At 45.2% G+C, this 71,830-nt stretch overlaps 1 protein-coding gene across 2 annotated transcripts; it reads left to right on the plus strand.

Moving 5' to 3' along the window:
* Nucleotides 1-19,371: 19,371 nt before the first annotated feature.
* On the plus strand, nt 19,372-52,212 carry TMEM40 (transmembrane protein 40). Of its 2 annotated transcripts, XM_028101544.2 has the most exons (11): nt 19,372-19,431; nt 34,113-34,193; nt 34,887-35,009; nt 41,741-41,794; nt 44,336-44,371; nt 44,720-44,752; nt 45,144-45,191; nt 48,441-48,512; nt 48,594-48,668; nt 49,193-49,255; nt 50,001-52,212. In XM_028101544.2, the coding sequence occupies exons 2-11, from the start codon at nt 34,121-34,123 to the stop codon at nt 50,018-50,020; spliced, it is 597 nt and encodes a 198-aa protein (XP_027957345.1). In that variant the 5' UTR covers nt 19,372-19,431; nt 34,113-34,120; the 3' UTR covers nt 50,021-52,212. The 2 variants fall into 2 exon arrangements, with proteins under 2 accessions (XP_027957345.1, XP_027957346.1); XM_028101545.2 differs by lacking the exon at nt 48,441-48,512.
* Nucleotides 52,213-71,830: the final 19,618 nt, after the last annotated feature.

Raw genomic sequence — 71,830 nt, forward strand, 5'->3', positions numbered from 1 at the left:
TAAGGTAGGAAGAAAACTTGAAGATAGTGATATCCCAGAAACCAAGGAGAGAGGGTTTTAGGAGAAGGTCAATGGGCACGTAGAGGGCTATCCCTGGCACACATCAAAAGATAACTGCAACACCCATTAAGATGGCTATCATTAAAAAAAAGGAAGAAAAGAACAGTTGTTAACAAGGATATAGAGAAATCAGGGCCCTTATGCACTGTGGGTGGGAATGTAAAATGGTGCAGCTGCTGTGGAAAACAGTATGGTAGTCCCTCAGAAAATTAAGAATATAACTACATATGATCCAGTAATTCCACTTCTGGGTATATACCCCAAAGAATTGAAAGCAGGTTCTCAAAGAGATCTCTGTACAACTGTGTTCATAACAATATTACTCACAATAGCTAAAACACGGAAGCAACCCAAGCATCCCTTGTTGGATGAATGGATAAGTAAAATGTACTCTGTATATGCAATGAAATATTCTTCAGCCTTAAAAAGAAGGAAATTCTGACACATGCTACAACATAGATGAACCTTGAGGACATTATGCTAAGTGAAAGAAGCTAGTCACCAGGGTCGTGAGTTCAAGCCCCACATTGGGCATAAAGCTTACTAAAAAATAATAATAATAATAATAAATAAATAAAAACAACAGAAATTTTAAAAGGCGGGGCGGGCGGGGGCGGGGAGGTGGTGCCTGGTGGTTCAGTCTGTTAAGCATCGGACTCTTGGTTTCAGCTCAGGTCATGATCTCAGTGTTGTGAGATCAGCCTGCATCAAGCTCTGTGCTCAGCAGGGAGTCTGCTGGAGATTCTCTCTCCCTCTCCTTCTCTCTCCCCCTCTGCCCCTCCCCCGAAGTGCTTTCTCTCTCTCTCAAATAAATAAATAAAATCTTAAAAAAAAAAAAAAGGAAAGAAGCCAGTCACAGAGAGACAAATACTGTATGATTTCACTTAACACGAGGTATCTGGAGTCATCAAATTCAGACAGAAAGTAGAATGGTGATTGTTTAGGCTGGGGTGAGTAGGGGAGTGAGGAGTTGCTCAGCGGGGACAGAGTTGCAGTTTTACAGGATGAAGAGTTATGGAGTTAGATGGTGGTGATGGTTTCACATTATGAATGGATTTAATATCACTGAACTATCACTTAAAAGTGGTTAAGTTGGTGAATTTTATGTTATGTGCATTTTACAAGAATATAAGAAAATTGGGGGGGAATAACTGTTATTATCAGAGATAGGGAGGGGAGGAATTAATTTTAGACTTACCAAAAAGTTGCATAGAAAGAAGAGAAAAAACAAGGAGCTGAACAGAAATGAATGAAATAAAGAATAAAAAGACAATAGAAAAGATCAATGAAACCAAGAGCTGGTTCTTTGAAAAGCTAAACAAAATTGACAAACTTTTAGCTAGACTAACCAAGAAAAAAAGAGGGAACACTCAAATAAATAAAATCAGAAATGAAAGAGGAGACATTATATCTGAAACCATAGAAATACAAAGGATCCTAAGAGACTATCAGAACATTTATATGCCAACAAATTGGACAACCTGGAAGAAATGGATAAATTCCTACAAACATACAATCTTCCAAGACTGAATGATGAATACATAGAAACTCTGAGCAGACCAATTACTAGTAAGGAGATTGAATCTGTAATCAAATACCTCCCCAGAACAAAAGTCCAGGACCACATACTTCCCTGGTGAATTCTACCATCCATTCAAAGGAGAATTAATACCAATCCTTCTCGGGCACCTGGGTGGCTCATTTGGTTGAGTGCTGCCTTTGGCTCAGGTCATGATCTCGGGGTCCTGGGATCAAGCCCTGCATCCAGCTCCCTGCTCAGGGGGGAGCCTGCTTCTCTCACTGCCCCTCCTCCCCCACTCATTCTCATTCTCTCAAATAAATAAATAATCTTAAAAAAGAATACCAGTCCTTCTCAAACTCTTCCAAAAGGTAGAATAGGAGGGAACATTACCAGAAAGTTGCAAAATAGTACGGAATTTCCAAATATCCTTCACTCAACTTCTTCCCTTAATGTTAGACCTTATATTATCATGTTACAGTGACCAAAATGAGGAAATTAATATTGGCACAGTGCTATTAACCAAACATTATGTGGCTTTCACTAATTTATCTAGTGATGTGCTTTTTCGGTTCCAGAATCCAGTTCAAGTCCCCATGTTACCTTTACTTGTCATCTCTCTTGAGTGTCCTCCAATCTGTGCTCTTCCTTCTTCCCTTGTTTTTCGTGAACTTCACCCTTAGAAGAGAATTGGTCAGTTATCTATGGAATGTCCCTCAGTTTGGGTTTGTCTAAGGTTTTCTCATGTTTAAATTGATGTTACACCTTTTGGGGGCAGGAACACAACAGAAGTGGTGTGCTCTTTTCAGCGTGTCACCTATCAGGGGCTTCATGATGTTGTTAAGTCTCATGACTGGTGACGTTAACCCTGATCACTTGGCTAAGCTGTGATATACTTAAGCTGGTTTTCTCCACTGTCAAGTTGCTCTACTTCTCTTTGTGATTAATAAATTTGTAATGTAAATTTTCATTTAAATTTTTATAATTTATAAAATTTTATACATTATACTTAATAAATATTTATGAGGAGATCATTTGAGACATTCAAGTCTGAGCCTCTAAAATTTCTGACCAAGTGGCTATGAATCATTTCTTATTATGCCACATATACACATACAGTATTTTCAGAATTGCTAATCCTTACTCCCGTGAGAAATTAATTTACTAACTACAGTTTTTTTTTAAGATTTTACTTATTTATTTGACAGAGAGAGAGATAGCGAGAGAGGGAATACAAGCAGGGGGAGTGGGAGAGGGAGAAGCAGTCTTCCCGCTGAGCAGGGAGCCCGATGCGGGGCTCGATCCCAGGACCCTGGGATCATGACCTGAGCCAGAGGCAGACGCTTAACGACTGAGCCACCCAGGCGCCCTAACTACAGTTTTTGTATGCAATTCTCTTTGTCTTTAGCCTTACAGAATCCAGTTCAAATACTACATTCCGGAGTTACTTAAGTTGGCTCTATCTTCCCCGCCCCATTCAGTGTTCTTTGTATTTATCTGTAATACACTTAGATGCATTTGTTAGTGTGTATTTTCTAGTTTGAGTTCCCCTAATGTCCTGGTTGGTTTTGTTTTTTTGTTTGTTTGTTTTTAAGATTATTTATTTGTTTATTTATTTGAGAGAGAGTGAGAGACAAGCAGACTCCCCAGTGAGGAGGGAGCCCGATGTGGAACTTGATCCCAGGACCCTCAGATCATGAACTGAGCCCAAGGCAGACGCTTAACCGACTGAGCCACCCAGACTCCCCTGTCCTGGTTGGTTGTAATTGTATATTTATTTGGGGAGAGATGTGAACATCACCAGTGCTGTAAGAGTCAAAGACAATCAAAAATGTACCCTAAGAGAAGTGTTGCTTCCTTCTCATTCCTACCACCCCGTTCCCATTTCTCCCCCTTTTTCACCCCTTTCCTTCCTGTAAGTACTGATCTCTTTGATTTCTGGTTCATCCTTCCTGGATTTCTTTTGCACAAATGAGCAGACACAAGTGTATTTTCCTATAACCTCTTCTTTCTTACAGGACCATAGATAATTTTTTCACTTTACTTTTTTCCCCTTAACTATCTATATGGAAATCATTCCATAGTGGCTCATAGAGATCTTTCTCATTCATTTTTTTAAAAGAGAAAGCAGCATTTATTAAGCACTAGCCTTGTTATAGATATATTTCACAAGGTACACTGATACACTTCAGTTCACCCACACTGTCACGCATGAGGTTGTGTCTTCACCAGGATTGCTTACATTCCTGATCCATTTGCCAGAGGCACTGACTTCTATTTGGAGACATTCCCTTCTCCACTTTAGTCCATGGGTGAAGCAGCACCCATAGCTCTGAAATGGGCCACATTACCTAGGTTTAAATGAATGCATTAAACCATTCCTCTGGCTAGAGTAATGACTCAGGAATGGGCATGTGACCCAACCAGAGCCACTATATTACAATGAAGCTGTGACTGGGGCTTCTGAGAAATAGACTCACTCTTCCTATGGATCTTGAACTAGATTCTTCCCACTGAAGGTGAACCTGGAAGTTCATAGTCCAGAGCTGTTGCTATTTGAGAATGAAGACAACATATGGAGAAAAAATAGACTTCTGGTTCAGATGTCCTGGAGGTCCAATCAAGTCATTCCTGACTTAACTCTAACCCTGCAAGATCCTATTACATCAGTCATGGAGTTAATTCTATTTTTACTTGAGCCAGAAATGAGTTCTAACTGGCTCACAAACTCACCCAAAAAGCTCAAGTAGAAACAGGGTTTAGAGCAAAACTGTAGGGGATGCCTCAGATACCAACTGCAGGGGGTTATGCTCTACCTTCTTGACGGTAGAGTATCTATACGTATTATTTCAAATTCTTCTGCACTAGATATTTGTTTATTCTCTCCCATTTATTTATATACTCAATCATTTATTTATATCATTATGGACCTATGGATATTTATTTTATACTTTTGGTTATAATCTGGTACTTCTTTATTTTACTGCCCAAATTATTTTAGCTTTGGCCATTGGGAAAAGTTTCAGTTGGTTCTTGTGTCCTTTTGACATACCCTGACCACCACTGTGTGTGTGTGTGTGTGTGTGTGTGTGTGTGTGTGTGAGAGAGAGAGAGAGAGAGAGAGAGAGAGAAAGAGAGAGAGAGAGAGCATTTCTTTATTTTCTGGCACTACAAGGTGCTTCAGACTCATCCTGTATATTTCCTCACCCAATCCTAATGTCAGCCATTTCTCTAAGGAGTCCTGATTCCTTTGACTGGAGAATGGTATTACAAACCAACTTCTGGGTGCTGGATGTACTTGTTGCTACTGGGATGTCATTGCTTGTAGGCCCTCTCAGCTGACAGAGGAAGGAGCAGCAAGAACCTACTTATACCCAAATACCTATACAAAGGTCTATATGTAACCATTTGTATCTCTATTAAGCCTCCTTCCTTTAATAACTGTAACCTCCTACTCCAATAATGAGAAACCTGGCTCCCATCATCAACCACTCACTTACCTAAGTGTTCAATTCCAGTATATATGTACAGCAATATCAGAACTGTTAACTTGTGTCTCCATGGGAAATGATTTGATCAAGTACAGTACTTTGTACATCTTCTTTTGCCTTTAGTTTTGCAGCTTCCACTTATTTCCAAAGGATTTAGGCCAGCACCCTTCTCCCCGACTCTATTCAGTGAGGTTGTTGCATACATTTATAATATGGTTAGATTGCTTTGTCACATTCTGCATTCCATCCTTGAATCCCCTGACCCTCCTAAATGGTTTTATAAAATCTGAATATATTAAGACTCATCCTTTGTGCCGTAAAGCTCTGAGTTTTGAGAAACAGTGTCATGTATTCACTATCATATAGAATAATTTCATCATCCTAAAATATCCTCTGTGCTCCACCTATTTACTCCTCTTCCTTCCCCTGGATTCCTTGGCAGGCACTGCTCTTTTTTACAGTTTCTACAGTTTTGCCTTTTCCAGAATGCAATTTAGGTGGAATTATACAGTGTGTAGCCCTTTCAGATTGGCTCTTTTTACTTAACAACACGCATCTAATATTCACCTATGTCTTTTTGTGGCTCGATAGCTCATTTCTTTCTTTTTTTTTAAGATTTTATTTATTGATTGAATGATTTGAGAGAGAGAAAGAGAGAGAGAGAGTGCACAGCAGGGGGAGTGGCAGGCAGAGAAGTAGACTCCCTGCTGAGTAGGGAGCCCAATGCCGGGCTTGATCCCACGACCCCAGGATCATGACCTGAGCTGAAGGCAGACGCTTAACCAATTGAGCCACCCAGGCGCCCCCGCTCATTTCTTTATATTGCTGAATAATATTCCATTGTGTGGATGTACCATAGTTTGTTCATCGCTTCACCTACCAAAGGACATCTTGGTTGCTTCCAGTTTTTAGCAATTGTGAATAAAGCTGCTATAAACATTCACATGCAGGTTTTTGTGTGGACATGAGTTTTCAAATCAGTTGCATAGATACCTAGGAGTGTGATTGCTGAGTCATATGCTGAGCTATATATAACTTTATAGGAAATTGCCAAAATGTCTTCCAAAGTGCCTGAACCACTTTGCATTCCCACCAACAATAAATAAGAGCTTCTGTTGCTCCACATCCTCACTAGTATTTGGTGGTGTTAGCTTTTTGGATTTTGGCCATTCTAATAGGTGCTTTATGGTATCTCATTGTTGCTCCAATTTGCAATTTCCTAATGACAATGATGATGAGCTTTTTTTATATGCTTATTTGCTATCTCTGTATCTTCAGAGAGGTGTGTTCTTATTGTTGAGTTTTAAGTCTTAAATTTGTATGTTTTTTGATACAAGTCCTTTACCAGAACTGTGATTTGCAATTATTTACTCCCAGTATGTGGGAGTAATAGTGTCTTTTACAGAGCACTAGGTTTTACTTTTTTTTTTTTAAAGATTTTATTTATTTATTTATTTGACAGAGAGAGGGCAAGAGAGCACAAGCACAGGGAGTGGCAGAGGGAGAGGGAGAGGGTGAAGGAGAAGCAGGCTCCCCGCTGAGTAGGGAGCCTGATACAGGGCTCCACCCCAGGACACTGGGATCACGACCCTAACCAAAGGCAGACGCCTAACCAACTGACCCACTGAGGAGCCCCTTTTAATAAATTAATTTTTTCTTTCATAGATCATGCTTTTGGTGTTATAGCTAATAACTCATCACCAAACCCAAGCTCATATTGATTTCCCCCCAATATTTTCTTCTAGATGTTTTATACCTCTATGTTTTATATGTAGGTCTATGATTAGTTCTGGGTTATTGTGAAAGGTATAAGGTCTGTATCTATGTTTGTGTTTTGCATGTGGGCATACTATTGTTCCAGTGCCATTTGTTGAAAAGACTATCCTTTCTCCGTTGGATTGCCTTTGTTCCGTTGTTAAAGAAAAGTTGACTATATTTATGCGGGTCTATTTCTGGGCTCTCAATTCTGTTCCATTGCTCTATGTAGCTGTTCTTTTTCACCAATACCATACTCTCTCTCTTTTTTTTTTTAAGATTTTACCCATTTATTTGACAGAGAGAGACACAGCAAGAGAGGGAACACAAGCAGGGGGAGCAGGAGAGGGAGAAGCAGGCTTCCCGCGGAGCGGGGAGCCCAATGCGGGGCTTGATCCCAGGACCCTGGAATCAGAACCTGAGCAGAAGGCAGACACTTAACTACTGAGCCACCCAGGCGCCCCTCCTTTTGATTCATTCTTAAAGTTTCCATCTCTCTGCTTACCTTACCTACCTGCTCTTACATGTTGTCTACATTTTCCATTAGAGCCCTTAACAATATTAATCACAGGTATTTTAAATACTGTCTGATATTTTCAACACCTGTGTCATATCTGCATCTAGTCCTGATGCTTGCTTTGTCTCTTTAAGCTGTTTTTTTTTTCTCGTCCTTTAGCATGCATTTTGATTTTTTTGTTGAAAGCCAGGCATGGTGTTTCAGTGAATAGGAACTGAGGTAAATAAGCCTCTGGTGTGAGAATTTATGTTAATCTGGCTAGGAGTTGGGCTTGCTTAGTGTTTTCTGTAGCTAGAGCTGCTAGAGTCTTCAAATTCTAGCGTCTTTGTATTCATTTTCCCTATTGACTTTGGGCTTCCCTAGATTCTCCTCCTCAGAGAGAATCTGCATCTTGCAGCTCTTTCAACCATAATCTACTGTTATTATTCTGGAGTCCTATTGTGGTGTGGTAAGCGGTGGAAGAGGAGAAGTGGCTAATAGTCTTATGATTAAATCTCAGTATTTCAGTGCATCTGTGTCCCTGGGTTGTGAGTCTTGTGCATGTTTCTTAGCTTTTTTCCTCCACTTTAGGTGACACAGAACGGCTAGTGGGATCTGGAGTGGGAGAAATGTCCTTCCCCTAGATGGGATAAGGTTTGGGAAAGACTTTTTCTCTGGAGAGTAGGGCTTTGTTATGCAGAATACTCTGGGTGTATTTCACAGTGGTTACTCTTTGTTTCCCCTGGTCAGAACCAGAAGGAGGTCTCTCTTGGCCCTTCACTCTAAGAATTTAGTGAGATTTCCAGAGGTAAAACTCACAAAAGTATGGGGTACCCCTTAAGACCATGGCCCCCAGGAATTTCTAACTCTCATGCTAGTCCATACTCAGCCTTTGGCAATTTTTAAAAAATTACCATCTAAGGATTCCTATCGGTTTAGGATTCTAGTGGCTTTTGCTATAGGTAAGCAGATCTCAGCTGTGACTTTTGTTATTCTTCTGTATTGTAGAAGATATGAATCTAATTTTATGTTTTTCCAAGTGGTGACCCAATTGCCCTAGCATCATTTATTAAAAAGTCCACAAATATAAAGGAGTAGTACAAGGTAGTTTTTTTTGTGATGCTGTAAAGCTCTGTATCTTGATTATGGTGGTAGTTACATGAATCTATACATGAGCTAAAATGCATAGAAACTGCACACAACTGAACGCATGTTAAAAATTATGAAAGCAGAATAAGGTGCGTAGTCTCGTTAATGGTATCGTTCCAATGTCAATTTCCTGGTTTTGCTATTGTACTATAGTTATATAAGATGTCACCATTGGGATAACCTGGGTGAAAGGCATGTGGGATTCTGTATTACTTTTCCTGTTTCCTGTGAGTCTATAATTTGTATCAAAATAAAGTTTTTAAAAATCCATCTCTGCTATAGTGCATTGAAATGCCTAGATTGAATTTCTTAAAGTCCAATTTGTTCAAGTGGCAAAACTAGTCCATTTATGTTCACTATGATTACTGATATGGTTGGTTTACTTTTATTCTCACTTATATTTTGTTTTGTGCAATTTACCCTACCTTTTCTATTTCCTGCTTCTTATTGGATTAATCGAATTTTCTTTGTCCCTCCCTCTTTCCTTTTAATGGAAGTTGTACATTCTATTTTATTAGTTTAGGGATTATCTTTAACATTTAAACAGACAAACTTGATTTACTAAAAATCAAATTTAATTTATAAATTAATTAATACTTCTACTCACCTCCTGAATAATACAAGTACCTTATAATACCTTAACTCGAATGTCTCCAGGCTGTTGTGTATTATTGTTTATTATAAATTTGAATTCTACCTGTGTTTATATATATCTCAAGTTACGTTTTATTTCAGAGAGCACTTACTTAGATTTACCCATGTTTACTTATTTTTTTACTAACAATTTCTTCTTTGATTCTTTCCTTCCTTCTGTGTTCAATTTCTTTTTTCTTGATCTAGGAAACCATGAAAGTTTTTTCAGCAAAAATCTAGGAATGATAAATATACTCACTCTGCAATGTCTTTATTAAGACTTTGCTCTTAAATATTTAGGTGGATTTTGAATTCTAAGTTGATAGTTATTTTCTTTCAGCACTTTGAATATATGATCCATTATTTTCTGGTTTATATTGATGCTATTTACATATCTGCTCTCATTATAACTAACCTTCCTGGTATTGTCTCATGGTCAAATATTGCTACTTGGACTCCTGCCATCACCTCTACATTCCAGTTGGAGTAGATACTTTCACTTACAATCTATTGGCCACACATAGGTATTAGAGCATTGGAAAATGTAGTCTTCATTCTGGTAGCCATGTGCCAACTATTTTTCTAGAATGGGGGTCAGAACTGGTTCATTCCTGGACTTTCCATCAGTAGGTACCCCATAGGTATCTGAAGATGGGTTTTGTCAACAAATCTTCCTCTTCACTCATACTAGTCCATGGTCAGGGCTTAAAGTGTTGCCTGAGGAGAAGGCTCAGGCAGCAGAACCAGCCCTTTTACCCCAGACACAGCCCTCTGCCCCAGGGGTTATTTCACTTGGTCCTGTGGGGAGGCTAGGCTGCTCCCCCTAGGTTCCACTTCTGTCTGGATCTCAGCAGGGCTCCCTGTCCATCTCCTGGCACTCCATGTTATGAGATCCCAGCCCACTTCAGAGGGGCTTGGATGAATTCTTTAGCCTACTGCAGAACTAAAAAGAAACACTTACTGAGCACTCTCAGACACTTTCTCCTGTGGGTAGGTGACTTCTCCATTTGCCCTCTGAAGAAAATGAGGCTCAGAGAGGTTAAGCAATTTGACTAAATTAGTCAGACAACTAGAGCCAAAACTCAAGTTGAGGTCTCCCAGCTCTTGGCTCTGCACTTTTTATGACTAAACTTCTTTCTGAGATGGAGAAAGATGTTTGTGGCTTGAAGCAAACAAGGTTGAAGTCTTGTTCTATCACGTAACTGGGAAGTGAGTGAGGCAGGCAGGTTGCTGGGAAAGGGTGGCAGACCCCCAGCTGTAGGGGGAATCCAAGGATGAAGTGAGTTTTCCTTCAAGCATTTACCGAGGAGTCAGACCATGTGCAAGGCATAGGAGGATATAAAGGCAAGCTGATTGGAGATGCAACTTAGAACAGCTTACTCAGGGGGAAGACAGAGTTAAGTTTGAGTACCCTCTAGCTGTGTGAGCTTGGGCAAGTGACACAATCTCTCTGAGCCTCAGTTTCTACCTCTATAAAATGGAAATAACAGCACCCGCCTCAGGAGGTAAAGCTTTTGGCAGAATAGCTGGCATATGGCAAGCCTGCAGTGAATGGTAGCTGTTAGTTTTTGCTGTTTTATTATCGTGACACCTAGCAGGGAAGACATACGCCACCAATGTGTGATAGCTGAGGAAAGATTATGGGAACACGGAGTAGAGAGGTGGGACGTCTGAGTCAGGCCTTGAGGAGCAGGTACATCCTCCAGGCAGAGCACTGGGCTGCCATTCCAGACACACAAGCTTGCATCTGTGCAACCTCAGGCTTCATCACTCAGTGTCCTGGGCCTGCCCCTCATGCCCACAGGACAGGTGTATCGTGTGACATCTGGGCTTGAGCTCAGTCTGGACAGCACTTGAGGGGAGTCACCTCCCAGAGTTCTTAGGAGAATTCCTGGGCTAAAGGCACTGTCTCCTCCAGCAGAGATGAGCTATTTCCAAACTCTTGGTCTTGGACCTCAGGGTGCTCTCAAAAGCTTCCTTTTTAAAAAAAAATCTTCCTCCCAGGGCTCCTGGGTGGCTCAGTTGGTTGAGCATCTGCCTTCAGCTGAGGTCATGATCTCGAGGTCCTGGAATTGAGCCCTGGGGGCTCCCTGCTCAGTGGGGAGCCTGCTTCTCCCTCTCCCTCTGCCCCTTGTGTTCTCGCTCTTGCTCACTCTCTCTCTCAAATAAATAAAATCTTTATTTTACTTTTTTAAAGAATTTTTATTTATTTATTTGACAGACAGTGAGAGAGAACACAAGCAGGGGGAGTGAGAGTGGGAGAAGCAGACTCCCCACTGAGCAGGGAGCCCGATGTGGGGCTCAATCCCAGGACCCTGGGATCATGATCTGAGCTGAAGGCAGTCGCTTAACCAACTGAGCCACCCAGGCACCCCAAATAAAATCTTAAAAAAAAACCTTCTCCCTTCTTCCCTGCCTCCATTTCTTCTTTTTTTCTTTCGTTTTCTCCCTTCTTCCCATCCTTTCTCCCTTCCCTCCTCTCCTTTCCATTCTTTCTTTCTGTCATAGAGGTTAACTCACACCTCCCCACTTACAGAGACTGTTGAACCCCTCCTAGAGAACACGACTGTATTTGCGGGTCAGACAACACAGGGACGGGTTCACAGTTCACAGCTGGAGGTTCCACAACAGTGTTTCTAGCTGGGAGTCTCCTGGTGTCCTGTGTCCGATTGCTAAATGCTTCCATACTGGGTTTAAACAAAGACACGGAAGCCACAGTCCAGGCACTACTGAAGAACAGGACTTCTCTGATGCTGCGGAATGTGGGTCCAGTGACAGACCTCATTCTTAAAGACTTTTATGATGGAAACTTCAAACATACACAGAAGTAGAATGGGTTGTATAATGAACTCCCACCTACAAATCACCCAGCTTCCCCTCTTATCAACATTAGTCAATTGTGATTCCTCTCTCCCCCGCCTACATTTTCCCCATTGCTGGAATGCTTTAAAGTACACCCCAGACATGGTGTCATATCACTAGCAATCACTTCACTCCTTATCACCAACAGATCACATTGTTTTTACGTTAACTGACTGTGCTAGCACCACACCTAACAAAAATAACAATGAACCTTAAATAATCTAATATTTAAGCCACATTCAGATTTCCCAGATTGTGTCAAAAGATGTCTATTTGCAACTAGTTTCTTAGAAAAGCATATTATCATCCCCATTCTACAAATAGGGAAACTGAGGCTACCCTCCCCCAAAGTCACAGAGTTAGTAAATGACAGATCTGTTTTCTATCAAAGACACTGTCCTGGATCTTTATCCTGTGCTGCTGACTCAAAGTTTCAAAAGCCCTAAGATAAAGAGAAAAAGAAAGAGAGAGACTGAGAGAGAAAGGAAGGAGGGAGGGGAGGAGGGAGGGAGGGAGAGAGGAAGACAGGAGGGAGGGAAGAAGGCAGAAGGGAGGGGAGGAGGGAGGGAGGGAGGGAGGGGAGGAGGGAGGAAGGTGGGAGGAAGGAGAGGAGGGGGAGGAGAGAGGAAGATGGGAGGGAGGGGAGGAGGGAGGGAGGGAGGGAGAGGAGGGAGGGAGGGAGGGAGAGGAGGAGGGAGGGAGGGAGAGAGGAAGGCGGGAGGGAGGGAAGAAGGCAGGAGGGAGGGGAGGAGGGAGGGAGGGGAGGGGGAAAGCAGGAGGGATGGGAAGAGGGGGGAGGGAGGAAGGCGGGAGAAAGAGCAGCCACTGTCATCTGGAAGTTGGCCATGTGCTCACAGTTGGGCCGCGCTAGTCTCTGCCAAGACATGAGCAATTTCATGGAACACCAACCTCAGATAATGTCCCTCTGGGACCCTGATAGAGACAAAGCAAGGCCACTTCAAATTGTGTCTCAGTCCAGATGAACAAGGTCCCTGTGCCACCCACTAAATACCAAGCATCCCTCCCTTGGCTAAAATCAGTGTGACTGCTACATCTTTATGGATCATTGCTCCCCTCCCTGTAGATGAGATTCATCAAGATCCCTTTTCATAGGATTGCCCCTCCTTTCTGGCAGCATCCAATCTAGTGAGCCTCTGCTACTTTAGGCCCTCCCCCAAACCATCCAGCCAAAGCACCAATCCTGTAATAGGTTCTTTCTAGTACTCTCTATCAAGACACCCCATGGGGGCACCTGGGTGGCTGCCTTCAGTCAGGAAGGTTCTAGTCCCACCTCTGCCCCCAAACTCCCTATGCATCAGTGGTCAGGTCCCTTTAATCTCTGGACCTCAGTTTCCTCATCAGTAAAATGTGTTCAAGAGTGCTTGTTCAGGGGCACCTGGGTGGCTCAGTCAGTTAAGCATCTATCTGCCTTCGGCTCAGGTCATGATCCCAGGGTCCTGGGATTGAGCCCCACATCGGGCTCCCTGCTCAGTGTGAAGTCCTCTTCTCCCTCTGCCTCTGTCCCTTCCCCTCCCCCTGTTCATGCATGTGCCTGTGCTCTCTCTCTCAAATGAATAAATAAAATCTTAAAAAAAAAGAAAGGATGCTTGTTCAGTCCTTAGTCTTGTTCAGCCAGGTCCTGGCAACTGGAAGAGAGAATGACTGTTTGGCACTTCAAAAGGTGGCCCATGGACTGGGAGAAAATATTGGCAAACCACATATCTGACAAAAGATTTATATCCAGTATATATAAAGAACTCTTAACACTCAACAGTAAAAATACAAACAATTCAATTAGAAAATGGGCAAAAGACATGAGTAGACATTTCACCAAAGAAGATGTACACAGATGGCAAATAAGCACATGAAAAGATGTCCAACATCATGAGCCATTAGGGAAATGCATCATGAGACCCATCAGAAGGATTCAGATAAAACATGGCAACAGCGTCAAAGGCTGGCAAGGATCTGGAGAAACTGGATCACTCATACTTGGTGGGTGGGAATGCAAAATGGTACAGCCACTGTAAAAAAGATTATGGCAGTTTCTTAATATACTAAACATGTAATTACCATATAACCTGATAATTGCCCTCATGGGCATTTATTCCCAGAGGGATGAAAATTTATTTCAATGCAAAGCCTGTATATGAATGTTTGTAACAGCTTTATTCATAACAGAACTGGAAACAAACAAGTGTCCTTCGGTGGGTGAATGGCTAATGATCAGTAGCACATCCACACCATGGAATAGTGCTCAGCAATAAAAAGGAACAAGCTATTGATACACACAACAACCTGAATGAATCTAACAGAGAAGTATGCAGAATGAAAGGAGCTAATCCCCAAAGGTCATAAACTATATGGTTCCCTTTATATAACATTCTTGAAATGATGAAATTACAGAAATGGAGAAGAGATTAGTGGTTGCCAGGGATCAGGGAATGGAAAAGTGAGAGGAAGAGTGGGTGTGGCTCTCAAAAGGCAGCTTGAGGGATCCTGATAGTGATGGAAATGTTCTGTATTTTAACAGTATCAATGTCAATATCCCGGTTGTGAAATTGTCCTGTAGTTTTTCAAGATGTTCCCATTGAGGGAAGCTAGATAAAGGTCATATGGGATCTCTGTATTATTTCTTAAAACTGCATGTGATTATCTCAAATAAATAATTATCTCAAATATACATTATAAAAAGTTTCATTTAAAAAACATGGTCAAACAGAGGTAGGTTTTTTTGTTGTTTGAAGTTTTTTAAATTTATTTATTTGAGAGAGAGAGAGAGAATGAGCAGTGGGGAGGGACAGAGGGAGAGAGAGAGAGAAGCAGACTCTCCACCGAGCAGAGAACCCAATGCGGGGCTCAATCCCAAGACCCTGGGATCATGACCTGAGTCGAAGGCAGCCCTTTCACCAAGTGAGCCACCCAGGGGTCCCTCTTTATTAATTTTTAAGATTTAACTTTGGTCCTCGTCCTTTTTTTTTTAAGATTTTATTTATTTATTTGAGAGAGCGAGAATGAGAGAGAGAGAGAGAGCACATGAGAAGGGGGGAGGGTCAGAGGGAGAAGCAGACTCCCCGTTGAGCAGCAGGGAGCCCGATGTGGGACTCCATCCTGGGACTCCAGGATCATGACCTGAGCCGAAGGCAGTCGCTTAACCAACTGAGCCACCCAGGCGCCCCATGGTCCTCATCCTTTAAAGTAGGCATAGGGATCCTGGCATCTGAGAGTTAGAGGCGTTGTCAGGGTCAGCAGGTTCAACCTCTGCCTTCAGCCAAAGCTGGTTTTCATCCTGCCCATTTTACAGACAGAACAACTGAGGCCCGGAGGCCAACATGAATCATGCTTAATCTGGATTTAGGAATATCTTAAACTCCATCTCATATAGCATCAGCTGCAGCTGTTGTTTCTTTTTTTTTTTTTTAAAGATTTTATTTATTTATTCATGAGAGACAGAGAGAGAGAGAGAAGCAGAGGGAGAAGCAGGCTCCCCACTGAGCAGGGAGACCGATGCGGGACTCGATCCCAGGACTCTGGGATCATGACCTGAGCCGAAGGCAGATGCTTAACCATCTGAGCCACCCAGGCGCCCATAGCAGCTGTTGTTTCTCAAAGACCATAGAGCTGCAAAGATTTCAGTCTAGGTCAGAGGCTACCTCTTCGAATGTGGATTTCAATGACATATACAGGGGCTTCTAACCCAGAAATTTAGGTTGGGGTTTCTGCACGGAGGAGTGGGAAAAGTCCCAGCTTTGCAGTCAGGGAAACCGGGCTTCGAATCCTGACCCAGTCACTTTCTGGTTAGTTATCTGACCTGGAGCAAATCATTTCAGCTCTCTGACCCTCAATTTTCTCATCCATGAAATGGGGCTAATGCCCCCTGATTTAGAGGATCCATTTAATAAATGTTTCAAGGTGATTAAACAGGCCCCGCCCTCACAGACATCTGTTTGGTGACTAAAAATTCACGTAGAGAACCAGGCTCCTGGGTGTGCATAGTAGGAGCACATTTTCCCCCCTACACCTGCGTGGCATAACTCTCAGACCTAACAAGTCCCTGGGCAGTTCTCATCTGCCTGAGGAATCCCAGTGGCCTCATCACAAGAATGCCCAGGTGTAGTGCAGGCATGCTTCCAAGCACTTTATACCAATAGCGTCACCAGGGATAGGTGCTGCCATCTCCCCATTTTGATGGATGTGGAGATGGAGGCCAAGCTTTTTGTTGCCTCCAGAGTGCACGTGCTTGCTGAGTCAGATGGGCCCCCAGCTGGCAGTCCTGGAATGCAGGGAAGCCGGATGCCATGCTCAGCTGCTGAGTTGGCTTCCCTGGGGCTGTCAGCTGTGCCCACAGGACAGTGGGAGGTTGTCTCATGAATCACCATCCCCCCTACATACACACATAGGGCAGTGAGGTCACCTCGGGAGGGAGCTAAGCTGGGGCCTCCCGTACACCTCTGGTAGCCCTGTCCGCAGCCCTGGCCATCTGCCCATGTTGGAGAGATAGCAAATGCCCTGAGGTTGTGCCTCTATCCTGTGTCAGGTCCATACATCCTGGTGCTACAGGTGATACAGGAAGTAAACTCATTTGCTCAGAGACAGGAAGTACCTTCTCCTGGGATTAGAAAGCAAACAGAAGGTGAGACAGGGGGTCTTTCTGAGCACTTACTATGTACCAGTCATTGAAACCTTTAAATGATACGAAGTATTCTTTAGTCCAGTGATTCTTGAACAAGCATCAGAAGCACCTCGGGGGGCTTGTTAAATACAAATTATGGGTCCCACTTCCAGAGTTGTTCACTCAGTAGAACTGGGATGGAACCTGAGAATTTGCATTTCTAAAAGGTTTTCAGGTGATGCTGAGGCTGCTGGTCCAGGGACCACATTTTGAAAGTAACTAATCAGTTCAACTTCCTTTCCCCTGGTTAACGGTGGTCTTCAACTTTCTTCTTACATACCTCCTGGGACGGAGGACTCATTGCCTATTCTGTCAACCTATTCCATTTCTGGATTGTTCTTACTGTAAAGACAGGAATTTTGTGTGTGTGCTTGTGTTGAGAAGAGAGCTAATTCTATTGGCCCTTCCCTGTAGCCCGTTCTTTCTGCCTCTGGATTACACAGTCTCATCAGACAGGAGCAGCTAGAAGGGAGAGGAGACCTGTAATCAGACTGAGGGTCTCCCTCACCCTCCCAGGCCATCAGCCAAGCCCTGCCTGTTCTACCTTCTAAATCAGGACTGTCCAACAGGAATATATTGTAAGCTGTATGTACCTACAAAAAATTTTTAATTTTCCAGTAATTACATTAAAAATAGCAAGAAGCAGCAGGTGGAACTAATTTTAATAACATATTTTCTTTAACCCAGTGTACCTAAAGTATTATCTTTTTAATGGGTAATACCAAAATTATTAGTGAGCTATTGCGTATTCTTGTTTTTCATAGCAAGTTTTGGGTGTGTTTTACACTTAACAGTGCATCTCAGTTCTGACCAGCTACATTACAAGGACTCCATAGCCACACGTGGCTGGTGGCTACTGTTTGGGACAGTGCGGTGACCCTGTCCCTAGTCCTTATCTCCCATCATGGCTCGTGCTCACCTGAATGCCTGCCCCTCACAGCCTCACCAATCCACAACATGGCAGCCAAATTGTTGTCTAAAATGTGGTAGATTTGATCATGTCCCTCTTGTGTGGCTCCCCATCGCTCTCAGGATAACACCGGGCCTCCGAGGTCTGGCTCCCAAGGCCCTGCCTCTCGCTTTCCCTTCTCCCCTCCTCCAGGCCCCACTCTCCTGCTGCACTGAGTTATTTCCAGATCCTCAGCACAAGCAGGGCCTCTTCCTCCTAACCCTTTGCACTCCCGGTTCCCCCTGCCTGGAATGCCCTTGCAATGCTTTTTCAGCTTCCCTTTCAGGTCATTCATTCAGTCAACAAAATCTATTGAGCACCTACTATGTGTCAGACACCAGCCTAGGTTCCTGGAGCAAACAACACATAAGGAGGAAATACAAAAAAACATATAGTACGTCAGTTGACAAACAATAAAGTGGGATGACAGGGAAAGGTGGTGCCGGCGGTTACTACTTTGTACCAGGTAGTCAAGGGAAGGCCTCTTGGAGAAGGTGACATTTGAGTAGGGACCTGAAGAAGTGAGGAAAGGAACCAGCTGGCTATTGGGGAAAAAGCATTTTAGGCAGAGGGAACAGCGAGTGCAAAGGCCCTGAGGGTGGAACCTAACTGGAGTGCTTGGGGCACATTCCAGTGTAGCTGGGCAGAGTGAGAGAGGAAGTCATTGGAATTAAGGTCAGAGAGAGCAAGAGGTGGGTCCCAGATGGTGGAGGGCTATGTAAGACCTTGAGTTTTATCCTGAGTGAGGTGGGAGCCCTGGGAGGGACATGAGTTGTCTTGGGTTTTAACCAGATTCCTCTGGTTGCCATGATTAGGACAGCCGCTGGGCTGAGAGCAGGAGCAGACAGACTAGTGATCATGTTGGCTGGACCAGGGTGGTTGCCACGGAGGTAGAGAGAATAGCCTGGCTTTGGGATACATTGAAGGTGGGGTCAACAGGGTTTTCCAGATATGTCAGATACAGAGTATGAAAGAGCCAAGAGTCAAGGATGACTCCGAGATTTTGGTCTGAGCTTAGGATCCAAATGACTCCTCTACCAGAAAGCCCTCCTGGGAACCCATAGCTCCCTGGGCCTTGCCCTCATGGGGCCTGTCATGGCCTGTCTCTAGCTGGCCTGGGCACTTCCCAAGGCAGTGTAGGACTTGTTTACTATCCTACTTCCAAAGTGTTTGATAAATGAGTAAGAAGCAGAGGCAGGCTGAGCTGGGGTTATTCTTGGACTCACTGTCGGAGGTCAGTCCCCACCCCTCACCCCCTTGGGACCTGTGTTTTCCTGTCTGCACAAGGCAATGGACATTCTAGCCTTTGCCCAGTTTCCTCACCAGGAGAGGGCACTGCCAGTCCCATTCACAGGAGTCCCCCGGTCCTCTGAGCCCTGGGCCTCTGGTCCTGCTGTCTGCCCAACCTCACCCCTTGGGAAAGCATTGGGTTGGCCCACACAGCTGGGTCCTGAGTCAGTCTCACCAATTAGGTGGGATCTGGGACACACCCCACCTCCTCCCTGCCCCAGCCAAGGGCGGTGCAACTACCGCCTGCATCACCGCGCCGAGTCAGCAGTCATGGCCATGACCAGGGGGTGGGTCTGGGGGTTTAGGGGCCCCATCTGCTGTGCCTGGGGTGTCATGAGGAAGCCTCAAGTCAGACAGGAAGGCCTGGAGCCCTATAGCACCAGCCGGAAGGAATGCCACCCTGGTGAACTGAGTGCAGCCCAGGGCAACTCATGCCCCGCCCCCTCCCTGTCACGGGGGTGTGGCCTGGCCTCTCCCTCTTCCCCTGCCCAGCCTGGCATTGGCACAGTCCACACACGGCTCTCCTGGCAGCCAACACGGGCCTCCAGACCTCAGGTAATGGGACACACGTGCTGGGTGAGGGGCGGGGTGGAGGGTTAATTTTTAGAACAGGCTCTTCCACCGGCCTGAGATTTTGTGGTTCCTAGGTGGACCTGGATTTGAATCCCAGCTCTGCACCTTCCCATCTGGGTAAGCACCTCAGTCTCCATCTCTGGAGGTATCAGGGGAGGATGACAAATATTCACCTCCCTGGGTTGTTTTGAGGCTTCAGCCAGCCCATGTTTGGTCATAGCAGGTGACCAACTCCTGTTTCTGTCGCTAACTTGCTGCAGGACCTTCAGAAAAACCTTTGATGGCTCTAAGCCTCAGTTTCCCCATGAAGGGCCAAACTCGATCTCTGACGGCTTCGTCCATTCTGCCCTTGGGACCAAACACTTGGGAGGACGAAGGTGTTTCCCCCCAAAACATCCCAGTCTCTGTGCTTTGACCAGCAAGTGAAGGCAGCTGCCCTCCAGACACCCCCTCCGAAGGCGCCCTAGACTCTCTGGGCCAGGCCTGGTAGACTCGAGAAGATGAGGAGGCCAGTCGTCTCCTCTGCCTTGGGCTCAAAGCACCTTTGGGGAGAAAATGCTGGAAATGCTGAACAGGCAGAGCCGGGCCTTGGGGGAGGGGAGCCCTGCTGCCTGTCAGAGGCTCACCCAGGTGGCGTGGCCTGGAAGGGAGCCCCGCCCCCAACCCCGCCCCCCAGCATCAGGAGCCGCCCCCCCCCCCCCAGCTCCGAGGGAGCATCCCAGCCCCTCTCCTCAGAGGCGGCCTTCAGGCCTCCAGCCAATCCGTGTTTTTGGTAAGGGGGACAAAAGATGATGGTCATGTGCTTATTATTTTATACTGCTTTGTTTAGAAACTGCCAGAAAAGTTGAGTCAGGCGTGTGTGTTAGGGGGAGTTGTGGTGAGGGACGTGTGCGGTGTTTGGTTTGGGGTCCAAACCAAGCAGATCTATAAATAATGGGACCTCTCCTGTCTCTGAAACCCGTGGAACTGGGGGCTAGTGTAGCCCTCTAAAACGCCTCTAAACCTGTGCTTTGAAATCCCCTCCAGGCCACCGTCCTAGAGCGCGCTCTCTCCCGCGCTGGCGGAGGTGTCCTCATTCTTTTTTTTTTCAATAACAACTTTATTGAGATATCATTCACATGCCATCAAATTCTCACTTTTAAAGTGTACAAGTCAGTGTCTTTTAGTATATTCACAGTCATGCAACCGTCACCACTATCTAATTTAGAATTTAGAATTTTTATCATCCCCAAATAAGCCCCGGACCCTTTAGCAGTCACCCCCCCATTTCCTCCTTCCCCTGGCAACCACTAATCTACGTTGTGGATTATCTCTATGGATTTGCTTATTCTGGATATTTTATATAAATGGAATCATATAATAGGTGCTCCTTCCTGACTGGCTTTTTTTTTTTTTTTTTTTCACTTACCATCACGCTTTCAAGGTTTGTCCATGCTGTAGCATGTCACCAGCACTTCATCCCTCTTTCTGGCTGAATGGTGTTGTGTGATTGTATCACATTTTGTTTATCCGTTCATCAGTTGATGGACACTTGGGTTGTTTCCACTTTGTGGCTATTATGAATAAAGCTGACGTAGACATTCATGTGAGAGTTTTTATGTGGACATAAGTTTTCAGTTCTCCTGGATGTATACCTAGGAGTAGACTTGCAGGGTCATATGGTGAATCTATGTTTGACATTTAGAGAAATCACTAAGCGTTCCCCAAGGGGCTGTACCATTCTGCAATCCCACCAACTATACATGAAGTCTCCCAATTTTCCACATCCTTGTTAGCACTTGTCATTATCTGGATTTCTTATTGTAGCCATCCTAGAGGGTATGAAGTGGTATCTCATTGTGGGTTTGTTTCGTGTTCTTTTTAAAGTTTTAGTTATTTAAATAATCTCTACATCCAACATAGGGCTCAAACTCATGACCCCGAGATCAAGAGTCATATGCTCTTCCGACTGAGCCAGCCAGGTACCCCTCTTTTTGTGCTTTTGATTTGCATTTCTCTTAATGAATAGATGTCGAGCATCATTCCAGGTGCTACTGACCATTTCTTCAGAGAAATGTCTATTCAAATCCTTTGACCATTTTAAAGTTAGGTTGTCATTTTATTGTTGAGTTGTAGGCATGCCTGTTTCTCCAGGAGAGGATTCTGAGGCTCTGAGAATGAATGTGGTGTGCAATGATCCCAGTCAGTGGAAGGTAGTGGTGGGAACTTAATCCAGGTTTGTCTGACATTCAAGATCCAGCAAGCTCCTTCTCTTGCACTGGACACCTCCTTTCTGGTTTTCACTGTTGCCGAATTATATGTGTGTTGGAGGGAGATGGGGAGACAGGAGAAAAAGATGGAAAAGAGAGAGGAGACAAAGAAACTTAGGTGACAGAATGAGAAAGGAGGCTGGACTGGCTCTGGCTGTTTAAATAGGCACCCACCTTGGAGAATCTGAGCTGCGGAAAACCTTTTAAGAGCTTTTGGGTTCTTCCCATTGATCTTGATATGTTGTTGGGTTGGGGCTTCACAATTTTACTGGGGGGCACACTCCCCTCCTAGTTTTTCTTAGTTCTGAAATCTGAAACAAATCTGATTCAACCCTGAAACCCAAACAGGGAGCAGCATCCCCTAGTGTCTAGCTGGGTCTGAAGATCTGGAGCAGTGGTTGCCACACTTTCTTTTTTCTTTTTTTTGGGGGGGGGGTGGTGCGGGCAGGGACAGAGGGAAAGGGAGAGAGAGAATCCCAAGCAGGCTCCACACCCAGCACAGAGCCTGACCGAGGGCTCAATCCTGTGACCCTGAGATCACTGAGCCGAAATCAAGAGTCAGATGCCCAACCGACTGAGCCACCCAGGTGCCCCTGTCACACTTTTTGATTGCACAGGCTTCTCAAGAAAAATGCTTTAGGCACTCCTAACAGATGCATATTTACAGATTTAGAAATGATATACAAGTACTGTGATGATTAGCTAATGTCTAAAGGCCCAATATACACTCAGTGTGAATTTAATCTCCAAAATAGTGGATGGAAGTCCACATTCCAAGTAGTTTTCCTATTATTATTTCAGTAAGCAATACTGTGTGTATGAGATCCCATTCATTGTTGTTTTCAACATGGTAAGGTGGCTGATGAAGGCCTTGAGTGAGGAGCAGCCAAGGGTCTGTCCTGCACTTTTCCTGCTGCTCGCTTGCACTTTCTGCAGTAGAGTTATCTCCATCTGTGGTTTCTTTGCAGGGACTCTTTGAATCCACTTGTCTACTCTGTAGGGGCTGATTCAGTTAAAATGCATTGTTTGATCCTCAAATCCACCCAACCTGGCACCAGTGTACTGCAATATATTGCAGTACAATATATAGGCTGAATGTAGAGAAATGAAAGACAGGGTCACAGCAGACCTATTGTGGGGCTTCCCACTGGCCTTGGGAGCCCCACTTAGTAGGCATGACCTACTTCAGTATCTGACATGTAGCCAAGGGTGCCCATCAGGGTTGAACTATATACTGTTAGCTATTTTTAGTTGAAAGTTAAGTAGAAACAGATGGACTAACATGTCCCTCCTGTACTTTGGAGATTATAATTTGGGAGCCTGGTAGGTTCTGAGCTAAGGACATCTAACCCAACCTCTGCCACCCCTCATGGCAGGGTGCCCATGACCATCCAAAGCAGTTCTCTAAAGAATTTTAGAAAACTATTTTATATATTGAGCTGGCATCTGCTCTAGTGGCACCCCAAGGTCCTGACCTCTGGAGCTCATAGCCCCACATGGTTCCTCTGTCCTGCAGGAAGCCCTGCAGATACCTGGGGACTGTGACCAAGTCTGTCCAAGCAGTGCTTATCCCTAGGCTTAGTGCCCTGCTCCTCCAGCCACTTCTCTTGGCTTTGATCTTAATATCTCTGTTTGTCCAGATCTTATTCTGTTCAGAACCCAGGATTGAACCTAGGATGGGAGATGGTGAGATATGGGTCACCTTCTTCACTGTAGACTCTGTCCTTCTGTTAATATGACCTAAGGGTGTGTTAGCTTTGCTCTGTAGCTCTATCACCTTGTTGGCTCATATTGCACTTTAACAAACAATGGTTATGCACCTACTATGTGCTGGACACCAAGTTAGATGCTTGTGCTAACATTTACTTACCTTTCAGAGGGTCTTTTAAAACCCCTAGGTCTTTCTGTATGAACGGCCTCCAAGCTGGGTTCACCCATCCTCTTTCTGCACAGACTTGACTTTGTCCCTTTTTAACCTTCTAGGTTCAGCGTAGGTGCCACCCTGCACTGCTCAGAGGCAACCTCAGGCCCTGGCTGCTTTGTTGGGTGTGCTGTGGCCAAAGGGGTCATGTAGATTCATAATGGGTCCATCTGGCTTGTGGTCCACTAGCTGGGCAGCGTGGGTTGTTATCCCACCATTAAACTGCCTGGACGGACTTGGGACAAGATGGTGGAGGAGGTGGAAACTGAGGCATTTTCCTTCTTTCCCTCTGTGAGGTTCCCCTCATGCTTGACTTCAGACTCAGATTTGAGTTCATATCTAGATGCCTTGCTGTGTGACCTTGTGTGACCCTTTCCCTTTCTGGGCCTCAGTTTTGGTCTCCAGGTTACAACTCTGTGGAATTGTAACCAGGAGAAAGGGAGAGACCGCCAAACCTGGGGAGCTGGGGGTGGGGTGGGTGTGAGGTGAGCCTGGGACAGGAAGTGGGAGAATGTTGGAGAAGAAGGGATGTGAACAAGTAGTGTAAAGGAGAGAAGGAGATACTAAAGAAACTTTGCTAGGCTGGCATTTCTCTAAGCTCTTAAATTCAGTACTTTATGACTTCTTTTTATGAAGCACTTTGTCTAAGCCAGTGGCTAGAATATAGTAGAGAGTAAGAAAAACATGATTCCTCTTCCCAGGGAGCTCAGAAGTAAGGTCCTTCTCATCTCAATCCTCACAGCAACCCTGCAAGACAATGACACTCATCCTCATTTTACAGACAAAGGAAATCGAGGCTCAGAGAGGTAAAGTGATTTACCCAACGTCACAGAGCTGGGAAGCAAAGTGATAAAGCACGTCTTGAGTGGGCTCTGTCATACCCCATTGCAGCAGTGACTTAATCAAGATACCTCTCAGTATAATGTCCTGGCAAATGACATGATAATTTTACAATGTACTTTCCTATCCACAACCCCATATGCACTCCAAAATGTGAATAATAAGAGTGACATTATTTTGTCTTGTAAATGAGAATAAAAACCTAGAAGGGGGAAGTGATGTGCCCGAGGGCCCAGGGTGGGTTGGAAGCAGGGCCAGGACTAGGCTCTTGGTCTCATGGCAGCTGGCTCAGTTTTCTCCCCACCCCGTACCTGCCCCGGGGATGCTGAGAGGATTTACCAGCCACACCTTGGGATTCCAAAACTGATGAAAAGACCATTTCTGTTCCATGCCCCTGGCTTCCAAGGGTCTGTTTCTGATTCCTTCCCTTCCCTAGCTGCCCTGACGGAGGGATAGAAGAACTCCGGATCTGGGAATTGGCACTGTCCAAAATGGGCAGCAATGGTGCCCAGGCCTGGACTCCAGGATAGAAAGGCTGACCTGGAGAATGTCAGGGATTGAAGCTGGTGGCATTTCCCAAAGCGGCGCCTAAGTACACTGAACCATATTCTGGGGGAAAGGACTATGCTCTTGCATGGTTTGGGGAAGGGTTGGGATAGGGTGAAAAAGCTTTCTCTCCTGCAGGCCTTTTCAGAGCCTTTAACACATAATCACACATTTTGGAGCTCCGAGATGGGAGCTATGGAAAGCAGTGTTGCACAAACTTCTTTGAACACAAAATCTCCTTTTTTCTTGGAGCATTTCAACAGCCTGCTGTTCCCCACAAGATACTATATGCATCTTATTATTAGAACAGGCTTTCTGGGCCTTCCTGCAGGTCACATCAACCCCGAGTCCCAAAGTTCTTTGCTGACTGGATGTATCAAGAAGACATTAACTGGAGGGGAGTGCTAATTCCCTAGAAAGTCAAAGCTGAAAGAACCTTACAGAGGGCAGCCCAGCTTCTACGTATGGAGTAACTGAAGCCCAGAGCAATCCAGCAATGTGTTTGGAGGGGCGACACCAGAGGCAGGCAGGGAGATGACTTTAACACTCTGGGAGAGGTTCTGGTGGTCTGAGTGGACCACACTCTGCCTAGCATGTGTTGCTTTTGTTAACAATGCACACTTCCTTGGGCCACAACCTAACCCTAACTTTGCTCCTAACACTAGCCCCCTGAGTGGAAACCTCCAAAGGAGAGAGTCCTGGGAATCTGCCCTGTCAACAGTTCTCCCAGGGAAATTGGATTATTAGCCAAACTGGGGAGACATTGAGGATGGGCAAGGAGAGGGGATACTCTCATTTATTAAGTGCCAGTATTCTGGGCTTGTTATGGGCACAATATCATTTAATCCCGACAACACTCTCGGGGACGTATATATTAATACCCCATTTTATATATGGGAAACTGAGGCTGAGAGGAGCCAGGGATTACAACCAACTCCAAAGCCCTCAGTCCCCTTATCAGATCTCTTGGGAAGGAGGCAGTGGGAACAGAAAAGCCAGGCCCTCTTGAAGGGAAAATGGGACAAGCTTGGGCTTTGGCTGGCTGGGGAGGAAGGAGCCAGGGCATCCTTCCTATCTTTGGAGTTTGGGGGCCCAGGAGCATGGTGGAGTCAGAGAGGGAACCTGGTTTAAGAAGGAAGATGTTCAGCCTTTGCAGGGCTCCAGGCTGTGGCAGGCACTGGGGTTAGAGACTGTGGCAGCCCGAATAATGGCCCCCAAAGAGGTCTGCATCCCCATCTCTGGAAAGTGACTAAGTAAGCTTTCATGGCAAAGGAGAATTAACATTGCAGATGGAAGTAAGGTTGCTCATCGGCTGACCTTAACACAGGGAGATGATCCTCAATGACCTGGGTGGGCTCAATGTCACAATGACGCAAGGGTCCTTAAAAGTGGAAGAGAGGGGCGCCTGGGTGGCTCAGTTGGTTAAGCGACTGCCTTCGGCTCAGGTCATGATCCTGGAGTCCCGGGATCGAGTCCCGCATCAGGCTCCCTGCTCAGCAGGGGGTCTGCTTCTCCCTCTGACCCTCCCCCCTCTCATGCTCTCTCTCTATCTCATTCTCTCTCTCAAATAAATAAATAAATAAATCTTTAAAAAAAAAAATGTGGAAGAGGGATGGGGCACCCGGCTGGCTCAGTCAGTAGAGCATGCGACTCTTGATCATGGGGTGGTAAGTTCGAGCCCCACATTGGGTGTAAAGATTATTTTATTTTATTTTTTTAAAGGTTTTATTTATTTATTTGACAGAGAGAGACACAGCGAGAGAGGGAACACAAGCAGGGGGAGTGGGAGAGGGAGAAGCAGGCTTCCTGCTGAGCAGGGAGCCCGATGCGGGGCTCGATCCCAGGACCCTGGGATCATGACCTGAGCCGAAGGCAGACGCTTAACGACTGAGCCACCCAGGCGTCCTAAAGATTAACAAAGGGAGAAAAAGGAGAAAAAAGGAGAAAGAGTGGAAGCGGGAGGCAGAAGAGGTCAGAATAGCGTAAGGTGAGGATTGACCTGACATTGCTGGCTTTGCAGAGGGAAAAAGGCACCACAAACCAAGGTCTGTGGGTGGCTTCTAGGAGCTGGACAAAGCAAGGAAATTAAGGGGACAGGGCAGGGGGTGGGGGGGCATTGGAGAGGTAGCTGCAGCAGCAGGGATAACAACAAGGAAATGGATTTTCCACCTAGAGCCTCCAGAAAGGAACGCAGTCCTGCTGACCCCAGTGAGACCTGAGTTAGACGTCTCACCTACAGAGCTGTGAGAGGCTAAATATGCGTTGTGTCACAAGTCAGATTCCCAAGAGGAAGAGGCTGATGGTCTAACCTGGGTACAGGGCAGTGACTGCTTGTCCTGGAGCTGTGTTGGCCAGGCCAGGATACGTTTGAAATTAGGCTTTATGCCTGTTTGGGGGTGGCTTGGGAAGCCAAAGGAGATTCTGGAGGGCTTTGGTGTAGCCACCGGAAGAAGGGGCTTCCATCCCAGGTAGGCAGAAACAACAAGTATCCACCCTCAGTCAGCTCTGTTCTCTGCACAACTGCTCTTTTGCTTCTAATTCCGCCCAACCCCTTCACTGCCCTGGGCCTGTTTAACTTCGCTGGCTCTGCGTTTGTGGCTCACAGGCACAGGGCTACAGTCTACCTACAGGGAAAGGGCCATTCACCTGACATTCAAGGCCCAGGATGATTTTCCCCAATCTCATGGGCTTCCTACCCCTTCAACTGCCTGCCACCCACTTCCTCTAGTAAACCTTTATCCCATTCTGCCTTTTGCCACCTGTTGAAATCCACCTCAGTCCCCTCCTCCAACGTGGGGCAACAAGGAAGGATAAGCAGCTCCTGAATCAAGAGTCAGGGCTCTGGAGTCAGCCTTGCCCCTGAGTTGCCTTAATACAAGTTAAGTGCAAGTTAAGACCCATTTCTGGGTCTTAGTTTCCCCATCTATAAAACAGGACAAGAATCCCCACTCTGCCTCCCTCCTGGTGCACATGAGGATCAAGTGAGCCGGGCGGGGAAAGCACTGTGAGGCTTGATGTCCCCTAGTATCCCTTCCACCCTAGGCCCAGGCCCTTGTGACAGCGGGAGCTTAGGAAATGTGGGCTGAAGTGAAGGGGAAATCCAGTTTAGCAAGACCTGTGGGTAGAGAGGCCCTGGCCCCACCAGTGACTCAGCAGGGCTGGGCCTTTGGGAGAAAAGTGCTAGAAAGTCAGGCATTCCATTTCCTTGTAGGACCAGTCTAAGATTTGGGGGTGGGGGGAAGGGCAGAGCACCTGCAAGAGGGGATTTTAGGAACCTCTAACCAGGGTCAGGGAATGGGGCTTCTCTGCTTGGGCAGGGGTTGGATTCGAGTCCACCTGTCAGCTGGGAGACCTTGAACAAGTCACTTGTCTAACTGAATCCCAGGTTTTTGCTGCATAAAATAAGACTTGCATTCATGAAATAAGATCTTGGGAAACATGCCATGTTCTCTTTCCTCTTTCTGCTTTCTTCACTTCTCCTGTCTCAACGCCCCATGGTCCATCTTGCTTCAGAGGAGGTCACACACTGTGCCCTTGAGCTTTGGAAGCCCGTCCCAGAAATCCCTTGGCCAGTGCCTGATGCTCTGCCATCAGTGCTGCCCTTTTGAGTTAAGCATTGCCCCGTGCACCGATCCTTGAGCTTCAATTTTTTCTTGAATCCATTTATCCTTTCTTATAATAGAAATGTGGGTAGAGGAGGGATGGGGCAAGGACATTAAAAGGAGAAATAGGGCTGCCTCAGGTCCCACCTCCATGATAGTTCCATTTCCCTCGCTCCTGACGGAGGAGCTGAGCAAGTGCCTGGGGCGGTTCCCCTGGCAGTGAGGACACGGCTCAGCGCTCCACCTCCACGGAGGGCATGGAGGGCACGGAGGGCTGACTACAAGCCAAGTCAGCATCATTTGCATAGCACTCCCATGACTTAGTGGCTTCATTGCTGGTGCTAATGACAGGGGCCTGAGGAGAGCTGACAGCTGCACTCCTTCCTATCTCCCAACGTGAGCTAAACAACTCCCTTTGCTCAACCACTTACTAGCTACGGCCCTGGGAAAGTTTCTGAGTCTCCCTGTGCCATCTAGAAAGTGGGCACAACCCCGGTGAGCTGTCACAGAGTGGTGGTGAGGAATACATGAGATGACACCTGTAAGGTGCTTAGAGGGTGGCCTGGCAGCTGGGAAGTACTTGGTTGTCATCATCATCGTCAACATCATCATTTTTCCTTTTTTGCCAGGCCCCGTGCAGGCTTCAGGTGACACAGAAATGAGTCAGTCTTAGTTTGTCCCCCAGCTGGGTTCAGGCTCTAGTGGAGGAGACACACCCCGCTGAGCCCTGAGCAGAGATCTGTGTGTGACCGAGAACAGTGGCCCTAGAGTTGTGCAACAAGGTGCCCTACCCTGAGGAAGAAGAGTCTGGCACAAGGCAGAATTGACGAGGCTTAGGAGAGAGATATGCCCGGGGACAAGGCAGGGGTGCCCTTTGGGCCTCCCCCCAATCTCTTTCTTCTTTAGAATGGCCTCCTGCAACTGTTCCCCATGTGAGACGTGGCCCCTTGCCTCTATGCCTTTGCACATTGTCCCCTCTGGCCCTTCTAAACTCACCCCAGCATTCCTTCCTTCAGGAACTTTCCCTGACTGACCCTGGTCTGATTTGGCCCCTGGGTTCCCATAGCCCCCTGGTTTACCATGAAATTCCTTGAGGACAGGGATGCAACTTGTTCACCATGTATTGCCCAGTTCTAGCACACAGTAGGTGCTCAATTAACAGACGTAATGTAGGAGAGGGAAAGTGTGTATCAAAAGTCTTGACTATAGGGGCGCCTGGGTGGCTCAGTTGTTAAGCGTCTGCCTTCGGCTCGGGTCCTGATCCCAGGGTCCTGGGATTGAGCCCTGCATCAGGCTCCCTGCTCAGCAGGAAGCTTGCTTCTCCCTCTCCCACTCCCCCTGCTTGTGTTCCCTCTCTCGCTGTGTCTCTCTCTATCAAATAAATAAATAAAATCTTTAAAAAAAAAGAAAGAATGGCCTAGGTCTGGAGGCCTGAAATCATCTCCTCTGGCATTTATTCCACACCTGCTCTATACCAAACATTGTTCTAAGTGCTTTACACGTTTTAATACATGCCATTTTAACAACACTATGAGATAAGCACTATTACTGTCCCCATATTACAAATGAGGAAACTGAGACAGCAAGAGGTTAAGTAATTTGCTCAAGATCCCACAACCAGGAGTGTTAGATAGGATCCAAGCCCAGTTGGTCCACCTCTGAGGCACAAGGAAGGCTATTACCTTGCCAAGGTCTTGGTAGATTAAGAGTAGATTCTGTACCAAAAGCAAACAAACAAACATACAAAAAACCCAAACTCATAGATGCAGAGAATGGATTGGCAGTTGCCAGAGGTGGGGGTTGGGGATGGCCAAAATGGGCAGTCAAAAGGTACAAACTTCCAGTAATAAAAGAAATAAGTCATGGGGATGTAATGTACAACATGGTGACTATAGTTACTAATATGGTATTGCAGGGGGTGCCTGGGTGGCTCAGTCAGTTAAATGTTCAACTCTTGGTTTTGGCTGGGGTCATGATCTCAGGGTTGTGGGATTGAGCCCTGTGCAGGGCTCTGGGCTCAGCGTGGAGTCTGCTGGAGATTCTCTCTCTCTCCCTTTGCCTCTGCCCCTCCCCCTGCTCACGCATGTGCACATGCACGCACTCTCTCTAAAATAAATGAATAAGTATTTTTATTTATTTATTTGAGAGAGAGAGAGAGAGAGCGTGAGTAGGGGGAAGGGGCAGAGAGAGAAGCAGGCTACCCGCTGAGCAGGGAGCTTGATGTGGGACTCAATCCCAGGACCCTGGGATCATGACTTGAGCCGAAGGCAGACGCTTAACTGACTGAGCCACCATTGCCCAATAAATAAATCTTTAAAAATAATAATTATAGGGTATTCCATATTTGAAAAGTTGCTGAAAGAATAGATCTTAAAAGTTCTCATGATAAGAAAAAGAATTTGTAACTATGTATGGGAATAGGTGGGAACTAGACTTATTGTGGTGATCATTTCACAATGTAGAGAAATATTGAATCCTTATGTTGCACACCTGAAACAAATATAATATTATATGCCAATTATATTGCAATAAAAAATTTTAATACAATTAAATTTTTTAAAAAGTAGGTTCTCTAGACCAGTGGTTCTCAAGTGGGGGTGATTTTCGCCCCCAGGGGACATTTTGGTAATGTCTGGAGACATTTTTGATCGTCACAACTGGCTGGGGGATGCCACTGTCATCGAGTGGGAGGCTTGACATCTCACAATGCATACAATGGCAAAGAATCATTGGTCCCAAATGCCAGGAGTGTTGCGGTGGAGAACCCTAATCTAAACTAATCAGAGTAGTGAAGCTATTCCTTCTCCCAGTTGAGGACTTAGACTCAGAGCTGAGAGAAGAAAGAGGGGAGACTTTTAAATGAACTGTGCAACTCAGTTATGTTGCTGTAACAAATAGACCAGATCACGGTGCTCAAATAAGAGAGAAGCTTATTTCCTGAGCACGTAGCTGATCAGAAGCAGATTCAGGTGGTTAGGCAGCTCTGTGCATGAGGCCTGGCAAGACTTAGATTTCCTTTTGACTTCTTGCTCAGGAATTCCCTGGGGTATTAGCTTGTTTTGCATGATTGAGGTGGTTCACCACCCCCACCCTACCCCCGTCCAGTCTGGGAGTCTGCCGCTCCAGCAAACACAAAAGGAGGAAAGAGGAAGTGGAAAGGCAAGCAGAAGTTGTTATGTCCAGAGCTGACACCCGGCTGTATCGCCTGTGAAAGCAGATGGTTAAAGCTTTAGGAATTTTGGGAGCCAAAGATTGTTAAACCCAACCATTATTAAATTAGAGAAATGTACAATTAAATAAATCCTATTAAAAACAAAGTTAATATGTACTCAAAAGGTATCACTTCCTGATTTATTTTGCTACCTTCTGCTATTACCTAGGTACTTGAGATTTTCATACCTGGTTTATCTGTATGGTAGAAATAGCGCATGGTGTGTTCTATGGCCCAGCCCTTCCCAACTTCTCACTCCACGACCTCACGCTGGTAGTTGGAAATCAGCCACAGTGGGAGTGTTTACACCGTAGAAATCGGTAAACTGCAAATCAGAGCTCGATGGTTTGTTCTGTGGATTGTCTGCGTTTTAGAAAGTGATCAAGGGACGCCTGGGTGGCTCAGTCGGTTAAGCGTCTGCCTTCGGCTCAGGTCATGATCCCGGGGTCCTGGGATCGAGTGCCACATCGGACTCCCTGCTCCGCGGGGAGCCTGCTTCTCCCTCTGCCTCTGCCTCTCTCTCTCTCTCTGTTTCTCATGAATAAATAAATAAAATCTTAAAAAGAAAGAAAGAAAGAAAGTGATCAAGAAAACACTAATAGGGAGCCTGGGTGGCTCAGTCGGTTAAGCGTCTGCCTTCGGCTCAGGTCATGATCCTGGAGTCCCGGGATCGAGTCCCGCATCGGGCTCCCTGCTCAGCAGGGAGCCTGCTTCTCCCTCTAACCCTACCCCCCTCTCATGTACTCTCTCTCTCTCTCTTATTCTCACTCTCTCAAAATAAATAAATCTTTAAAAAAAGAAAACACTAATAATGCATTGCACCTGCAGCCATTACATTGTGAGTAGCAGAAAAAGTTGAGAAAATACTCTTCCAGAATTTGAAAACTGATTCGATTCAGCATTGCTCATCTCACTGGCAAACTATGACAAGAAATGCCTTAGTTGATTCACTTTTTTCTTATCCATTAAGGTGAAAGAAAACAGCAGCTAACATTCACACTGGGAATACTCTGGTTTATCAATGATGTCAGCAACTTTTTTGCTGAATCTGGTAGTAATAAAAAATGTATAGTAGTCTGATTTTGTGCCCCTGTTATTGGTAATGGACTTAGAAACACTGATAATGGGTTTTGGGGTGTATTAAACAGAATGTGGGTTCTGGAGTGTCTCCGTAAAATAGGGATAATGAAATGTACCTTGCAGGGTTATTTTAAGAGTCAAATGAGACAATGTTTGGGGAAGTTTTGTTGTCTAGAAACTACAATTCAACTGTGAGGAGCCATGAATCCCAGTTCCTACCTGACTGGTTTGTGAGCAGGCTCAGATAAGCCCTTAGTAAAACCCATGAAGGTCTACACTGAGACAAGATATGGGCATATTACATTTATAAGTACTTACGGAAAAATTATTGGCGATTTTTAAAAATTTTTTTAGATTTTATTTATTTATTTGTTTGTTTGAGAGATTGAGAGAGTGAGCATGTGCAAAGGGGAAGGGCAGAGGGAGGGGGAAAGAGAATCTCAAGCAGACTCCACACTGAGTTCGGACCCAAGGCAGGGCTCAATCCCATGACCCTGAGACCCCAACCCAAGCCGAAATCAAGAGCCAGACACTCAACCGACTGAGCCACCCAGGCGTCCCTACTGGCAATTTTATTATAACAAAAACAATATTGTTAAAAATTTAGAAAATGTAAAGTAAAAATGAGAAGCTAAAAAATACCCATAATACCACCACCCAGAGATAACCACTATTTATATTTTGATATAGCTCCAATAACTATTAGCTCAGGATCATGTGTGTTTATTTGGACCCCCACCTATGCCCTGAGACTCCTCAACAAGATCATGTTGAAGAAAGTCCCAGACATCATTTAATTTCATCATAAAAACTTCAGTATCCTTACATTTAAGGACACTTCAAATCAATATAACCTCAATATAAATATCACACCTAAAAAAATACTCTGGTGGAGGATGTTTATAATGAGGGGAGGCCATATGTGTTTGGGGCTAGGGGGCATGTTGGTCATCTCTGTTTGTACCTTCCACTCAATTGTGCTGTGAACCTCAAACTGCTCTAAAAACTAAAAATAAGTTATTAATATTATCAAAAGATGATCCACTATTCAAATTTCCCTGTGTATTCCTTTTTTTTTTTTTTGTAAGTTGTGCTCTTGTACTTTTGAATATTGGGTGTTTGTCTTTTTCTTCTTTGTTTGCCAAGGTCTTTATATGTTAAGGGGATTAACTAAGGTGGTACTAATTACTTATTTATTATTGTTATTCCTCCAGGGAAAACCATGGCGACATCAGGACCCTCCTCCCAGACTCCAGATCACAGTCGAGTCCATGGAGAAACAGAAGATCTAGACTGTATGTTTGCCTTTTCTCACCCTCTGGGCAAAGCCACATGGGAGGTAGAGTCCAGCAATGGGTGGAACAGAAGAAGACCTTGCTCCCCTCATGTGGCACAATGGCTCAAGTCACAGTTGAATCCTCTAGAGAAATAATGTTTTACACACACACACACACACACACACACACACACACACACACACACACGCTTGGTCCAGTCTGTCCCCTAGAACTTTCTAGCTTTGGGGACCTTCAGTAGCTCCCCACATCCCAAGGGGGCTCTGGAGGCTTGGGCTGGCACTGGGGAGGGTCCTCAGAAGGCGGGAAGGTTCCTGTGCTACCCCACAATTGGGGATGAGAAGGTTCACTTGACCAGATCATCCCTGCCATGTAATTTAGAGTGAATCTTAAGTTGGCCACTATTGTACACAGTCTGGTGTACTCTGGGCAGGATGGGGGGCTTAGAAGCCCATCTCTGGTTTCCACATTCAGAGAAATTTATGCCTTGGGCCTTCCTCGAGCCCCTGGGGCCTCTGAGAGCTTGGATCTCCTGCACCTTCCATTGGCCCTACTTTTTGGGGGAAAGTGTCCCAGAGAATCCAGTCATTCCTGGCCCCCAAGGCCAAGTAGATGGCTGGGGAGGTCTTGTTGGTCTCTGGGGTGGGAAGGGGCAAGAAGCACTCAAGAAACTTTTCTGTGTGTGCCTCCCAGATGAAGAGACGGATTTCCACAAGTCAGACAGGGAGGCTGGACTCCTTTCTCATGAACAACCCAAGAGAGACGAGTCTTCTACCTCCTTCTCCTCTTCCTCCCTGTCATCCTGCTCTTCCTCAGGTACAGAATATTAATATATATGTATATATTCACAATATTATCCAAGAAAAGCATTTACATGGAAAAGCAACGCCCCAAAATCTCCCACCTTGATACTTTAATTCTATTTTTCCGTATCCCCTTCCAGACTGCATCTATCAGTACACATAACTTGTATATAGTTATAACTACCAGACAGACAATTTTGTCCTCTGTTTAAAATGTTTTGCTACCGTATCCTGGGCATTCTGACAGGTTATTCCGTAATATCTTGGCAGCTAATTTGCATGCTTACCAAAAGGTCCCTCAAGCGGCTGCATCTCCAGTAAAGTAACATTGAGGTTTATCAGGAGCAGTCTGGTGTTGAACCCAATGGATCTGTCTCCTCAAGCAGCCTGCCTAGGTCCAAATCCTTCTTTTGACACTCACAAGCTATGTGTCCTTGGGTAAATTGCTAAACCCTATATGCCTTGGGGTCCTCATCTGGAGGTTGGGGATGGTAACAGAAGTTACTACCTCATGGGATTATTGTGAGGATTACCTTCTTTACACTTGTCAAGTCTTAGCACCCATCACGTAGTAAAAGCTCTAAAAAACAACTGTTAAGATTATCCCCCAACAGTGCACCCCAATGTTTATAGCAGCAATGTCCACAATAGCCAAACTATGGAAAGAGCCCAGACATCCATCGACAGATGAATGGATAGAGAAGATGTGGTATATGTATACATTGGAATATTATGCAGCGATCAAAGAGATGAAATCTTGCCATTTGCAATGACATGGATGGAACTAGAAGGTATTATGCTAAGCGAAATAAGTCAGTCAGAGAAAGACAATTATCATATGATCTCACTGATATGAGGCATTTGAGAAACAAGACAGAGGATCATAGGGGAAGAGAGGGAAAAATGAAACAAGACAAAACCAGAGAGGGAGACAAACCATAAGAGACTCTTAATCTCAGGAAACAAACTGAGGGTTGCTGGAGTGGTGGGGGGTGGGAGGGATGGGGTGGCTGGTGATGGACATTGGGGAGGGTATGTGCTATGGTGAGCGCCGTGAATTGTGTAAGACTGATGAATCACAGATCTGTACCCCTGAAACAAATAATATATTATATGTTAATAAAAAAAAAAAGAAAAAAAGATGATCCTCCAACCTTCCACCAGTTTACCATGCTCGTAAGCAACCTTGCTCAAAGGTTTTTACTTTTTGAATTTTTGGCATAAATTGTGTCCTCGGGATCAATTCTCCACAAGTCCTTCAGTGGGTTAACAGGAAATGAATATCTCCCATTGGGCCTTGATTACAAATCGCCATATTATTCTCCAATAGAAAGCAGAATGTCCTTTCATTTTTATTCTCTTAATTCAAAATGTTAGGCTGAATGGATAGCACCAGCAGCGTCATGCCTGGCATTTATTGAGCACTTATTATGGGCTATGTACTGTTCCAAGCACTTTACATGTAATAATTAAGTTCATTCTCATAGAGACCCATTGAGGAAGGTGCTATTATTATTCCCATTTTACAGGTGAAGAAACTGAGGCACGGGGAGGCTGACCTGCTGTCAGAGGGCTCAGTAACCAGCTTGGGATCCCTGGAGGTCTTTCCGGGACTGGGGAGCCTAAGGGGTGGGCTCTGGTCTACTCTTTCACCAGAATGCCTGCACTAAGATCTGCTTTACGGAGTGGGCTTGGGCCTGAGGTTTTATTTGGGGGAAGAATTCTCAGGCTAAATCCTAAAAAATGCTTGCAAAGCCCTGGCCTCACATCCTCACGTTGCAAATGATGAGACTGAAATTCAATACTATAAAATCTATGCTTATTTCTCCAGACAGAGGAGAGTGAGTGATTGGTGGGTCCAGTGGGTTTATTTGTAGTCCTCATGAGACTGGAGAGGAAGCCACTGCCCTTATTATTTTTTTCTTTTAAAGATTTTATTTATTTCTTTGAGAGAGAGAGGGAGAGACAGAGAGCTCAAGCAGGGGGAGGGGTAGAGGAAGAGACAGAAGCAGACCCCCCCCTGCTGATCAGGGAACCTAATATGGAGCTTGATCCCAGGACTCTAGGATCATGACTCAAGCCAAAGGCAGATGCTTAACCGACGGAGCCACCCGGGTACCCTGTCACTGCCCTTATTGAAAAGTACAATTGACCCTTGAACAACGTGGGGTCTAGGGACCCTGACTCCCCACGCAGTTGAAAATCTGCATATAACTTTTGACTCCCCCTAACTACTAAAGCCTTCTGTTGACTGGAAGCCTTACCGAAAACATAAACAGTGATTGCTACATATTCTGTATCTTGCATGTATGATATATTGTATTCTTACAATAAAGTATGCTAGAAAATAAAAAGTTATTAAGAAAAGGAAAAGAACATACATTTATAGCACAGTGAGGTGACAAATCTGCGTGTAACTGGACCCGTGCAGTTCAAACCCGTATTGTTCAAGAGTGGACCATATATAAACCCATCCCCTGTTAGGGTTAGCCCTGGAAGAAGAGCTTCCAGGTGCAAGGGGGCTCTTGCCTGTCCTTTTGTTTCTCCTCCCTGGGTGGGAGGTGACATTCTGTCTTCCGATTGTGGTTGACCCTCAGGGGCGCTGCTCCCCTACAAATGTTCTCCCCCAAGTGTGGCTATGAGCCCCTTCCCTCAGGTCTCCACAGCACACATAGGGACTACGTGTAGTTAGCAAAACAGAACACCAGGAAAAAACAGCAAGAAAATCAACAGAAGCACAGAGACATACTGATATCAGGATTCCAATCTCTGATCCACAATGGGTTGGCCTGCTGCTAGAACTCAGACCCTGCCCATTCTTTGGGCTTAGATGGCTCCCAAGGCCCCAAGCCTGGTTGGGTAGCTCACTGCAGCCCCAGCCCTCCTCCACACTCAGGACCCGAACTCATACTCTAGCATCCAGGACTGCTCTCCCTACATTTCTTTTTGTTTTCACTGTATCCTGTTATTTTTTAATTAAAACTTTTTATTGTGAGAGGTGCCTGGGTGGCTCAGTCAGTTGGGCGGCCAACTCTTGATTTCGGCTCAGGTCATGATCTCAGGGTCGTGAGATCAAGCCCCATGTCAGGCTCTACTCTGAGCACAGAGCCTGCTTAAGATTCTCCCTCTCCCTCTCCCTCTGTCCCTCCCCCTGCTCATGTGCACTCTCTCTCTCTCTCTCTCTCAGCAAAACAAAACAAAACAAAACAAACTTTTTATTGTGAAAGATTACACATAGGAACACTGTAGAAAATGTGGAGTATATAAGGAAGTTAAAAGAATAAGAAAATCATCCTTTGCTCTGTCACCCAGATATAACCACTAAACACATATTAGTGTGTTTCCTTACATTGATTCAATAAATATTTATTGAGCACCAGCTATGTGCCAGGCTCTGGGATGGGTACTGGGGGCACCAACAACAAAGTGTGACTCCTTCTGCCAGGGTTAATTTTTTAAGTGACTGAATTAGAGTGTACATACAAAAGTTGTCCTCGTTTTAGACAACATATAATTCTATAATGCCTTTTATAAAAAATACTCTTGATCTCAGCTCAGGTCTTGATTTCAGGGTCGTGAGTTCAAGTCCCACATTGAGCTCCATGCTGGGCATGGAGCCTACTTAAAAAAAGTTATATAAGGGGCGCCTGGGTGGCTCAGTCGTTAAGCGTCTGCCTTCCGCTCGGGTCATGATTCCGGGGTCCTGGGATTGAGCCTCATGTCAGGTTCCCTGCTCAGCGGGAAGCCTGCTTCTCCCTCTCCCACTCCCCCTGCTTATGTTCCCTCTCTTGCTGTGTCTCTCTCTGTCAAAATAAATAAATAAAATCTTAAAAAAAGTTATATATTATGAATAAACCATAGAGAAAGCTAAAATATAATGTTCATTTGTATGTTGATGGAGGCAGATAGAATTTGGAGTAATTTTTGCTTTCATTTTCTGTATTGTTTGATATTTTGCAAAATGCAATGAAAAAGCCTTTTATTTGAAAGATTTTTATTTATATTTGAGTGAGCACGAGAGAGAGAGAGAGAGAGAGCCCACAAGCAGGGGGAGTGGCAGGCAGAGGGTGAAGCAGGCTCCCCACTGAGCAAGGATTCCTGATCTGGAACTTGATCCCAGGACTCTGGGATCATGACCTGAGCCGAAGGCAGACACTGAGCTACCAGGCACCCGAAAAAGCCTTTTTTTTTTTTAAACACTGATTAATATTTATAAAATACAGAAAAGAAGAAAATAGAAGCCAACCAAAATCCTATCTTCTGAGATAAATACTGCTGTTGTAATCTTGATGTACTTCTTGATACCTTTTTCTCTGTATCTAGCTGAGATCACGTGCACTGATTTTAAAGCAGTTAACTGGCTTCCTGGAAATTTGAAATTTATCCACGATTGAGTAGGAGTTTCCCAAGCACACTGAGGGACATTAGCCCTGGTGGGAGCCATCTTGGTCATCCTAAGGAAAAGGGAGTCCTCTGGACCTGAAACCCGGAACTTCCTGCAATGCTGACTGTCCAAGAGTGCAAATAAATCTGTCATTCTTCAAGTCTTGATCAAGCTCCTCCTTCAGGCACCTTTAGATGAGTGAGGACCCGGGCCTTGTCCTTCAGGAGCTCAAATGGTTGGAGACATGAACACCACCACCACTGGCCCTCATGCCCACCATGTCAAGTACAGACAGTTGATACTATAGTAACCCCAGACGAGGGAGGGTCAAGATGAGCGTGAGCTGGGGCAGTTGGAAAAGCCTTCTTACCCCTTAATCTTCAAGATAAAGGAGACAAATGGGAAGGGCCTTCCAGGTGGGAACAGAGTCAGCATGATATGGGGACACAGAGATGACACAGCCGTGTGCTTGTAATATGATACCTCGGATGACCTTGTCTTATCTTCATGAAAGCAGCAGTGGAAATATTAAATGATTTGTTCAAGATCACACAGAAAGTTTATGGCAGATCTCCTACCCCTCCCATCCCCCAAAGACCTCTCTTTCCTCCAGACCTTCTCATATAGGCTAAATTCTGAGAACACCAGAACCAATGTATTTCAGGCTCGTTCCAGACTGAGGTTCTCCTACAGCTTGTGTTTGTTCTCTGCAGAGAGCAGTGATGAGGACCAGCACCCAGGAGTAACTGGACAACGTCAGCAAAGCCAGGGGGCGGGACAACCCCCCGGGACAGCTCACCTGGTAGGCAGTAGGCCTTGCCCTTTCTCCTTTGCCCTCCCCCCCCAGCTCACCGTTGAGTCTCAGCAGGACCGAGCGTGCCTGCGTGAGGATGTTCCTCATGGCATTGTTTATAGTAGGGTGCCGGTAGCAAGCAGCCAAATGTCCGACACCAGCAAAGTACAGCCTGTCCTGCCTACAGCTCTATTCTTCACATATCTCTGAAGTGAAAAAGAAATATGTCAAATCATACGATTCGTTTGATCTCATACATACTCTAAAAATTCACACGTATGTGGTGATGAGTACGATGGGAAGGAAAAATAGCAAAATGTTAGTAGTGGTTATCTCTGGATGGTTAAATGATGGGTGATTTTTGTTTTCACTCTTTTGACCTGGTCCTATACTATAAATATTATACAGTGAGCATGTTCTATTTTGACAACCAGGAAAAGAATTTTGGAAAAATAAAAATTTTAAATAAACTGTGGCTTAAATGGATTGTGGCAAGAAAAGAGCATGGGGGAGGGGCGCCTGGGTGGCTCAGTCGTTAAGCGTCTGCGTTTGGCTCAGGTCATGATCCCAGGGTCCTGGGATCGAGCCCCGCGTCGGGCTCCCTGCTCGGCAGGAAGCCTGCTTCTCCCTCTCCCACTCCCCCTGCTTGTGTTCCCTCTCTCGCTGTGTCTCTCTCTGTCAAATAAATAAAATATTAAAAAAAAAAAAAGAACATGGGGGAAAGAGCCTGGATTAATCCCTAGAACAGAACCTGGCACACATGAGATGCTGAATAAATGCTGCCCCTGAAGCTGGAGTTGAGTTCTGGGTTCTGTTTCTGAAGATAAAAGTGATGAGGGGGCGCCTGGGTGGTGCAGTTGGTTAAGCATCCAATTCTTGGTCTCAGCTCATGTCATGATCTCATGGGTCGTGAGATGGAGCCCCACTGCTGGCTCCACGCTCAGTGGGGAGTCTGCTTTAAGATTCTCCCCCTCTGCCCCTCCCCCCACTGTGCATGTGCTCGTGCACGTTCTCGCTCTCTCTCAAATAAATAAATCTTTTTAAAAAAGGGATTAGGATTGCAGGCTTGGGTGTCAGATCTGGGTTTGAACCCTGGAATTTCCACTTACTGGCTGTGTGACCTTCAGGGAATAATTTAACTTTGTGAACCTCAGTTTCCTTACCCATAAAATGGGGGAGGGAGAGGTACGAATACCTTCTTCATAGGATTTCTGTAAGGATCTAGTGAAATATTAAATATAAATTACTTAGTTCCATATTGATACCTAGTAAGTGCACAATAAATGGCAACTCTTATTACTGACTTTGAAGGAGGCCCAGGTCCACTTAGACCCTCAATTCTTTTTCAGGAAACTGACCACAGTCACCTCTGAGTGTGTGTGGGGAGTTAGAAAGGGTAAAGGGAAAGTACTTGTAAGGCTGCCTTGCCTCTTGAGGACTGCCTGGCTCACCCCCAGCACAAACAAGGACCATGTTACTTTTTAAGGCTTCAGATGTGCAGGAGATGGAAGCTGCCCTGGGGTGCTGTGATGGGGAGAGCTGACTAAAGGGGGTTGTCTCCACTCAGGTGCTGAGCATGAGGAGCCTGACCTTTTGAAGGATGAGCTTCAGCTCTATGGAGGTAAGTCACTGTCCAGTGGCTTTGGCGAAAATGGAATTACACAAAGGACATGAGGGCTTTGGGCTTTGTTGGACAGAAACAAGTTCATGAGGGTGTTTCATGGCCGAAAAGTGCTAGGAAAATATAGGAGATATGAAAAGAAAAATGGTCAGAACATTGGCAAATGGGGATGAAAGCAAGCATTTTCTGCTTTGGTGAGACTGTCCCGGAATCTCTTCTGAACTATAACCTTGACTTGCAGGGCGACTTAGTTCAGTCACCCGATCTTTCTGGGCCTGAGCTTCCCAGCCAGCAAAATGGAACATGATTAGCACCCACTGTCTTGGAATAGTGGGCTGTTTACAGGTGCACAGGAAAATTAAGGATCTCATCTCAAAAAAACTCATGTTATGGAATAATTATCTCCAGGCTTCGTGATTATTACAGCAAGGAGATATAAACATTATGGCACTTTGCTTGGAAGCACTTTGATGAAATGGGGACAATTTGTAAGAATGAACCAGTTAGCCAAAAAGCCTAACAAATGCATACTGCAGTTAAGAAAACCCACTTAACTTTGTTTAATACATGGGGTATCTGGCTGGCTCAGTTAGTGGAGTGTGTGACTCTTGATCTTGGGGTTGTGAGTTCAAGCCCCATGTTGGGTATAGAGATTCCTTGAAAAAAATTCTTCATTTTGTTTAATCCAACATTTCTATAATTTACGTAGTCTCCTAACACCTGATAATAACCCAAGAATCAACAAGAAACACATACACATTCTAAGAAATGTAAATGAAATATTTTAATTTCTGCATCAAGATATTACCCATGGCTGCCTCTGGGTGGTAGCATTATGAGTAATAGTTACACTGTTTTATTTGCTTAACTGAATTTTCTGATTTTCTTTCTTCCTTTTTTTTTTACACAAAAACAAGTACTACTTGGTTTACAAAAATGTTTTTAACTACTCAAGTAGTGTAAGAATAGTTTCACTGGGTGTAAAATGAGGGAGAAACTGTTACATTTACATATATTTAAAAATGTTTTTGGGGGCACCTGGGTGGCTCAGTCGATTAAGCCGACTGAGTTAAACTCTTGATTTCGGCTCTGGTCATGATCTGAGGGTCATTAGATCGAGCCCCACGTCTGGCTCCATCCTCAGCGTGGAGTCTGCTTGGGATTCTCTCTCCCTCTCCCTCTGCTCCTCCCCCCCTTAAATAAATAAATAAATCTTTAAAAAATGTTTTTGGGGTGCTTGGCTGGCTCAGTCAGTGAAGCATGCGACTCTTGATCTCAGGGTTTTGAGTTCAAGCCCCACATTGGGTGCAGAGATTACTTAAAAATAAAATGGTTTTATTTCTCATCATAAAAGAAATTCATATTTACTCTAGAAAACATAGATACCACCACAAACTTTTGAATTACTCCCCCCCACCAAGACATTGGAGGTTCTTAGTAAATTACACTCTTGGAGTCTCATTTCATGCCATTCTAGTAGGTATATTCTCCATACCCTCAGCACTGGCCACTCTTAGGTCACCTGCAGATGATGCTTTCTATTTGCATATTAGCCTTCAAGACAGTCCAGCATGTTGATTGTTGTGTGCTGAGTGCCCCCTTCTGGTGTCTGTATCCTGGGGCTGACCCAAACGTTGGAAAGTGTACCGGCATGGTGACTACTGGTGGTGGGGGCAGGGGGCGCTACCTGGGGTCCTACCTGCCCTTGAGGGGAAGGATTTGACAGGTTAGGAGAGATGTCACCAGGAACTAGAATAGGCACCAAGAATCAGGGTGAATGGGGTGGGTAGGCCACCCTAGACCAGATTAATGAGGAGGCTGTGGCTTGGGACAAGTACATAGGGCTCACATCACCCTCAGCAGTGCAGACAAGGAGCTCAACACTCAGGGTGTGGGGCTGGGGTTCCCAGGATGCAGCCCAGCTCGGCTCCCCCGAACTCGGCCTGGTGGGGCTGGGTCCACGTAGCTGAGTGTCATCACCTGCATCTTGCATGGTCAAGAACAGGCACAGGTTGCAAACTGGTGCCCACGTGTGTGCAGATGTGTTTTATCTGGCTCATAGAGCATTATTATTATTATTATTATATTTCATCAACTCATACTTTTTCACATTTAGACATCTCTGAAATCAGGATGCATCTTAAAATCACTGGCAACTTACAATTAAAATTGGCAGTGGTTTTCCTTACATAGTAACGTATAAAATAATGTCATGCCTCACAAACGATGACATCTTTGATTCCGTGGAATCCAAGAGTTGCCAACCTCTTTTATAATCAAGAAGTTGGTGTAAAAACCTGGATTTCTGGCTTTTCATCAGAAATTTGATGACCTATAACACTAGACAGGCATTCCTACTGTGGCTGGTGGGTGGTGGCTGCCCCTTTGGAAGGAATAGGCTTCCAGCTTGCTCCAGTCACCACTTAGCCCACTCAGATCATATGGAAAGTCTCTGAGTGAGATCCACCTTCCCCACAGTGTAACTTCTCCCCACCCAGAGGATAAGGGATATTTGTGATCACTGATTTTCCTTCCATGTAGGTGCCCCTGGAGAGGTGGTGCCCTCTGGAGAATCAGGTGAGTGTCCGCTTAGGGGGGAGAGATTGTCAGTATGGATGATGGACAGGTCTGGGCACTGTCTTTCCCCTGGAAGAACCAGCTACTGTTGGGGTTCATGGGTGTGAGATGGGGACTCCAAATCCAGTTGGGGTCCTGGGACTCTGACCTGGGCTCAGAGGGTTAGAAAAGGGTTTCAGGCAAGAGGAAAAGGGATTGCAACAAGCAACTGATAGATGGAAAGCTCCTTTGGGGACTGGAGAATTTGACGTGGCTTCTTCAGAGGTCACCTACTTCCTCTGCTAGGGTGCAGGCACCTGTTAAGGTCCCAAGCTAGCGTGGCACTAATGTTGAGTTTCTAATTTCCAGGACTCCGAAGAAGAGGCTCTGACCCAGCAAGTGGTAAGTACACAAACTCCGAGAAGAGAGGGGGAGGGGGCCTGGATTCCAGGGTTTAGGACAGGACCAGACAGCCTGAGAGGGTGGGTCAGTCACAGCAGGGATGCCATCACCAGCCAGAGTGTCTCCATGATTCTGGAAAGGGACCTCCAAGCTCAGGAGAAAGGAAACAGAATGCGGACTCAGGCCTGTGTGGAGAGGAGGGGGGGTGAGTGGGGGCCCCAAGGACAGATAGCCCCACATTCACAGCTTTGCTCTGACTGGTCCTGTGGTGAGTGCCTTCTGACCCAGGAAGAAGAACCCAGGAGAGCCAGTCTCAGTGAAGCAGGGAAGAGAAAACCCCAGCAGCCGTCCCTCATCCAAATTCAACATTTATCTCTCTCTTGTTCCTAAGGAGAAGTGGAGGCCTCTGAGTTAAGAAGACTGAATATAAAGAAAGATGGTAAGGAAGTTGGTGCCCCCAAGCTGCTTCTGCCTGTCTGGTCCAGATTTCTATGGGCAGAAATTCTGCCAGTGGCCTAGAAAAACAACGATCATAGCCCACCTCGGTTGTGTGCCCTGTTTGCAGACTCCTCAGCTTAGAATCACCTCAAGAAGGTGGTACGGACTCCCCTTGTGCAGATACGGAAACTAAGGCTCAAGGATGGAGTGCGGGCTTTCAGCGAGCGAGTGGCACAACCTGGGCTTGAACCCTGGTCCTGTGCTGTTTCTGCTATACATGGAGTCACAGGGATGATAAGTGCCCCCTAGCCCGCTGGCCACAATGGGGAGCTGGAAGCGGGGGTGAGGAAGCCTTGAGGTTAGATTAGCTAGACTCTAGAGAAGGAGCCGTAAGAACTGGAAGGAACTCCTTCGCTCTAAGCCAGGGGTCTGTGAGGGCTTCAGGGAGGAGGTCAAGGAAGGGACAGGAGACCAGGGTGTTTGATTAAATAAATGGCAGTTGTTCTAGAAACATCTGGGGTTGTTGCAAAGGCCCACCTTCAGGGAGTGGGAGACCTGGGTGTGAGCCCCTGACTCTGTCTCTCTCCAGCTAAATGAACCAGGGTTTTAGAGCTTTCCTGGGCTATGAAATGTGCCTCATTTGAATAAAACTGAGATTCCCAAAGTGCAGGGCATGACATTATACCCCAAAGCAAGAAGATGATTCCCCTTTCCGCTCTCCTTCCTAGAGCACGAGCTCAGTTTGGAGCCCCTGAGCCTTTAATGCCACCCTGACCCTTATTCATTGCCCTTTGGACACAGACAACAGAGCCACCTCTATTCTCAGCCCCTTGACTGAGTCGAGGGCCCTGTGTCATCTCCCCAGTGACTAGCCCAGTGCCTGGCAAAGTGCCGCAGGGCCTCGCTCACAGAGCACGCCTGAGCGCCGGCCCATGGCACAGAACCCACTCTCAGTGCCTCTCCTTGGAGAACCCTCCAAGCCTACATTTGCGCTTCTGAGCATGGGGCCCACAGAAATACGTGCGCAGGGATTCATATGTATTTGGTGCAGCATCACTAACAGCAAAAAATCAGACACTTCTAGGTTCATCAATGGGGGACCAGACAAATAAATTAGGTTAAGTTTATACCATGGAACACTATGCAGCCATCCAAAAGAACAGGGCGATCTACATATGTTCTGAGATGGAAAGACAGCCCTGATCTATCTATGAGAGGAAGAAAGGAAATGATAGAGCTGTAGGTGTACAAATGGGTCCTGCTTTTTTTTTTTAATTCAAATATAATTAACATACAGTGTTATATTAGTTTCAGGTGTACAATATAGTGATTCGATTATTCTGTACATTTCTCAGTGCTCATCATGCTAAGTGTACTCTTAATCCCCTTCACCTGTTTCACCCCTCCCCCCACCTCCCCTCTGGTGACCATCAGTGTGTTCTATTTAAGAATCTGGTTTTTTTGTTTGTCTCCCTTTTTTCTTTGTTTGTACATTTGTATGTTTGTTTCACTCACGTATGAGTGAAGTCATATGGTGTTTGTCTTTCTCTGATGGACTTGGTTCACATAGCTTTATACCCTCTAAGTCCATCCATGTTGTTGCAAATGGCAAGATCTCATTCTTTTTATGGCTGGGTAATATTCCATAATATACACATACCACATCTTTGTTATCCATTCATCCATTGATGGACACTTGGTTTGCTTCCATAATTTGGCTGTTATAAAGTTACAATAGACATAGGGGTGCATATATCTTTTCAAATTAGTGTTTTCTTTTTATTTGAGTAAACACCCAGTAGTGGAATTACTGGATTGTATGGTAATTCTATTTTTAATTTTTTGAGGAACCTCCATAATTGGCTTTCCACAGTGGCTACACCAATTTTCATTCCCAACAACAGTACATGAGGGTTCCTTTTTCTCTACATCCCTGCCAACAGTTGTTATTTCTTGTCTTTTTTATTTTAGCCATTCTGACAGGTGTGAGGTGATATCTCATTGTGGTTTTCATTTGCATTTCCCTGATGATGAGTGATGTTGAGCATCTTTTCATGTGTCTATTGGCCATCTGGATGTCTTCTTGGAAAAATGTCTGTTCATGTCTTTTGTGCATTTTTAATTGGATTATTATTATTATTGGTGTTAGGTTATATAAGTTTTTTTATATACTTTGGATATTAACCCCTTATCAGATATATCATTTGCAAAATCTCCTCCCATTCACTAGGTTGCCTTTTTGTTTTGTTGATGGTTTCCTTCACTGTGCAGAAGCTTTTCATTTTGGTGTAGTCCCATTTGTTTAATTTTGCTCTTGTTTCCCTTGCCTCAGGAGACATATCTAGAAAAAAGTTGTTACAGCTGGTGTCAAAGAAATTACTATTTATGTTTTCTTCTAGGAATTTTGTGGTTTCCTATCTCACATTTAGGTCTTTCATCCATTCTGAATTTATTTTTGCGTAGGGTGTAAGGAAGTGGTCCAGTTTCATTCTTTTGCATGTAGCTGTCCAGTTTTCCCAACACCTTTTGTTGAAGAGACTGTCTTTTTTCCATTGGATAGTCTTGCCTCCTTTGGCGACTATTAATTGACCATAAAAGCATGGCTTTATTTCTGGACTATCTATTCTGTTCTATTGATCTGTGTGTCTATTTTTGTGCCAGAACCATAACGTTGTGATTACTACAGCTTTGTAGTATATCTTTATATCTGGAATTGTGATACCTTCCTGCTTTTGGTTTTTTTAAATGTGCATATATATGCCTGGAAAGGTTTTGGCAACCACCGCTTGCTTTTAAGGAGGGGGATTAGGGAGGGAAAATGGGGCATTGTGAAACTTTTAGACTTGACACATTTGCATTTTTTACTGCATTTAATATTCATTTGACAAACAAAAATATTGGGCAGCTCTGCAAGCCTGGCAGTGCTTTAGTCTCTGAGCAAAATCCCTACCCTCCATCCTACTGAGAGGGACAGAGAATAAATCTGTTTCACATTTTTTTCTTTGTTTTTTGAGAATAAGTGTGGAAATAAAAATATAACAAGTTGAGGGGTGTCAGTGTTAGAAAAATAATAAAATGAGATAAAGCCTGGAAATGGGGTGCTTTTTTAGTTGGGCTGCTCAGGAGCACCTTCTCTGAATAAAGTTACATAGGAGCAGAGACAGGACTACTTTTAGTAACAAAAAAAAAAAGAGAGAGAGAGAGAGAGAGAGAAAGAAGCAAATAGTAATTCCCACCTCTGCCTTTACAGATGAGTTTTTCCATTTTGTCCTGCTCTGCTTTGCCATTGGGACCTTGCTGGTGTGTTATCACTATTATGCAGGTGAGGGCTGTGGGAACAGGTGGGGGGATAGGAGCGTCCAGACTTGCAGGCTGACCATTCTCTCCCTCGCTGCCCTCGCAGACTGGTTCATGTCCCTTGGGGTCGGCCTGCTCACCTTCGCCTCCCTGGAGACCGTTGGCATCTACTTTGGGCTGGGTAAGTTCCCCCCATACACACCCACACACACACAGACACACACACACCCAGTCTCTTTAGGGGTGGTGGCTGGACAGATGCCCACTAAGGGCCAGAAAGCCACCACCTAAACATTTTTTAAAGATTTCCTTATGCTCGTGTTTTCTTCCTAACCACTTTCAAGGTCACGGTGAGGTCATTGGCAAAACCCCATGGAAAAAATGGGCAGCTCCACAAAAATGCAACAAAAACAGTTTAAAGTGGCAAACAAACAGAATTAGCCAGAGATCGAAAACAAGGCAGTTCACGGAGTGGGGTACTGAATTCACTGAATTTCCTGGCACTGTTATTGCTGTTCAAGGTCATTGTTTTTAATAATAATAACTCCAGTACTATTATCTAAGCTCAACCTGCTGCCTGAAATTCCACCACTAATCCCTGTTTGTGTGGGTTAGGCCTTTATCCGAGCGTGGGGCGGGGGGAGTGACCCTGGGTCCCTTGCTGGGGCACAAAGCTCAAGCTCCTTTCTCTCTGTTTGTGAGCAGTGTACCGGATCCACAGCATCCTGCATGGCTTCATCCCCCTCTTTCAGAAGCTTAGGCTGATGGGTAATGTTTCCATCCTTCCTATGTTCACCATCTTCCTCCCTATCAGGGTCTTTGGTTGGAAACGGGGCTTAGCCTACAGGAAACAGCACAGGGCCTGGAGTCAGGGACTCCTGCCGATTCACCAGCTTTGGGGCATAGGATCATCTTTCAGCCTCCGTTTCCTCCACTGGACCATGGGTGTAGTAATAACCACTGCACAAGGGTGTTATGCAAAACCACATGAGGAACGGATGCGAAAGGGCTTAAGTGTGGAACACTGTAGAAAAGTGAAGGGAATCTGGGTGTTTCTCATTCTCTCATAGAACTTTACGCTTACCCGAACACCAGTTTTGCCAGGATTTTATTTGCCTATTAGGTGTGCTTCAGTTATGTTGCACATGACCGATGAAGGAATTGAGGCCCAGAGAGGTGGAGTGACTTGCCGAGGGTCACACAGCTAGTGTGGCTGGGCTGGGCTGAAGGAGATCCTCTTTCTTTCTGACCAGCAGCTCTGTGCCTCCCGTGAGGTCTCAAAACTGAGAGGCCAGGGGGCTGTGTGGCTCTGTGCTGGGGATTTCTGTCTCCTACAGCCCATTGAATTCATAAAGGGGAAATTCGTTTCAGTGGCTGTCGGTCATGGAGACCCATGGCTTCTAGGGTGACATTATCCCAGCTGTGAGGAGTATTTGGGCATCTGGGGGGATGATGGAAATGAGGCCTGGCTGCCTTCAGAATCCCATGCCATCCTGCGGGCTTTGCTTTCCAGGATTCAGGAAGACCGACTGAGGCCAGTGCTGGGCCGGCAGCTGCACTGGGCTCCAGTATGACCACCACTGCATCTCCTGAATGTGCAAGGGCAGAGCCCCATTCTGGGAGACACGCGGGCGGGCCAGTCTAGAGCAATAAAGAGAGCACTTTTCCTTCCGTGTCGTCTGAACGTTGGCACCAGCCTGGACCCAGGTATCATTTGGGCAGTATTGGCATGCAATCCAGCTGCCAGGATGGAAAGCAGAGGCAAGGTGCCAGGCCTATGCCCTTTGCGGTTCCTGGATCAACAGGAGGATTCTAGGATGTCACTGCTCTCAGGAGACAGTAGGAGACCCCTGGGCTCTGCAAGCTGTCATTCGTGTGGGCTCCTGATTCCTCTCAAATCCCCAAGCCATCCAGGTGGGGTGAGAGAGGAAAGAGAGCCCACTGCCCCGAGGCAGGGAGCCATCATGCCGGGCCCCTAGGGTGAACCTGATACAGGCGAGCTGCTGGGGACTAAAGCCACAGCATCAAGGCATCTTCTCTAGCCCTATTGCCTAGTGCCAGCCCCGCTGCCTTGGATTCCATTAAGATTCAAATAAACGTTTTCTTCCCTGGACTAAAGAGAGTCAGCTAAATGTTCCTTCAAGTTTCTTGAGCATGAGAACACATTTGGAGTCTCCTTTGACCCATCTAGTCAGGGAGGACACCTTGTCTATTGGATAAAGTATAAAAGGGAATAAATGTACAGCCCCTCACTTAAGGTCCAAGACTCAAATTGCACAAGTTCAGGAAGAGGGTTTTGCAAACTTTCCTATGAAAAGATGTGGGGCTGCTAGGTGCTCTAAGCCCAACAAATACCAAATGAGTGAAATAGAAGCACACATACACAAAAATCCCTTGCAAACTTGGGTTGCATAAATGGAGGTACAGAGTCTAGATTGAAGGAGGTGATAGTACACCCTACTTTACACAGCTATTCCACACCAACGCACATATTCAGTTCTAGATTAACATCTCAAGAGCAATAGTGACAAACCAGAAAACAAACAGAAGAGACCAGAGTGGGAACAGAAAGAATGACTGAAGAAACGAGAACTCTTCAATTTACAGAAGAGAAAAGTGGGGCCTTCTCTGAGCTCACAAACTCTTGGAGGATAGTTGCTCAAGTGCTTATGATGGTCCAAGTACAGTCACATATGTTATCTGATTTAATTCTCACAGCAGCCTTGAGATGTGTCAGTCATCCCCATTTTGCAGATGGAGAAAGAGACTCAAAGAGCTTTAGTAACTTCTCAAGTTCCCACAGTAAAGCAAGTGGCACAGCCTCCATTTGAACCCAAGCTTATGTTCTCCTTTTGCCAAGCTGCCTTACAGAGCTTAGCCAGTCTAGTCCCCCACTCCAGGCAAAGCAGCCCCGAGGCAGCGGCACTTTTTCCCAGACTTTGGGATTTCTGAGTTAGAGAGTATTTTTTTAAAAAATGAGAGGAACGGGGCACCTGGCTGGCTCAATTGGTGGAGCATGTGACTCTTGATCTTGATCTTGGGGTTGTAAGTTCAAGTCCTGTGTTAGGTGTGGAGATTACTTAAAAATAAGATATTTAAAAAATAAATAAATAAAATAGGGGCACCTGGGTGGCTCAGTCGGTTAAGTGGCCAACTCTTAATTTCGACCGCTTAGGGTCCTGAGATTGAGCCCTGCGTTCGGCTCCACGCTTGAGGGAGGAGGGCGTGGAGCCTGCTTGAGATTCTCTCTCTCCCTCTCCCTCTGCCCCTCCCCCACCCCCACTTGCATGTGTGCGTGCGCTCTCTCTCATAAATAAATAAATAAATAAATAAATAAATAAATAAATAAAATTAAAAAGTCAGAGGAGGGCTGCCAAGTCTTTCCCTTGCTAATTGGAGACAATAAAAATACCAAAACCATCAACTATCAGCATCATTTTATAAAAGAAAGAATAGTTTTACACCAAAAAAGCAGGGAAATTATCAGCAGAAACAAAAGAGGGTTTTAAATGAACAAAGCTTGGGGTGCCCAGGTGGCTTAGTCGTTTAGCATCTGCCTTCGGCTCAGGTCATGATCCCAGGGCCCTGGGATGGAGCCCTGCATTGGGCTCCCTGCTCCGTGGGAAGCCTGCTTCTCCCTCTCCCGCTCCCCCTGCTTGTGTTCCCTCTCTCGCTGTGTCTCTCTCTGTCAAATAAGTAAATAAAATCTTTAAAAAAATAAATAAATGAACAAAGCTTTATGAAAATTTTACTGCGTGTCCTTTTTCCTCAAATCCACCATAGTCTGGTGAAAAAAAAAAATCATCATTCAGAAACCACAGAACTGGAGAATTTCCAAGGATGTTTACATTCTCTTTTTCTACTCTCGTTCTAAGACACCTCTCTCAATGAAGCTTGCAGCATTATTTCAGAAGAATAGTGACCTCCAAGTGGGGAATGTTCTTGGTGGTCACGATTGCAACATTTAGCTCTGAGCCCAGCCCTGACATGGATGCCCGTGGCACGGTTCTCCGCCTTTACTCCTCTTCCTCAAGATTGTTTTGTTGTTCTGGGTCCCTTGCATTTCCACACTGAGTTTTAGGAGCAGCTCATCAACTTCACAAAGAGGCCAGTGGGAATTGTGATACGACTGCATTGCATCTGTTGATAAATTTGAAGGGTATGGTGCTTCTTGTTTTAGTGATTTATTACCTTTTTAACATTTACGTTAGAAAAAAATTTTTTGCACCAAATCCTAGCACCCAAAATCAACCACAGTTAGATATTTGGGTGTGTTTCCTGTGAGTCTTTAGTGCATGAGGTATTTATTTTTATTTTGGGCCCTTTTCTCTTGCACATAGAATAAGGATTTTTCCATTATATAATAAGGATATTTCCATAAGCATCATTTCCCACCCACTGTGCTTTTCATGCTTTGCATAATAATCCCTCCAGATCCAGGTAATAATATCAATGGCTAACATCTGTTCAGCACTTCTTATGTGCTGGCTGTGGAGATAAGCACTCGGTGGACTCCACATCATTCTTCTTCATTGAAACCCTGTGAGGTAGCATCTGTCATGATCTCCATTTGAGAGATGAGAAAACGAAGACACAGAAAGCTAGGTCAGGTATTTATCAAACAGGAATAGAACGTAAGTTTTCATGATAGAAAAACGAACTTACTGACTCAAGGACAGTGTGCTTAGCCTCATTTTGTGAGGATGCGGGGTCCTTGTGACTGGCTCTGCCACTGCCTGGCTGGGATTTTGGCCAAGTCCTTCTCTGTCTCGGCCTCAGTGTCCTCGTCTGTATAATGGGGATCACAGTGGCCCCCACCTCACAGTGTTGTGGCAAGGACTACATAAGATAATTGCATGAAGTCTTTATTTTTAAAGAATCATCCATACAGATTGTTATTAGATGTCTAGTTTTATGTCTCACTTAGTAAAACCCTCTTATTGCCAAATTTTCTTTTACGTTTGTATTCTCTTATTTGAAAGCAATCCTTTTGTGTGTTTGTTTTTGTGTCTGCTTTTATTATTTGAGTATAGTTGATGTATAAAATCTTATACATGGTCTCTGGTACATAGTAGGTGCTCGATAAGAGCATCTTCTTGGAAGGTACTTGATCAGAGCAGGGGCACACACCTGATCTCGTAAGTCAGGCAGGCCAAGTCAGCCAGAGGTAGAAAAATGGGGAGTCAGGAGAGGGGACCAGGCAAGCTGATACCTGACTGAAGGGGTCAGCTGCTGTCCAGCATTGCTGGACAGGAAGAGCCACCCGTGGCTACCAGCCAGAGCCAGCCAGGAAAATGGAACCACACCAGGGGTTTCAACAGAGAGCTCTAACACAGGGGATATGTTAAACAGGCCCAGGATCATTGAGAAGGCAAAAGGGGTCACTGAGGTATCACGGAGCCTACCTAGGGCTGGGGAACAAAGGAAAGAGTTTTGAGTTCCCAGCCCTGTGAGGAGGGGAACGGCTTGGTGGGGCTGGTGTCTCTCCTGGGGGCCCAGTGGGGCTGGTTCAAGACCAGTGATGTCAGACCTCAAATGTCTCAACAGAAGCCAGATTTTCTTTGATGTTGGCAACTAGTTTTTTTAAATTTCAAATTCTGCTGTGAAAAAATGGTTCCTCAAAAAATTAAAAGTATTATTACCATATGATCCAGCAAGGCCACTTTGGGGCATATACCCCAAAGAATTGAAAGCAGGGATTCAAAGAGATATTTGCACACCCTTGTTCATAGCAGCCTTATTCGCAATTCTAAAAGGTAGAAACAACCCAAGGGGCCATCACCAGTGGATGAATGGATAAACAAAATGTGGTCTATCCATAAACGGAATATTATTCAGCCTTAAAAAGGAAGGAAATTCTGACACGTGCTACCATATGGATGAACCTTAAGGACATTATGCTCAGTGAAATCTACCAGTCATAAAAGGACAAATATTGTATGATTCCACTTAGATGAGGTCTCTAGAGTTGTCAGATTTATAGAGACAGAAAGTAGAAAGGCCACTGCCAGGGGCTGACTGGGGGAGGGGAATGGGAAGTTCCTGTTTGGTGGGTACAGTTTCAGTTGGGGAAGATGAGAAAGTTCTGGGGATGGATGGTGGGGCTGGTTGCACGGCATATAAGGGTATTCAGTGTCACTGAACTGTACACTTAAAAATGGTTAAGATGGTAAATTTTATGTTATGTGTATCTTACCACAATTAAAAAAAAAATTCAAATTATCTGTGGCCAAACAAAACTGGACCCAGCCTGTACGCCATCTGCGTTGGGGGGGCTCTCCATGGTGTAAAGCTGGAGGTGCACACAGAACGAGAGAGAAAGCCAGAGCAAGAACAAAGACACAATCATTTCTGCTCCACATTCCAATTTTGGGCAGCCTGACCACACTGTGGGGACACGAGTTCAGTCCCTGGTCTGCCTCTGGTAACCTTGGCCTCTCTGAGCCCCAGTTGTCAAAGGAGGGGCTCAGGTGGATCAGGTTGTAGGAGCCCCCCATGCCCTGAAAGAAAGCCCCCCCCACCCACTGGAGCTCAGTGGAGCATCCATCTGCCCTAGTGTGCTATCTCCCCGGGGCCCCAACCCCCAGGACTGCCTTTGGACCTTCTCATGGCTCTTCTGCCCAGCTAGAGCTCAAGGCCAGGGCCAGCCCAGGGTCTGGTTACACCTCAGGCGTCAAGCAGATTCCCTTCTAATGTATGGTCTAAAAATAAACCATTACATCCTAAGTCCAGGAAGGCAGGATTGCAAGTGGGGGAGGGAGGGAGAAAGCCCTTGGATCGGGATGGGCTTCAATCTCTGGCTGCCCTGGATTCTGTGCAGTGGGTTTCTGTTGTAAGCACTGGGGAGAAAATGGGGGTATGAGAAGATCTGGAGGCCATATAAGCCAGCTTGCTCTGGGAAGGCAGAAGCGAAGTCCGAGAGGACGGTGGTAGCTGTTCGCTCCCTTCTTCTGACACAGCCACAGGAATCCTCTGTCTACTCCAGAGAATGTGAGCCTGGACTGGAGACAGAGTCAGGGATGCTGCCGACTGAACCTGGGAAGCTGGAGAAAGCACTTGACATTGAGCTAGGCTTTGATGGGAGAGGTGTATGGAAGGGCTTTCCAGGCAGAGGGCACAATGCAGGCAAAGGCGTAGGGCAATAAAAGAGAACATACATCTAGGAAGCAACAGGTAGTCAGTTCAGTGTGGTTGAGGCCTACAGGCCATGCACGAGAGTGAGGATTAGTGGGCCGTGGAGCACACAAGGTTAATTGTCCCCTTTCCCCCAGCAGGACTTTGAGAGCCAGGATAAGGATTTAGGGATTTTAAGGATGTAGCCTGAGGACACTAAGGAGCCACGGACCGTGTTTGAGCTGAGGAATGTCACAGTGAGATTGCATTTTAGAAGATCACTCTGGCACCTCTGTGGGGGTTGTGGGGTTCAGGAAAATGAGCCTCACAGACTTTGAACTGCAGGGACTGTAACTGACCAAGGGCTGCTGTGCTTTTTGCACTGAGGCCATGCTTCCCGTGGGGTGCTCCCAGCCAATGACTTAACACAAGGGGTTTACTAAGGCAGGCCCCTTCCTGGGAGACCCAGGACTACCTGACACCTACCAGACCTTCCTTAGACAACCTGGCAGACTAGCTCCTTCCACCCAACCTCCCTTCCCTCTCTTCTTCACCTGGGGTTAGGTGTACATCACAGCCCGACAGCTCTCCCAGCCTTCTACTCCCTCCGAGTTTCCTCTCACACAGGTGTTTCACCTAATAAAATCCTTCCATAGTTTATCCTGTCTTGGTACTAGCTTCTCAGAGGGCTCGGACTAACAGGGTGAGACTAGAGGCACGGGCTATCTGTGGACAAAGGAACAGAGAGGAGGGGGTGAATTTGAAGACATTTTAAAGGGCTAAGCCACAGGATGTCTTCAACTGCACACACACCCTCAGCCCCCCGGGCTTTCCTTAGGGTTGTAGCTCTTGACACCCAGCATGAGGATGGTCTATATCCATATTTGTCTCCCCCACTAGATTCTGAGTTTGTCCAATAAATAAATGAATGAATGCATGAGTGAATGAATGAATGGATGGATGGATGAAGTGAAGGACAAAGGAGAATCTCAGATGATCCTGGAGCTCTGGTTTGGGCCCCTTAGTGGATGGTTGTAGTTGATATTTGCTATTTGTCCCCCCTGGTGTTTTTTGCCACTCCGATTTTCCTTTGAAGAATAAACCTACACCCTTTTGTGCATCAAAGGACACGATCAAGAGAGTGGAAAGACAGCCCACGGAATGGGAGAAAGTATTTGCAAATCACATATCCAATAAGGGGTTAAATACCCAGAGTATATAAAGAACTCCTACAACTCAACAACCACAAACACCCAATAAAAAATGGTCAATAAGCACAGGAAAAGGTACTCAGTATCTTTAGTCATTAGGGAGTTGAAAATCAAAACCACAATAAGATATCACTTCACACCCACTAGAATGGCTGTTATATTTAAAACGAAAACAAAAAAACCCAGAAAATAACAAGTGTTGGCGAGGATGTGGAGCTGAAAGTCTGCCAGACCTTCCTTGTGCATTTTGTTGCTGATCAGAATGTAACATGACGCAGCCACTGTGAAAAACAGTTCAACAGTTTCTCAACAAGTTAAACATAGAAGCCAGCAATTCATGGCTCAGTCAGTTAAACATCTGCCTTCAGCTCAGGTCATGATCCCGGGGTCCTGGGATCGAGTCCCGCGTCCGGCTCCCAACTCAGTGGTGAGTCTGCTTCTCCCTTGCCTCTGTTCGCCCGCCCCACTCCCCCTGCTCGTGCTCACTCTCTATCTTGCTTTCTCTCAAATAAATAAATAAAATCTTAAAAAAAAAAAAAGGCCAGCAACTCGACTTCTAGATGTACATTAGAAAAAATTAAAAACAGAGATTCAAACAGGCACTTGCACACTCATATTCATATCAGCATTATTCACAATAGCTAAAATGTGTAAGTAACCCAAGTGTCCATCCACTGATGAATGAACGCATAGAGACAAAATGCACTCTGCCTGTACAATAGAACATTATTCAGCCATAAAAAGGAAGGATATTCTGGGGTGCCTGGGTGGCTCAATTTGTTGAGTGTCTGACTCTTGGTTTCGGCTCAGGTCATGATCTTGGAGTTGTGGGATCGAGCCCTGCATTGGGCTCTGCGCTCAGTGCAGATCTGCTTATTCCTCTCCTTCTGCTCCTCCCCCCCAACTCAAGGTCTCTTTCTCTAAAATAAACATATAAAGTCTTTTTAAAAATTTTTTTAAATATTTTTTAAAGATTTATTTATTTATTTATTTCAGAGAGAGAGAGAGAGAGAGAGAGAGAGAGAGCACAAGCAAGGGGAGCAGGAGAGGGAGAAGCAGGCTCCTGCTGAGCAGGGAGCCCGATGAGGGGCTTGATCCCAGGACCCTGGGACCATGACCTTAGCCAAAAGCAGACGTTTAACCAACTAAGCCACCCAGGCGCCCCAATATATAAAATCTTAAAAAAAAGGGGAAGAAAATCCTGACATACGCTACAACATGGATGAGGCTTAAAGACATAATGCTCAGTGAAATAAACCAGTCATCAAAGGACGAGTATTCTATGATTCCACTGATATGAAATACTAGAAGGCAAGAGATGATGGTGACTCAGCCACTGAGACCAGGCAGACTGGGATTGATGGGGGAGCAGGCTTTGCGGTCGGGGGTGGGGGGAGATGGGGTTGGGAAGAGCAGGGTTCAGACTAGAGTGTGTAATGTTTGAGACGCCAACATACATCCAGGTAGAAATGTGTGTGGTTGATTCTATGAGTCTGGAGATCTAGGGGGTGCTCTGGGCTGGGGATACACGTTTGGGAGACGTCAGCATGAAGATGGAATTCAAGGTCCCAAGACTGGATGAGGTCATCAAGACTGCAAGTACAGAAAAGAGTCACAACCCTCCCTGGAGAGGCCCCATCATCCTTTATTTGTCCACCACCACCACCAACCTCATGTTTTCCCAGATGGAGAGGTAAGGAAAGGGTGGTTCAAGAAGAAGAAATAATGTGTGCAGAGACTTGGAGACTCTCTGATGCCTATGTGGTCACACATGGGCACTTCTGAAGGGGTCAGGGTTAGGGGCCATGAGGGGAGTGGCAGGAAATACAGTCGCCCAGGGGGGTGGGGCCAGAGGTCAAAGGGCCTTAATGAAGGAAGAACTAGGGCTTTTCCTAATGGCTGTGGGGAGCCATGGAAGGGAATTGCAGGGAGAGGGGCACGAAGCACTCAGCTCTGAGTTTTGGGGAGTGCCCTCTGACTACAGAGCAGGGACAGGCTGGACGAAGCCTGGATGAAGGGAAACTGACACAGAGAAAGAGAGGATATTGGTCCAGAGGATGTGGGTAGCCCTGAGCTGCAGCAGGATGGATGGGGTCGGGGGTCGGGGGGCAAAGGATTGGACAGCAGCAGGCTGGTGCTCCCTCAGTGGCTCGGCTGCTGAGCAAAGGATTCTGGGAGGATGCCCTACCCACTGGGAAAGACCCAAGGCTACTGAGCACAGGTTCTGGCCCATCCTGGCCTAGGGGGCCGAACCAGTGGTCAGAGTGGACCAGCCAGGGCTACGGCAGAGGCAGCCCTAGCTGTGGCAGTTTTCCACCGGTCTGGCCTGGGGTGGGGGAGACCCAGTCCTCTTGAAGAAGCCCAGGCCCTGCCAGGATGTCTGGTGTAACTTCAGTCAAGTCATTGCCCCTCTCTGGACCTCAGTTTCACCTGGAAAATAGGCTTCCAGGAGAGTACATAAACTCCAGGGGAGAGGTTAAGAGTGGGGCTCAAAGAGGCTTCTAGTAAAGTGGAAAGAAATGGGTTTCTAATTCTGACTGGCTGTGTGACTTTAGGTAAGTCACTTTATCTTTCCCAGCCTTGACTTCCTCATCTGTGATATGGGATGATAATATTATTACTACCTCATAGAGCAGTTGTGGGACTAAATGAGGGGCACTTTCATACAGTGCCTGGTACCTAGTAGGGGCTCAACAAAGGTCAAAGATGCACCTTGCTCCCCTTCTCCATCCCTTCTCCTATATTGTGGCCTTTATAGGGGAGAACAAAGGCCCAAGAGGTGCGCCTCTGAACACTTGAGACGGCAGTCAGAGGGAGGCCTATAGGGTTTCAGAAGGAAAGCAGCCTTGGGGCCCTGGGTAATTTTACCATTGGGAGGGGAGCCTGGGGGTGGAAAGGAGGAAAAAGAGAGAGAAGAGTGTCTGGGAGCCGTGAGGGGCAGGCAGGGCAGGGCAGGGCAGGGAGCAATCTCACCTCCCACACCCTCCTTTACAGAGGGGTCTGAGGGAGGAGGAGAGAGGGAACCTGCCCTGTCCCATCTACCAGGCCAGTGGGCCATTCTCAGCATTAGTAAGTCAGACAGGGGGACAGCAAGGATGCCCAGGTCCCGGGAGGTGAATTTAAGGAATTTTTAAAGTTTCAGAAAGCAAAGTAAACGCTGGTTTGGAATAGCCTGGAGTAGTTGTATGTAATTAATTGTAACTTGATTGTTCTTCCTGCTACAGAGCAAGAGCTCTCCAAGCGTGGTCCTAGAACCATCACCAATCAGCACACCACCATCATCTACACCTCGGCACTTGTTAGAAATGAAAAGTCTTGGGGTGCCTGGGTGGCTCAGTCAGTTAAGGAGCTGCCTCCTGGTTTCAGCTCAGGTCGTGATCTCAGGGTCGTGGGATAGAGCCCCACATGGGGCTCCATGCTCAGCAAGGAGTCTGCTTGTGGATTCTCTCTCTCTGCCCCCAACTCCCCCCCCACCGCCGCCTGCTTGCACACGCTCTCCCTCTCTATAAAATAAATAAATAAATCTTCAAAAAAAAAAAAAAGAAAGAAAAGAAATGAAAAGTCTTAGGTCCTATCCCAGACCTATTGAATCAGAAACTCTGTGGGGTGAGGCCTGCAATCGGCATATGTGATTTTATTTATTTATTTGAGGAAGGGGGAGCGGCAGAGGGAGAGGGAGAGAGTCTTAACAGTCTTAAGCAGACTCCGTGCTGAGCATGGAGCTGAACACGGGTTCAATCCCACAACCCTGCAATCAGGACCTGAGACAAAACCAAGAGGTGGAGACTTAGTAACTGACTGTGCCGCCCAGGCCCCCCTGCATATATGATTTTTAAACAGTGTTACTATCTACAAAGAATTTATAAAACTCAACACCCAAAACAAATAATCCAATCAAGAAATGGGCAGAAGACATGAACAGACACTTCTCCAAAGAAGACGTCCAAATGGCCAACAGACACATGAAAAAATGCTCCACATCACTCGTTATCAGGGAAATACAAATAAAAACCACAATGAGATACCATATCACACCAGTCAGAATGGCTAAAATTAACAAGTCAGGAAATGACAGATGTTGGCGGGGATGCGGAGAAAGCGGAACCCTCCTACACTGGTGGTGGGAATGCAAGCTGGTGCAGCTACTCTGGAAAACAGCATGGAGGTTCCTTAAAAAGTTGAAAATTGAGCTACCCTATGACCCAGCAATTGCACTACTAGGGATTTATCCCAAAGATACAAATGTAGTGATCTGAAGGGGCATCTGTACCCCAATGTTTAGCAGCAATGTCCACAATAGCCAAACTGTGGAAAGAGCCCAGATGTCCATCGACAGATGAATGGATAAAGAAGATGTGGTATATATATATACAATGGAATACTACTCAGCATCAAAAAAATGAAATCTTTGCCATTTGCAGCAATGTGGATGGAACTAGAGGGTATTATACTAAGCAAAATAAGTCAATCAGAGAAAGACAAATACCATATGATCTCAGTGATATGTGGAATTTAAGAAACAAAACAGAGGATCATAGGGGAAGAGAGGAAAAAAATAAAACAAGACAAAACCAGAGAGGAAGACAAACCATAAGAGACTCTTAATCATAGGAAACAAACTGAGGGTTGCTGGCGGGTTGGGGGTTGGGGAGATGGGTCACTGGGTAATGGACATTAAGGAGGGCACGTGATGGAATGAGCACTGGGTATTATATAAGACTGATGAATCACAGACCTGTACCTCTGAAACCAAAAATACATTATATGTTAATTAATTGAATTTAAATTTAAAAAATAAAATCTGTAAAAAATAAATAAAATAAACAGTGTTACTGAGATATAATTCACATATCATACAATTCATCCATTTAAAGGTATAATTCCACAGTTTGGGTGTTGTCACAGAATGGTACACAATTATCACAATCTAGTATAAAACCTTTTCATCACTCTCCCCCCAAAAAAACCCTGTTAGCAGCCACTCCCCATTTCCCTTTCCCTCAACCTGTGGCAACCATACTCTACTTTCTGTCTCTATGAACTTGTCTATTCTGGACATTTCATATGGACAGAATTATACAATGTGTGGCCTTTTGTGTCTGGTCTCTTTCACATAGCGTAATGTTTTCGAAGTTCATCCATGCTGTAGCCTCTGGTCAGCACTGCACTCCTTTTTATGGTGGAATAATAATAGTCCATTGTATGGATACAGCACATTTTGTTTATCCATTCCTCTGTTGGTGGACACTTGGGCTGTTTCCACTTTTTGGCTGTAATGAGTCACGCTGCTATGAACATTCGTGTACAAGTTTTTATGTGGACACCAAGCCCCCCAGGTGATTCTGAAGCATGCTCACATTTAAGAAGTTCTGCTGTGGAGTATTCTATTAGGTGAACATCACAATTTATCCCTCTGTTACTGACAAACACTTTGTTTCCAGTGTTTGGTGTGACGACAATGATGCTATGAACATCATGCACATCCTTCCTGGTGCAGGAGTTTCTAAATGGTTGTGGAATTGCTGGATCAGAGAGTATGCATATCATATAGGAGTTTTCCTAGTTTAAACCACATTCTTTTCCAAAGTGGGTTGACTCATTACCCTCTGGCATATCCAATGGTACTATCAGCTCACCAACACTTGGTATTGATGGCCTTTTATTTTATCTTATTCCATTTTTTTAAGATTCTTTTTTTAAGTTTATTTATTTAAGCAGTCTCTACACCCCATGTGGGGCTTAAGCTCACGATCCTGAGATGAAGAACCACGTGCTCTACTGACTAAGCCAGCCAGGTGCCCCACTGATGGCTTTTTAATTTGAGTCAATATGTCAGGCACATAATGTTATCCGGTTGTGTTTTAATTTGCATTTCATGTTTATTAATGAGGTTGAGCACTTTTTTACATACTTAGTATCCTTTTGGATTTCCCCTTTTAGAAAGAGCTAGATCAAGTTTTTAGCCCATTTTTTGTCTGTTGTCTGCCTTTTTTCCTGTTGATTGTAAGAATTCTTGATGTATCTTTGATACTATCCTCTGTTTAATATTTGATGACTAAATATGTATGTCTCGATGATCTTCTCTCACTCCATGGCTCACCTTTTCACTTTTAATGATGTTAAAATCCCTAATCTTATATTCAACAGTCTCTTGTCTCTAAATGAATGAATGAACACGTATTAGATTGATCTCGGGATTTAAAATGATGCTTTGGAAAATAACATCACTCTGTGATATTCCTGCCTAAATACATAAACTGAATCTCATCATGAGGAAATATCTGACAAACCAGATGGAAGGACTTTTTTTTAAAGATTTATTTATTCACTTATTTGAGAGAGAGAGAAACAGCAAAGTGAGAGAGGGCATGAGTGGGGGGGGGCGCAGAGGGAGAGGGAGAAGCAGGCTCCCTGCTGAGCAGGGAGCCCGAATGTGGGGCTGGATCCCAGGACCCTGGGATCACAACCTGAGCTGAAGGCAGACGCCCAACCAACTGAGCCACCCAGGTATCCCTGGATGGAGGGACATTTTACAAAAATCTGATCCACACTCTTCATAAGTGTCAATGTCATGCAAGACAGAAAAAGGAGCTGTTACGGATTAATCAAGGCTGAAGAGCTATCATAAATGAGTATAAACATGACCTTGAATTTTCTTCAGTTATAGAGGACGTCTTATTAATGAAAAAAAAGACATTATTAATGTATCATTTTCAGTCTCTTGGCTTTGATCATCATACTGTGGCTATGTAAGGAAACGTACTTGTTTTCAGTAAAGACACACGGAAGGATTTAGGATAAAGAGGCATCATGTCTGCAAGTTGCTCTTAAATTCAGGGGAAAAAACATACTTACAGAAAGAAGGATAAAATAAATGTGGTAATATGTTAACATTTGGGAATCTGGTGAAAGGGATATTTGTTCTATTCTTGCAATTTCTCTTTATGTCTGAAATTATGTCAAAATAAAGAGTAAAAAACAAATCTGTTCATAATAGCTGTTGAAATCAGAGATTAGCCAAGATCAGGAACTAGAGATTTCTGCTACAAACACAAACAACCCAAAAGCAAATGGACAAAAAATTTTAATAGACACTTCAAATAAGAGGAAATGCGCCTAGCCAATACGCATATGAAAGTATGCTTTATCTCATTAATTATCAGGAAATAAATTAAACAAATTAAAATAAATTAAATATAAATGAAGAAAAATAAAAGTAAATCAAACAAAATGACAATGAAATACCACTCCACACCCACCAGATTGGTGAAAATGAGTTGGTATCTGAGGATTCCAACTGTAGCCCCATGGTGCAGCAGGAATGAACACCCACCACTGGGTGGGATTGTACATTTATTGGTTCACTCACTTGGGAAGCTGTTGGGGATTATCTAGTAAAGCCAGAGATACACATTCTGTGGTCCAACAACTTCACTCTCAGATATGTAACCAGAGAAATGCATGCATATATGTGGCAAGACACATGTATGAGAATGAGCACAGCAGGGGCGCCTGGGCGGCTCAGTTGGTTAAGCGTCTGCCTTCGTTCGGCTCAGGTCATGATCCTCGGGTCCTGGGATCGAGCCCCGCATGGGACTCCCTGCTCAGCGGGAGGCCTGCTTCTCCCTCTGCCTGCAGCTCCCCCCGCTTGTGCTCTCTCACTCTCTCTCTGGCAAATAAATGAATAAAATCTTTAAAAAAAGAAATAAAATAAAAATATTAATTAAAAAAAAAAAGGATGAGCACACTGTCCAAAATAGCCCCAAACTGGAAGCAGTCCAAAAATCCGTGAACAGGAGAATGGATAGTTGTGGTACGGTCATACAGTGGAATGTTTTACACCAATGAAAATGAACACACTACATCTGTAGGTAACATATAATAAATAATTATATGTTGTTACAAATATAATATGTACAGATACAAAATATATGTTTTATACAGATAAAAAATAGTATGTTTATATTCTTACAAACATAATATCGAATAAAGCCATATGGTTTTGTTTACATAAAGTTTCCAAGTAGATAAAATCAAAGCTATATTGATTACAGATACATAAACAGGAAATAAAGCTATGAAGGAAAGCGACAAACAGATCCCTAAGCGCGGGAAGAGTGTTTAATCTGTAGGAGGAGTGTGATTGAGCAGGGAGAGGGGGCTGGCGCTGCGGGGGCCTGAGGTGCAGGCAGTGTTCTATTTCTTTACCTGGGTCGTGGTTGTTACACGAGAGTTTACTTTATAACTATTTTTCAACCCGTGTGTCTATCTTGGATACTTTTCTCTGTATTGTATTCCACAATAACAATGGTTTAAATCAAGTACTGTATTAAAAACAAAAGTAATCTTTGCTCTTTGCTCAACTGAGGTGCTATTACAGCATGTGGACACAAGAGGGAGCGCTAACCAGCGAGCAGCGGCGAAATGAGGTTTCCTAGCAACGGAGAAAAACATTGAGGAGTTGTTAACAGTATTCTGGCTCCTGCACCTGCCAGGGCGGCCCCTGGTCGGCTTCTGGTACCTGGAGTGTCTCTGTTGGGTCTAAGAGCGTCTCTGACCTTTCCGGATGGGCTCTTCTCCCAAACGCGAGGTCAAGTCTAGGGAGGCTGGGGAGGTTGCGCCCAATGAACTTGGTTTTCTCGCCAGTGTCAGATAATGACACCCTCAGGCCTTGACCGAGGGCCCTTCTCCGTAAGGCTATAAACGCGTCGTAGTGTTTCCCTCAAAAAACGGAAGAAATTAAGAATGGGGCTTTGCCCCCAGCCTTCTAAGACACCAGGTCACAAAGGAAGAAAGATTTCAAGATTTGGACTGTGGTGAAGCTTTTCTGGATTGTTGACAAAACAGGTTTATGAATAGGTAACTCTCATGCTAAGTGGGGTCATGGTGACGCGCATGTGCAGAATACACTGTGTGAGAGAGCTTTCCCATACTTCATCTTACTTCACAACCATTCTGGTATCACTCCATTTGGTAGATGAAGAAACTGAGACTCAGAGACATTAATGGGGCGAAGTCCAGAGCTTTCCTCCCCAACCGAATTTACGAAAGGATAAATATGAGTTTATTCTGAAAGAGGAGAAGCTGTTGTCTCAAAGATTTTATTTTATTTAATTTTAATTTTATTTATTATTTGTCAGAGAGAGAGAGCGAGCAAGCGCACAAGCAGGGGGAGCGGCCGGCAGAGGGAGAAGCAGGCTCCCCGCCGAGCGAGGAGCCGGATGCGGGACTCAATCCCAGGACTCTGGGATCGTGACCCGAGCCAAAGGCAGACGTCCAACCGACTGAGCCACTCAGGCGTCCCTGTCTCAAAGATTTTAAACAAGTAACTTATTTTCTCCATTGATTAGCAAAACTATTTCAAATCATATTTCTCACTGTTGGGAAACTGGCACTCTTGCACAATGTGTCTTTAAAATGTTTCTATCCTTTGATCTGGCAACCTCACTTCTAGGAACCTATCCTAAGGACAGAATTTGAAAGCCGGGGAGAGGTGTATGTGCAAATATTAGTGGCAGCATTATTTATGATGGCAAAAATTGAAAACAACACAGAGAAACAGGTAGCCAAGGGAACAAAGTAAAATTAATTCCTCCATTTAAAAAAATGATGATACTGAAGCCTGTGGCATCATCAGAAAGGCCACTGTGAAATATTAAATGAGAAAAAAAAAACAGCTGCAAAATGTCCTGGACACTCAGCAAGTTTGTAAATACATAACATCCCATTGGTGTAGGGGTAGGAATAAAGTGGGGGAAAAGAAAAAAAAATTGGAGAAGTGGGAGTGCTTTTTTTCTGTTCTGTTTTTTTCTTAACTTTTTTCCCTCCCCTTTCACTTACACTCAGTTTACTTCTTCTTTTCATTTTTTTCTTTTCTTAGGTATCTTTCTTATATCAGTTGGCAATGTAATGCTCACTCCAGGGAAGTCAGAGAATATAAGAACATTAAAACACTCCCACTCACAAAGAAACAACCTCTAGTAACACCTTAGAGCAGTGTTCTTAAACTTGAACATGTAAACAGGATCACCTGGAAGACTTGTTAAAACCCAGATTGCTGGGCCCCACTCCAGAATTTCTGTAGGTGTGAGGCTGGACTCAAGAATTTACATTTTTTTAAAGATTTTATTTATTTATTTGACACAGAGAGAGAGAGAGAGAGACATCACAAGCGGGGGGGAGGGACAAAGGGAGAGGGAGAAGCAGCCTCTCTGCCGAGCAGGGAGCCCGATGCGGGGCTCGATCCCAGGACCCTGGGATCATGACCTGAGCTGAAGGCAGACGCTTAACCAACTGAGCCACCCAGGTGCCCCAAGAATTTACATTTTAAACAAGTTCCCAGGTGATACTGCTGCTACTCGTCCCCAAGCCACACTTAGATGACCACTGCCTTAATGTATAACCTTATAAAGTCTTCCTATGTGTCACACATATAGATTCCTCACCAAAATACAATGGACATTTAGGTGGTTTGTCCAGGAGCATTCTCATATGTTAAATCTTTGGTGTATCCTTAATTATTATCTGAATAATTAAGACTGTCATAGTTATTCATTAATTATCTTATTTTTTTCTTAACATATATTGCATTATTTCAGAGGTACAGATCTGTGATTCAACAGTATTGTATTATACAATTCACAGCTCTCACCATAGCACATACCCTCCCCAATGTCTATCACCCAGTATCTTAATCTTTAAAATTATTCAGATGAAGTTTCCAGTTCTAGAAACAGAATCAGTGGGTCAAAAGGCCTGTGTGCTTTTAAGGTTTTAATCTTGTCAAATTGCCACCATAGAATCTCATGTTTGCCATGTGCTGTGCAAATGTGTCATCTCATTTAATCGTCACAATTTATTCATTCATTCAGCATATATTCATTGAATGCTACTTTTTTTTTTTAAGTGGTCTCCATGCTCAGCTTGAAGCCCAAAGCCAGGCTTGAACTCATGACCCAATCAAGACCTGAACTAAGATCAAGAGTCAGACACCTAGCTGACTGAGCCACCCAGGCACCCCTCACTGAATGCTGCTTTGTGCCAGGTACTTTAGGGACTCAGGAGTGAGCAAGATGGAGCAACTCTATGAGGTAGATACTATTGTTATTTCTGTTATATAGCTGAGGAAACTGAGATCCACGCGCTGACTTGCCTAAAAAGACTCAGCGAGTAGAGTAGTGTATCCTGGGGCTGGCTGCTTCAATCATTTGCACAAAGAAAGTCACCGCCTGCTCCAGGAGGCCTCATGCTGCATTGTTCCACAGCAAAGGGAAGATTTTAATTTTGGGTGGCAACTCTTTTCCCTCTTTTTTTTTTTTTTCATCACGATCCTGGAAAAGTCAGATGAGGAAACAACCTGGCACACAGCATTTGGGAATAAAACTCATCCATAAAGCTGCCAGGAATAAAAGCTAGCCAAACTTTCTCAACTGAGTTTGATTTCCCACTCTTAAGAAATTAGGCAGAACTGGCCCCATTTGATCCCAAAGTTAGACTTGTTAGAAAAACCTCTAACATAGATGTGTATGGACATGTAGCAATTCAGTCAAATCTTGTTTTTCACTTTCCTAAATTAACTAATTAAACTGTGGGCTGTGTATCTCATAGGGTTAAATGCAAAAGCTTGTGAGTCAAACAGATTTGACAAAACAGAAGGTTTTACAATAAATTATTATAACCCTGGAAGCTTCAGTTTCCTCATTTGCAAAATGGGGCTAAGAATACTTTCTTGATAGGTCTCATATAAGACCTAAATGATTCAGGGGTAGTGGTCACCATCTATCTCCCTTTTAATCCACTAATCTGCCTTCTTGCAAAAACCAAACAGTAACCCACACTGCAATTGCTGTGTTGGATGAGGCAGCTTTGCTAGACAGAGTAACATAGCTTGAAGTTCATGGTATCCAACCGTTGATTGACTTATACATTCTTTTTCATCCCTAACAGGAAAAACGTCCAGAAACAGTCCACTCTTAATGTAGAGCAGACAATGATACACATTTCTGATCTACCTCAAGGCTGTGTTCTCTCTCCTGCTCTCTTTCATAATAAAGGCTGAAGGGACTGGACCATCAGACATTCTGCAAAACATCACATTGTTCCACTCTATTAGTGAAATAGTGTTTATAGGACTGGATGCATATGACCTGTCTCTGGAGAGCAGGAGATAAACCCTGTAAGAATTCAAGGACTCTAGAGGATAGGCAATTCCCCCCATTAAGTGTCAGGGACTCACCACATCGGTGTAGTTTTGGGGGAGTGGTCTGGGGCCTGCTGGGACAGTCCCTGCAAAGTAAAGAACACGTGATTGCATCTTGTACCTCCTTCCCTCCAGAAGGAAACACAATACCCGGTAGGCTTCTGCAGGCTGGAGTCAGCATATTTTATACTTGAGAATAGGAATCCAACCTACTTTCTGAATGGTGTGGAAGGCTGTCATTTTTTGAGCAGGTCCTGGCCAGAAACGAGCTCTGCAGTAGATCCAGGCTGGACTGCAGGCTTCTTTGCCTCTAGGGCCACATGGCCCGGAAGACCTTATTGTCCTCGATGTCTCTATGGTGGGAAAAGGTACCACATGTCTATGGCAAGCCCAGTGAAGTCAACACAATCTAGACCCCTAGCGCTCTGGAGCAAGGCCAATCAATCTGCAACAGAGAATCATCGCCATGTGAGGAACTCCTCCTGGGGTGGGTACTGGTAGAGATGGAGCACCTGACCATAGAATATTAAGGAGCCTGTAGCTGAAACAGCCCATTACCAGCTGGGATCTGTGAGACCTACCAAGTCATTAAGGTCAGGTGGGCTTGACAGTAATCCAAAGTAAGATGGTGCATCCGGGATCAGGCACAAGCAGGGCTGGAGGTCACAAGTAAGCTGCACAGGCAGGTGGCCCAGACCCCCATGTCACCCATCAACATGCACCAACACGTCTCCTTCATCTCACACCTATGGTGGCATGGGGCTCTCTTATGGCCAGCTGACGAGGAGGGAGAAGGCTAAGCTTGATTCCCAGATGGGTCTTTTTGGGAGGTGGGTGTAAGCTGAAAATGGAGGCCAGCTAGAGTAGAGCGTCACCAAGGAGTGACCTTTAAAGACAAGAATGAGGTGGACTCTTACCAATGGGCTGGGCTTTGGACGGTGTACTTGGGCATCCACTCTGTGGACAAGAGAAGTAGCATGAGGGAAGAATAAATACAGACTGTGGGCCGTGGCAAAAACAGGCAGGATAAATATTGAAAGACTGGGGACAAGGCGATCTGGGAAAGAAGGTTGTGTGTGGACCCACGGGAATGGGCACAAAGTGTGAAGATCTTGCATCATATGTTGACATCCACCAGAGAGCATCCATCATGGAAGATGTACTAAACAACCAAGCAGGCCAGAATGACTCAGCCAGGTCATCAGTCAGTCTCTGCCATCCCAGTTTTGGCATAATAGACTCATAATGAAGGCGCCATATGGCAGGAATAGAGGTTCCACGTTCACTAAGAATGATCTAGCTACTACCGCTGCTGAATGTCCACTTTTCCAGCAGCAAAGAGCAACATGGAGCCATCAACGTGGTACCATCCATCAAAGAACCCCACCAGCCACTTGGTGGCAAGTTAATTAAATTGGACCTCTTCTACCTGGAAGAAGAAGCAATTCATCTTGACTGGGACACATCTTCCTAGTATGGGTTTACCTTTCCTGGCTCCTGGGTCTCAGCCAATCTAAAGACTTGCAGAGTGTTTGATCTATTAATGTTTGGTCTCAGATAACATCACATTAGACCAAAGGACTCCCTTTATAGAAGAGGAGGTGCGGTGGTGGGCATAGGATCATGGAATCCACCGGACTTATGATACCACATTGCCCAGAAGCTCCTGGCCTTTGGAGGACTTTGGACTTTGGAGGATTTGGGTGCTGAAACCTACATCCAAGCCAGTCAAATTGGAGCTCAAGAAAAGAACAGGTTTTCGGTCTCTCCCAGTCCCAGCTCCAAGGAGTATCTCATTTCTATCCCACAGACTCCTAAGAAGCAGGTTCTTTAATTCTTAATTTTTTCTGACTTGTGTTCTTTCTCTCTTGCTCATATGCAATAAATTCTGCCTAAAAGCCATTGTACCAGCATGCTCTCTTGAGTACCACTGCCATGAGCTGCTTCCCACAGGCCCCTGGCCTGCCTGGAGGCTTTCTTGGTCAATAGCTGGCAAGGTTCCAGTCCTGTTGGGCCAAAGGCTCTGTCATTCCTTCCCTTTCCCAAACATCTGAGCAGATCCACGACTCCAGCTTTCTAGAGTCATAGGCAAGGAATCTTGGTAGGAGGTAGGCTCAGATTCAATTTCTGTTCTTTCCCCAGATGCGTTTAGCTCTTGCCAATCTAACAATCTCTAGAAAACTCTATTTTATGCCCAGAAGTTGGGATGAGCAGAATCCTGAGGAATCATAAGGTTCCTCTCGGTAACAACCACTTTCCTATTGTCTTCCAGCTGGATCTGGCAAGGGATCTACAGGTGGTGATGATACCATGTTAGAGGGACCTGAGGTCACCTTAGAGTGGGCTCTAAAGCCCCTCCGCCTCTGGCTGGCCTGACTTGTCTTCTGCTAAGACCATGTTCTCACAGGCAACAAGGGGGTGAGGGAAGCAGTCCAGGACCTGAAAACCTTCCCCCTCTTCACCCGGCTCCCGCTGTCCTGCAGATGCTGTTGCGATCACAGTTTGTATAAGAAAGAATTTTATATTTGAAATGTTTGGTAGGCCTAAAAATAAAAAGTACTTTAGCTAGAAAAAAAAGATGCAGATGAGGCACCAATTTGGAAATGATACTCTGCAAGGAAAGTTACGCTGCAAGGAGGCAGCATTCACCCTAGACCAACACCATGGATGGGTGCAGTCTGTGAGCAGAATAAATGGATTTGGGAATTAGGGGGTGGAAATAAGAGTGATTCCTCTCACCATACTCTCCATGAGCCACTGGGAGAATTTGGGCTTCCCATCCTCACAACTCTGGGCTCTGTAGGTTCTGGTTCCTGGGGG

This window comes from Eumetopias jubatus, unplaced genomic scaffold (genome assembly GCF_037043125.1).
Source record: "Eumetopias jubatus isolate StellerSeaLion01/CBP00866 unplaced genomic scaffold, mEumJub1_p1.0 scaffold_1, whole genome shotgun sequence".
Taxonomy (NCBI): Eukaryota; Metazoa; Chordata; class Mammalia; order Carnivora; family Otariidae; genus Eumetopias; species Eumetopias jubatus.

What these genes read in the sequence shown, in the direction of transcription:
- TMEM40 (XM_028101544.2), top strand. Translation starts at nt 34,121, where the DNA reads ATGGCGACATCAGGACCCTCCTCCCAGACTCCAGATCACAGTCGAGTC. An exon ending in AGAAACAGAAGATCTAGACT is followed by an intron (nt 34,194 to 34,886) that starts GTATGTTTGCCT and finishes TGTGCCTCCCAG; the next exon opens with ATGAAGAGACGGATTTCCAC. An exon ending in TCAGAAGCTTAGGCTGATGG is followed by an intron (nt 49,256 to 50,000) that starts GTAATGTTTCCA and finishes TTTGCTTTCCAG; the next exon opens with GATTCAGGAAGACCGACTGA.